The sequence below is a fragment of the Armigeres subalbatus genome, unplaced genomic scaffold, assembly GCF_024139115.2.
Source record: "Armigeres subalbatus isolate Guangzhou_Male unplaced genomic scaffold, GZ_Asu_2 Contig1141, whole genome shotgun sequence".
In the NCBI taxonomy this organism is placed as follows: domain Eukaryota; kingdom Metazoa; phylum Arthropoda; class Insecta; order Diptera; family Culicidae; genus Armigeres; species Armigeres subalbatus.
Genome location: NW_026941893.1, coordinates 204,417 through 276,505, shown reverse-complemented (window position 1 = coordinate 276,505; position 72,089 = coordinate 204,417). Strand labels below are relative to the sequence as shown.

Below are 72,089 nucleotides of genomic sequence, written 5' to 3'. Positions count from 1 at the left end.
TGGTTGGACGGCCTCACGGTTGCCCTCTTTTTATTAGTGGGCACAGATTGGAGTGTTCCACCCACTCGAGGATTAACCTCCTTAATTCGGGAAGGCGCGTACAAAATTATGTCCCGTACCTTATGCGTCTCCAGATTGAGACCGCTTGAAGAGTCCTTCGTCGGCGAATACCAAAGCTAAGGTTTTCGTGGAGGAGCGATCAACGACGGATCAAATAAGTTTTACCCTGGAGACAAACTTTGATAAAATTCCGGGAGTACAACCTTGCAGGCACATCATCTGTTTATTGATTTTATGGAGTACGATTAAGGCAAAGCGGACTCAAATTATGGCACATTATGCTTTAAATATGGTTTTCCGGGCGAAACTGATACGGCTTGATTCGTATAACGTTGGACGGGATCTAAATCTGTTCCTGGGATTTGCGGACGATATCGGATATTATCAGGATTGATCGTTGTGCCGTGGAAAAGGGGCTTTTTGTGCCTTTTAAGAGGGAGATAGCGAGGATTGGACTCACGATCAATACCAGCAAACAAACAGTGCACATGGTCGCTGGCATTCAACGTGGGTTCATTAGGTGGTGGTGGCAGCAAAATGATGCTGGATGTGGTGAAAAATTTGAAGTGGTAGAAGAATTCGTGTATCTTTGGAACATTAGTGACGTGCGTGATACAAATGATGATAACCAAGCGAGGTGAAAAGGCGCATTGCAGCTGCAAATAGGCTTTATATTACGGACTTCGTAAATCAGCTTATGTCCCGTAGAAGTCTGCCAACGAAAAACAAAAACTCGCGCTGTATATTTACTTACCTTATTGTTCCGGTGGCTTTATACGGCCATGAAACATGGACGTTAAAGGAGGCTGATCGGAGAGCTTTCAAACTTTTTTGCACAAAGTGAGGGCAACGATCACAGATCATAATAAGCAATGTTAGTGAAAGGACGTAATTTTTCAACCTCCGTCAAAAAAAAAAATAGTTTCACTAAAAGTATTTACAAAAAAAACTTGGAAGTGGCAGTCAGCGCAGTTTCTAAGGTTAGTAGGAAATTTTACAAACTGAATTCATCTGCTGAAGTCTCTCTTTTCGAAGATAGGGAATCTGATGTTCAATATTCAGTTACCGCTTTGTAGAAACCGACATCCGATTGCATTCAAAGATCGTGCAGCCTCAAACTTGCAGGAAGTCGAGTGTACCTCCGGGAGATAAGTAGAGAGATTAAAAGGTCCTATATGTAGACAGTAAGTCGGTTCATGTCAGTAACAGGTAAGCAGCTTTAGGGCACATGGAAAGGTGAGTACACCTTCTATTTTACTATTACATAGCAAGTCAATTATATACTTATGCCAATTCAAACGCAGAAATCCGGTAAGGATATTTTTGCGTTCATATACAAAGATACATCTTATACACAATAATATCCCAGTTACGGTTGACAAGAAGCATGCAGTAGATGATTCTGTTCATGCAAATGGTGTGTTGCGGAACCTCTGGGCACGAAACTGAGTGAGTTCAGTACCGCCCGTACCTATCAAAGTAGCATAGACATCAACGCGAGAAATGACAGGCAACATGACATTGAAACTTCAACTGTGAAATGCAGAATACCTTCAACGTGGCAAGAAGACACAGTGCAATTATTAGTTGGATCTACCTAGAGAAAAATAGTTTCTAAACCTAAATTACTATTATAATTAGTTAAAATTCCTACCTAAATTAGTTTCTATCAATTGAAATATTCTAATGAAATCAATTTTAGCCGATAATTGGGAAACTAAGATACTTACGCTAATAGTTGTAGTGTTCTGAATTAAACGGATATTCTTCGTTCAGTGTATAGTTACCATAAAACGAATATGATTATTGACTACGACTTACATGTAAACCCGTAACGCCTGTTGAAAGCTATATAAGACTAGTAAAAACGGCCATAGAGGTGCTCTCTTTGGCAAACTGATAGCTAAGCAACTACAAGTGTTTTCTATTTCTAAATAAACATAAAGAAAGTTTCTCCCCCAATGTTTGGTTCCTATTAGTCGGAACTTCTACTGGTTTGTCCCCTGCTGGATCGTATAATTTGGCGACGAGACAATATAACATCGGCGCACCATTACATCCGTGTAAGTGAATGCTGTCAGTACTTCCGGCAGTAGTGCGCAGCCATCCTCAGTTGGCGTAAGCACGATGAGGTAGAACAGACGAGAAATACCAAACGTGCAATCGGCGTTTCATTACGGTAAAAGTATCGCAGTGTTTTAAAGTTGTTAAAGGTTCTGGAGCAGTATTTTCGTTCGAACGAGCAGGAATTCAACGGTATTTCTAAATTTATGTTAATCAAACGCACTCACCGGTATTATTGTGGATTTTGATTGTGCTCAACCGCCGTGGAAGAAGTTCCCTGGAAAGCCATTTTGTTGGCATCAGGTTTTGTTTCATTGTTATACAATAGTTTCAATAATCTTCTATTGTTTGCAAGTCATGAAACCAGTTTTACAAAAACTATTAATAAAGTCTCGGTTTTCGAAGATTTTTCAAAGTGATTATTAAGAGTGTTTTTTTTCTAATTTAGGGTATAAGTTGCAGTGCTCAACCTATTTCTAGCGCAGTTATAAGTAGTGGGGAAGAATCTTGCGGCGACAAAAAGCGATTGAGAATTGTACTCTTGGAAAGTGCTTGCTGTGTAGTCTGGCATAACCAGTTTAAGAATCGCGCTGAAAGAAAGAAAGGATACGTGACATTGAAAACAACGGTCCGGAAAGCTCCGGAGATACGTGAAGAGCAACTTGGCATGTAGACAAACCCGCCAGCCTGATACAATAATAAACGAGGACGGCCTACATCATACAGCACGTAAGCTCAGTCAGATTGTCTTTCAGCCGGTGAGTCGACCGATTGTTTTGATCATAAAAGAAACGGTGAGTCTTTTTGCTTCATTTGGCATTATCGTTTTCCTATATCATCGGTAGCGCGTTTATTGTTCTTTTCTCTTATTTGGAAATACCTGGCCATTACTGAAAAAACGCCTTCACGGTGGCAGAAACACACTCTTTACAATTATTCGGGTTTTGCTTAATTCTTTATCTTTAAAATATTGCGCATAATAGAAACAATGGCTTTCCCTGCAATGGCAAATCCTATGATTGAACCGTTTCTGTAAAGGTACATCCTTTTGTGAAATTGCAGTAGAACGTTTTGGCATACCGTTTTCAAGCTTTCAACGAAAATAACAGAACAAATGAAAAAGGCAATAACTTAATCACTCTTTAGGGGGTCCTGTTATGTACTCTGAACTGAAACTCCTTTATCCTAATGGTACCTTAGAAGCTGCTTCTTATGCGTGGATATTGTATCCAAAATTAAAAGCCAGGTTAGATATGCTGTTGAACCAGATGTTAATTCAGCGCGCTCAATTCTACCCTCGTATTAGACAACCCGGCGAAACTCTTGAAGATTTTGCTTAGCTTTGAAACTCCAAGTTGAATTTTGCAGTTTTGGAGATTTCAAAAACATGGCGATAAGAGATCGTATAGTGGCAGGTATTAACGATAAAGCACTTCAACAGAGATTATTAAACGAAGATAAATTGACGTTAGATGTAGCTGAGAGAATAATTACAACATGGCAAAACAGCTGGAAACAAAATGCTAAAGCTTTAGGGAATCGGGGCATCAAATTGGGAACAAATTGCGTCTTTAAAAAACGGATGATCTAAAACCGATGGGAACTGCTATGAAACTATTATCTACCTATGAATTGACCAATGAAGGGGAATGACTCAAGAGGGCTGGTGAAGAGCCGGCTAGGGTACAAGTGCTAAGCGATCAGGGCGCCATGGGTACTATCAACGGCAATACAGCATGATTGGAACAAGCTAAGGTCATCTCACGCAGTCGATTGGCGTAAATTAGAACAAATCTCAGACGATCACTGTTTCGCAAATTTTGCCTAGATTACTACGGTGTGAAAGGTCACATCAAGAAGTTGATGCTTCCAAGCTTAATGAACTTAAAGAAAGATGCAGTCAATTTAGTAGAAAACGCTTAAAACCAAGTACTACTCAGGCGTCGAGCTGCATGACCTCACCAACAGGATGACCACAGGAAGGATTCCGACACAGAGGACGAGGATATTGATGAAGGTGAGAGTTTTAGTAATGTATATGAATGCATGAATATTACTTCAGTCAACAAAATTAATGACTCCTTGCTTATTAGATATGGATACATTGGAAGGCAAATTGCTTACGGTATGGAGATTGGACTGTGGGTCGGCAGTATCAGTAATCAATAAAAGTCAATATTTTTCAATATTCAATAAATTCTTTTACAAAAAGTGCACAAGAATTTAGCTGTTGTTAATGGATCAAATTAAATGTGCTATGAGGTGAGAGTAATGGTGAGATTTAAGGAAAAAGGCAAAATTTGCAGTCTGACAGGTATTTAAATTGCGAAAAATAATAATTTATTCCACTTTTGGGTCAGATCATGGCTTGATGTTCTTTCCTGACTGGAGACTATTTTTTTCAAATTCCACTGTGATAAACCAGATGAATGACAGAAGAAGAGATATGATAATTAATGACGTGGAAACTAGAAAGTTTTCAACAATTTTCATGAAAGATTTCTCTAAACTCACATTGTTGGCTTTTAAAGAGAATTAGTTTTAAAAACAGACAGCCCTTATTTTTAAAAAAGCCTCACGATGTTCCCTTTATAGGCTTAGGGACAAGGTTGATGCGTATCTAGAAAAATTGCCCAAAAAGGAAAAAGTGATAAACGCCTGTTAAAACCAGTGGAGTGGGCGTCTCCTCATAATAATAAAAGTGATGAAAAGCATTAATCAGATTAGACTTGTGGATTGATTGCAAAGCATCGATAAACAAAATGATAATACCAAATACATATCCGTTGCCAGTTGCACATGATTTGTTCGCATGTTTAGCTGGGTAAAAATATTTTGTACACTTGATTTAGAAGGAGCGTACACTCAGTTGGAACTGACAGATCGTTCAAAAAAGTTCATGGTCATAAATACTTCTAAAGGACTATATACCTACAATGATTACCTTCGCAAGGTGCTTCATCCAGTTCCTCAATATTCCAACAGGTAATGGATCAAAGTTTTGCAAGGAATTAAGGGAGTTTACTGTTATTTAGACGACGTGCTTATTGCCGGAAAAGATTTTAATGATTGTGTTTTCTAAATTATTTGAGGTTTTAGATAGGTTGTCAAAAGCGAACATTAAAGTTACAACTCTAGAGAAGTGTAGTTTTTTTGAAGAGCAATTAAATTCACCTTTGGTCATATTTTAAGTGAAGCTGGTTTAAGTCCATGTCCTGACAAGATTTCAATTAGAAATGCAATGAATACCAGCCATGAATGTAACTGAATTGGAAAACTTTTGGGCCTGATTAATTATTATCAAAAGTTTATTCCAAGGCATGTCAACGAAAACTATTCCACTTATACAATTTATTAAAAAGGATGTTAAGTTCTTATGGGACAATAAATGTAATAGGGCTTTTTAAAGATTAAAAAAAGCGCTTTTGAAACCCAGTAATTATTAGAATTTTACGATCCAAATAAACCTTTTAGTTGTTGTTTCTGGATGCGTCAGGATATGGACTAGGTGGGGGTTATTGCTCACATAGTGGAGGGAGAAGAAACCTATATGCTTTACTTCTTTTTCCCTTGATGCAACGCTGAAATCATATCCCATTTTACATTTAGAGGCGCTCGCAATAGTGTGTACTGTCAAAAAAGTTTCATAGCAAATAGTCTGTACGGGAAAAAGTTTTTAGTTTTTACTGATCACAAACCTTTAGGGGGGTATTTTTATGGCAAGGAAGGGAAAAATTCAATTTTTGTTACATTAGATTGCAAAGGTTTGTGTTGGATTTGTCTATTTATGATTTTGAGATCCATTATAGACCCTTCTTCAAAAATGGGGAATGCGGATTTCTGCTCCTGCTTCTCCATTGCCACAGCAGATGCATTCCCTTGATGAAGTTTTATATACAGACTTTGTTCAAAAGCATCAATTTTAGTGGAAATTTTCCCTATAGACTCATAACGAAAGTTATTGATGAAACAAAAAGCGATGCCTTTTTACAGAAAAGTTATTTTTTCATGAGAAATGGTTGGCTCTCGAGAGTGGATAAATGCTTTTGGTTGATGTATTTTCTAATCAATATGATTTGGAAATAGTTGACGAGTGTTTATTGTATCAAGGTCGCGTGGATCATACCGTTTGTTTTACAGTGAATGCAAAGGCATGAAATTGTTACGCACGGTAATCTAATACAGGAATGGTGAAAATGAAAAGATCAAGGCAAGGCAGTCCGTATACTGGTTTGGTATAAATTCTCAACAGAAGACTTTTGTAAAACAATGCGTGAATCATGTAATGGTATGGCAGTAGTTCCTAAAAGAAAAGTGGAGTCTTAAATGGATCCTGGGCATGTCAAGAGACCATTCAGTAGAATATACATATGTAGATTTTTTTTTCATTTTAATACCCATTCATTTCGTGTTGATTGTAGATAAGTTTTTCGGTGGGTAGAGGTGGAAATGTGGATGAAAAATTTGGTACTGAATGTGGAAAGACTCTGAAGAAATTAGTGGCGTTTTTCGCTGATTTGGTCTTCCTGACGTTTTATAGTTTCAGACGGAGGTCTGCCATTTAATTCAAGGTTTGCATTTGTAAAAATTCCTGGAACTGGCAAGGTATTAAGGTTTTTAAAAGTCCACCATATCACCCGGAAAGCAAATGGTCAAGCCGAAAGGTTTGTAAGAACAGTTAAAGATGTCTTGAAAAAATTTCTCACTAGACCCAGAGAAATAAGCGAACTAGATTTGGAGGTGATCAGATTAATCTTGTTTCTAATTAATTATAGAAATAATTCATTGACGGCTGATGGACATTTTCTCCATCCGAAAAGTGCGTTTTCTGTTTTCCTCCAAAAACTTTGATTGATCTTTCAAATCCAAGAAAGCATTATAAAAAAGCAGCTCTAAATCATAGAAAACCCTTCCAATGAAGATAATAAACTAGAAATCGTTTCAACTATGAAGCGAAGAGATGTTTTAGATGATCTGATGGAGGGTGATATAATATGGTATAAAAACCATAAAACCCAAATCCATCCTGCTAAATGGGTGAAAGCCACATATTTAAAAAAGAATTTCTCCTGAACTTCTATTGCTATAGCACTGGTGCTAATTGGAAGCGTTATGTAGCAACAGTACACAGAACTCAGGTAAGTTAGAACCTCCTGAAGAGACGTATAGAGAGATGCGACCTAACGTAATGCTACCAAACAAAGAGCGACTGCAAGATTATTAGAACTGGGCAAGACCAAGTGGTCGATATCACATAATGCAGTGTATCTGGAAGGTCCTCAGTAGTGAAGAAGTTCTGCGAAAGAAACAATCTCGAGTAAAAGAAAAAGCCAGCTGATTCGGGTGGATCAACCACCACGGCGATCGAAAAGAACCAGGAAAAGAAAAAGAAAGATAATGTGAATTCGTATATATTTAGGTGATATAAGTCAAGCTTCCGAAATTTGAGTGAATTTTGTCGAAACCAATGGAAACTTCTAGATGTTTATATTTCTAATCATTAAAATTAACTGGAAAGTTGAAAAGGTGAAATGATTGTATCTATGATATTAAAGTAATATCTAAAGGGCGGAGGAGTTAGTAGTGTTCTGAATTAAACGGATATTCTTCTGTTCAGTGTATATGTTACCATAAAAACGAATATGATTACAATTGACTACGACTCTCACATGTAAACCCGTAACGCCTGTTGAAAGCTATATAAGACTGGGGAAAACGGCCATAGAGGTGCTCTCTTTGGCAAACTGATAGCTAAGCAACTACAAGTGTTCTCTTTTCTGGGAATAACATAAAGAAAGTTTCTCCCCAATGTTTGGTTCCTAATAGTCGGAACTTCTACTGGTTTGTCCCCCGCTGGATCGTATAATAGTAAGGGATCGAAAGGTGTTAAACTACGTGAAATTTGGCTGTTTAACCAAGTAGTGAGTATGAACTAAGACATCTCATGGTACGAACAATTTGTTAACTATATACAACTTAACCTAGGGCACGCAAAGAAAAATTATGAAACAAAGCGGGTTGGGGTTTGGAAGAAAACGAAAATGTTAGATTTCTAAATTAAACTATGAACTATAAAATTGAACATCTAAAATATAATTTCAGCTAACAAGCTGCTGTTAGTTGCTATTCATAGACGTGTTTCACCCTCTTTTTGTCCCAACATGGTGTGACCGGATTATGTGCTTCTAGGAGTATTTCCATACATTTTCATACATTATCTGTATTGTATTAATATATTTGCAAAGAACACCATTTCTTCTTTTGAAATAGCTTTCTTTCATATGTTGACTTTCAACAACCACTATTAATCCGGGGAGAGTTAGATCCAGGAATTGAACCGATTTATTTTCAGTGATAACTCGCATTTTCTCCCATTTCCAGATGTCGCAACTGCATCTCATGTAGTGCGCATTCATGCGCCACAGCCGTGCGCCATCCCTGCGCAAATTCACTTCCGCGATGCAGTTGCGACATTCGTAAATGGGAGAAAATGCGATCGTCGCGAGAGCTCAGTTCGGTTTTCAACTGGATCTACAATATCAAGGAAAAATATAATCAAAGTAGAAATCAGTAGAAATTGATTTTGAATAAAAAACATTTTTTATATTAAACGCATTTGATCATGGCTCAAGTTCGATTGAATCTTTTATTCTATCTTTCATCTCTTCAGAGACTCAAATGCAGACGGGAATACTAGTGTAATTATTACATTTTGTTTTTCTCACTTATTTTATTTATTAGTTTATTTTAGAGGTATTCATTCATTTTTGTGATTTTTTTCAGCAGTGAGCACGCCGGAAAACAACAAATCACGACACAAATTGAGCCAAAATTGCCTGTTTTGCGAATGTTATTGATATAGGAGCATGTTATTAATAATGGAACAGATATCCTACAAACATTGCGAAAATTCCGTTTACCCCCGTCAAATTTGCTCTTCCATTGAAAATCATCAAAAATCAAAACCATCACAACAACCAACATCACATGATGATTGGCAAAGTATCCAAAGCGATAAATCAAGTCCAGAACAGGTGAAAGGAAGCTCCTGCCCTAGGATAGGATGTGCCAAGCAGCCCCCTGAAACGGCTGTCATCTGCATACAACATGATTGAAGCCGAAAACTTGGTGCTAAACTTGGTGCTAGCTGTCAAGCAGTGGCTTTAAGCACGGAACACAGTGACGCATGCGACAATATCGCTCGAGAAGAAATTTAATTCGAATAAAAATAAAGAAACAGTTTTTTTAGAAAGCGCTAAAATATGTTTCATTAATGGCCAGTAAATTATCTTTCATTCGTTAATTTCAGATACATGTTTCGTTATAGCGCAAAAGTTATCAGCACTGTATTTGGTCACAATAACAAATACCAAATTATTAAATAATAACAAATTTGTCAAGTCTGCCTGATACTCATGTCGATATCTTTAACGGTTTGATAGATGTCTGAAGGAATTTGACAAATATTAGGCATTGTGATAAAGAGTGTTTTAATTTCTAATGCATCGTTCTGTTAAAAACAATTTTGCAAGTAGAAAAAAATAGACTGCAAACCAATTAATTGATTGATCAGCAATGATTTATTTTTCTCCAAATTTAAGAACACTATTCTCGTTGAATCTGAAACAAAAATAAAAAAACGCTGGTAATCTTCAGCAGTTTTCTGTTCATGTTTAAATTTTATTACAATAAAATGTAATAATTATATATAAATAATTATTATTAATTTTGCTTCAGAAATGTGGCGTAATTGGTAAAGTGCATTGATCCAAATTCCGTAGTTAAATAACGTTCAATCGCCTAAACATACAAAAAATTTGAATCTCGTGATTCAATCTGCAGAAAATAGAATGAAAAGTTGTGTAATAAAGATGAGAAGAGCCAGGATAAAGATTGCGTCGCCGTCGTCGCTGTCCGGAACATCTTTTGCTGGCGAGGATATAGGGGAGCCAAATGTCAAAGAAGGAAAACCACATACGATTTGACAGGAAATGTACCGCCACATGTTTCGGACAGCAGACAAAGGGAACCGAAGCGACAATCTTTATCTAGTAACAAAAATATCTTTTGTGCAACAGTTTTGAGCTTTTGAATCTAAACTTAAATTAATATGAGGCAGCTGCTGGGAGAATGCATGTTTCAGATTCATAATAAAATTAAATGCAGCAGTACAATTTGAATCTCTACTAATCTGATTTTATTCTTGGGTTACTTAGGATTCTTAAGATTAACTCATAATCGATAAAAAATTCAAATGTTATACATTTGCGACATGAGCAGTATGGTTAGGTTTCTCGTCAGCTAAAAGAACTTTTTTCCGGTGCATGAAAACATATTTTAGTTACCAGATAAACATTGTCGCTGTCGTCGCTGTCCGGAACATCTTTTGCTGGCGAGGATAGGGGATCTAAATGTCAAAATGGAAAATACATGTCGATTTGACAGGTAGGTACCCAACATGTTTCCTGACAGCAGAACAAACGGAACCGAAGTGACAATCTTTATCTGGTAACTAAAATATCTTTTGGTGCATGATCAGCTCGATAGTTATTATTTTTAGTCTCTTGATTTTAACGCTAAGTCAATTATGCTTCAAAAATTATTCTGTCAATACACAAATGGTTCAGTTTAAAGAAATTTTTTATTAAAAATGCGACATCCACTTCCAGTTGGATCAGATCAAATGTAAAGAAAAAAGGTTCCAATAGTGTTTCATAAAACACCTGTCGATGACACGTACAATGACTAGATTAATTTATCTTAGTTTCGACGCCCACATTATAGTGAGCTCAATTTGTAACCAAAGAGTTAATGCGTCAAGATCAAATAGTAGATGAAATAAGTTCGTCAACTGAAAAGTAGTTGCTGTCTCATATCTCATAGAGGCAGTTCAATAATTATCGTACAATACAGATTTACGTTTTAATGGTTTTGGGAGGTGCATCAGCCTTTTTAAGACTCTTTCAAGTTTAGGGTAAATGTTGCATTTTGGATCCCTAGAGGAAGTGCTATATCCGCTTATATCTTTCAAATGAGTCGTGTGATACAGTACTCAGGAATCACAAAATTTCATAGATGAAAGTCTTATTTATGAAAAAGGAAGTTTGAAATGAACATCGGATGTTTATAAATCGCTTAGATTAGACTATCTGAAATGAAAATATTCTTCGTTTTGGAAAGTGCAACATATTTTGGGCCCCAAATGTACCTTCCATTTTGGACACCCCTCTGTTCAAAAAATGAATTTTCAATTTGCACAGGTCATTTGAGCTAAAGCAAAGTCTTATCTTTCGATTGACATGCATCAATGTGAAGATTGCATCGATTTCAATTTGCCAAATTCAACATGAAGTGATTGTGTTCGTTCTGAGATATTCAATGATGTATGCTTTGAAGCGTAACGCTTGCCTTCTTGAAAAAATTGATTTCATCAACATTTCATCCAAATATCGTTATTTTAGCACATGAAACTAGTTAAACACATTCGCAGCAATTTTATTTACATAAAGACCATGCAGGTTGCAGCAGCGGCATTAAATTTAGTTCAGATATCAATAAAATGTCAACAGGGGGGTCCAAAATATGTAGGGGTCCAAATCAAGTTGGTTACCATAATTTATCGGTAAATTTTCGGTCCAGGCATCCCTAAATTGTCAAAATCGAATGATAATTGTGGTCATCTATAGCATCTTACGAGCGCTAACGGCCGCTTATTTTGGAATGTCTAGAAGTAGTTTGATTTAAAACGGAAAACAGTACGGGATTTGACTTTTCTCATACTGTGTATCAAATGTGATATCACAAAATAAAAATTTGAAATCGAAAATTGCGAAAAAACTGCTAACCGTTTTAAATCAAATTGTTTCTAAAATTTTTGAGAAGAATTTTAAAACACTTCCCCGTATGTTTCCTCGGTGCTTTTTTTTTTTTCAACATATTATCCTTAGACTTAGTCTTCTTCATGCAACCTTTAATCGCCAATAATGATAAATTCATGAGGATGATGATGATCGCTGCGATTACAAACGACACAAAGACAAAAAGTCAAATAGATTGCACCTTACCAGAACATGTTAATTGTGGCGGCTATTGGAAATTAATTTATTGTTTTTTTCGGTGATAATTTTGGCTGATTTTTGATGATAATTATATTGTGGCAGCTATTACCGCACGTAAAATGCTGGATAAATGAAGAAAACAAAACAATATAACTTAAAGTTATTGAAATTTAAATTTTCACGATCGAAAATCATTTTGCGATACATAATTAAATACCCGCGCGAAATATACGGTACAATATGAATGGAGCTTTAAATTTCAAGAACAACACTAGCGCCACAATCAACAAACGGTGGCTTCAAGAACTAGTGCTTGTTTCACGGGGTTGGTGCCAAGTAGTCATTAAAAAATCGTACTGATTTTCTGTCACAATCGTACCGGTTGTTGATTGGTTGAAAATGACAATCGAATTACTTGATTGGTGGCGGCGCGTTTTTCGTAGACAGCATGTTGTTAGTTTGGCCGTGTTGCTGGTTTGTAAAGTTGATATTAAGCAAAACACGTAAATTGTTAAGTTCCAGTTTTTTGGGACAAAATTATTTTATATTGAACTGGAAACGTCATATAAATTTATCTAAAGGGTTGTAAAGTTATAAAACTGTTGATTTTAGGCATTATCATCCCCCTTTCTGTCATTTTTGATCACAAAGTCATATTTTCATTAGCGAAAACTTCTCTCTGTTCTCTTCTCTTACATAAATAATGGATGGAACGAAAAAAAAAACATCAAGTTTTGATACATGATGTTTTGGAAGATTTTGTATCAAATTAATTTGGATGCACTGGCGACCACCTCGTCAGAGCAACCAACTAAAAAATAACAAGGCAGTCTCAATTGAGTTGTCACATCCTATCCTAGCTCCTGCCGATGCCGACCAGCACGTTTATATGAGCATCTGAAAAATGATAAATCGCCAACCTGTTGGTCCGTTTTCCCTCGTGGTCGCTTATCACATCCCGTTTAAACAGTTTTACATCAAGCTATTTGGATGTATCGTCGAGATGCAACACACTAAGGAGGACTGAGGAGGACCGGAGGCTGATCTTCAATTCATTAACCCCTGCACTCATAAGATAAGTAACAAATTCACTGGCTGAAGTTCTTAGGAATTTATTTATTGTATCATGGGGAAATTGGTCTACAATTGAACAACTACCCCCTTTTTGCCATTTTTTGTAGTTTAGGTATGGGGTATCTATTAATTTGATATCGTGTGTCGTAATTCATAAACTTTTTTTTACGTGATACTTTCGCATTCCAACTCTCATACAATTCTCGAGCAACACATGAATAGACCGAAAAGCCAAAAAAGCTAAACCGAGAAAAATGAGGTTAAAGTTTGCTATGACTAATTTAATTAATTGAATGGAGCAAAAACTCATTTCATTACCAAAGCATGTCAGTTCTATACGTAGGGGAACTGTTCCATTTTCCATCTCACTGAACATATATTCATCTCATCGTAAAACAGAGAAATACAGCACCAATCTTGTCGCTTATTTTTGCTTATATTCGTGCTCACTGCTGAAAAAAATCACAAAAATAAATAACAAATCAAATACCTTTTCATTGCTTTGTTTTTGATGGGATGGAAATGGGAGCTATGAGATGAAGTGCCGAACCGTTTCCCTAAATGGTTATATCATAACAGCAAATTTAGATTAATTCACAAACCATTCGAAATTCACCAAATTTCGGCTAAAACAAAAATCGCACCGTTTACTCTCGCATTACTGGTAACACGTCTGGTTTTTTAAGTCGTTTGCTCAAAGCTAGTAATATCATCTGATTTGTTTAGATACGTTAGCCAGAGCAGTTATGCTGTGCTGTTATTGAAAACCTATTAAGAATATGTATACATTTTAAAATAACTTGAAGCTAGATTGTCTAGATAAACAATATAAAGTGAACGGCTTAAAAACCAAAGCTCCAATCCGCATGGTAGTTAAAGGCGCCAAACAAAGGACTTAAAAACCACTATGGTGCAAATGGTTCATGAGACGTTTACTCAAAATAGCAATAAATGTGTTTCTTAAGAGATATCAAAAACGGAGTTTTATCTAGCATGAAAAATCATTTACAAAGCAATCGTTTATGCTAGAAAATCAAAAATCATGGTTTATAAGCCGTAATCATATGTTACGCGAGAATTTATGAATGATTTCATATTTTTTCAAAAGTAGATATAAAGAATATAATTTATGATTATTTTATTATTATGCCCCAAATTTTCATATAGGTAAACGACAGGTATTTCCAGCAGGCTAATACTAGACCGTTAAAAAAATGATGAAACAGGCGCTTAATCCAAAATTCAAAGGACAATGGCTCACTTTGAGCGATTGATTGTTTATTTTCGCGAAGGATGAACAATTGAATCAGATAAAGAAATGCTTTCCTTGATGAATCCCGATTTATGTTACTGATTACCTCACCCAACTAACACAACTCCCTTCCCGTGGTTATTGTGGAGATGCAGAGGTATTCTCGGTCTTTAGTAGCAACAGTAACCACACACTAGCATTCCCTCCCTTTCCCAACTGACTGTAAGGACTTGGCCGGCGCCGTTATTGATCAATATTTGTGAGCTGCTGAAACGTGCAATTCGAGAATAGATGGTAAATCCCAACCACTATTCACTTGGATCGAAGTGCAATTTGCACCAGTTCTGACCCATCACGGAGTAGCAACCATTGATATGTACAGTCAGTCTAAGCTAAGCTAAATGAGCTAAGCTTTTTTCAATATACAAACATTGCGGACCCCAAAAACGAATCTGATTAGGGAAAAAATTTGCCAAATCGGTCCTGTTTGCGAGTTAATTCGCCAGGAAGGAAATATCAACTCATTCATATTTAAATAGATAGATTATTGCTGCATCGTGAACTTTTTCCGGTTATGTCACCATAAAATGAATCTTTGAATCCAACTTTTGCGTTACGTAACTAGCGATCAGATCCAAAGTGGATCTACCATGCTTTAAAGTTTATTATTGCGAAACTAAATAGCCCAAATTTTAACCCAATCAACTTCGAGTGCTGCCTGATCTCCCCAAGTTCCATACCAATCGGATTTGGCTTTGTAGAAATCGGTCATCGCACTTGGATTCCCTTTGTTTTCCAAGGGTTTTGCACGTGGGTTCCATGCACTATCCGGAAAGTAGTCTCCACCGACTGCAACATTCCATAAGTAATGAAGAACTCACGATCGAACGGTGCCATCTTGGTTCCATTAGGCCACGGATTGAAACCAAATCCATAAGCTTCCAGAAACCCTCGTAAAGGGGTCACGGTACGGAAGATCTTATCGTTGACTTTCCAAACTGAATCACATTCTTTGTCCACGTCAGCTGATATCTGTTGAACGACGACCCGAAGCGCTCGCCTGTGATGGAGCCGCACCTGCGAACTTCGTAGATTCCGACTGTCACCAAAATTCAAGCACGAAGACACTTGCTTGATTCCAAATGTTTTGATCACCCAGCATGAGATTGCGATTGCCCTCGTGACTCCATCAGATCTATTTCTCCGGACTTGGGCCAATCGCCGTAGGTATCGCCTTTCGGGAGACAACCACAGCGCAGGCCACAGCCAATCTCCTGAGGTAGTTTGGCGTTGATTTCAAGCTTTCCATACTTAAAGGCGAACGAGTTGACTGTGCGGAGTCGTGCACTGCGGACTGGGTTCAATATGCGATCTGGACTATTTCGTCGATAGCATCCGTAGATCTGTTCTGCCCAACCAGGCGGATCCGTGCATCTATGGGAGGTGTTGATTTTAATCGACATTCAATGTTGCAAAATTGATGCTTACCGTTGACTTTGAGGGCCTTTCGTTTAGGTTAATTATACCGTTTTCAAGAAAAGCTTCACCATATTCAGCCGATGTCAACGTTGGACGAATGTACAGATGATTATTTTTACGTATGAATTACGTTCTGAACCGGAGTACCATTGGAATTCGTTGTTCTGAGAGAGAGTTAAAATAACTGTTAATTACGTTTTACCACTTTATAGATACTTTTGTAATAACTTACACCTCCACCACCAAGAGAGTTTTCGTGCTGCCAAACGGTCCTATCCAATTTATGGAAATAATCTTCGAAAATTAGCTGTCCAGAGCATATTTGACCTGCGAATAGGAATTAATAGAGTCGCATAAATAATAAATAACAATAAGGCGTCTCAAACTATGAATGGGTTTTAGACGTTTTCTATAATAACCTCAAAATTAGGTTATTATCATGCAAATAATTAACTATATGAAGCGTTAGTGGAGTTACATATTTATTACCTTTGGGAGCCTTAAATCCAGACGCGGTAGTCGGGGATTGCGTACATCCTGAGACGAAATCAGCTATACACATTAGCAATGGAACAATACTCACTAGCTTTTTCATAGCTGATGTCTACACTGGGTGAGTTTCATTCTTTGCCATTATTCTTATAAATACTGCATCTCGAAAGCTGAATGAAATGTATTTAGCGCATGACATAATGTTTGGATAAGCGCAGTTCGTTGGGTTTTATCGTACATTAGCCTAGTGCTGATGATTTAATTCCATTTCATCACAACTCATAGGGAACGAGCATAAAGTACGTCTCACTAGTACGTCAGAGATGAGGTTCCATAGAGCGTGACGAGTCATATACGAGAGTTGGTGGAAGGACTATGATACCATATCTTACGTGGCGTTATTTATAGGTTTTCCCCATTTCAATTGTCCGGAAGCAAGATGTTTTTCGTGTTGGAATAATATAGAAAACGTATGTGATCATCAAAGATAAAAATGAAACTTACAACGGTACTCACAAACGTGAATCACCTTATTCAAGGGACCCAAAGTTTTCGAAGCCATAGTGAATGGCACGCTATTCGCCTGCTGCAAGCAGTACATCTCTACGGACCAGCATGGATTTTTCCCTTAGAGATTGTCGCGACCAACTTCACAGTATTCACAACAAATTGTATTGAGGATCTTGACAACGGGCGGCAAGTGGATGCTGTATATGTACTTTGATCTCAAAGCTGCTGGAGAAGGTGGGTGTTTCCTCTGCGTGAGCTGATTGGTTTAGATCCTACCTGACTGATATAAATTTGCGTGTGAAAGTCGAATCATCTCTTTCGGATAATTCCGTCACTTCATCTGGCGTACAATGAAGCAATCTAGGACCATTATTCACGGTGTCTCTATGGGGAAACATTATTTTTAAAATATCAGTATCTCTACTCTGATACACCCACCACGTGGAAGTATATGCTCTCCTCTTTCATATAGTGGGTAAACTAAAATGTTCTATCGGGAGATCTAGAATAATTTTTATTTTTTTTCACTATTATTGGTGCAAATTCCATAGAAATCTCAAATGATAGCCGTTTAACCCCCTCCAAAAATGTATGGAAAAATGACCCCCGATAGAACATTTAAAAAATATACCTACGTGAAAGAGGAAAACCTATACTTTCGTGTGTTTTAGAGATATTGTTTTTTTGAAAATAAGCCTCTTCGGACGAACACACCGGGTGATTTTTTTCAATATTCGTAAACGATGTGACACTGGTGCAAGCACCTGGAGTGAGAGGCTACTGTATACTGATGATGCAAAGATCAACATTATTGTCAATAGTCTTGATGACTGCATAAACAATATTGGAGTGAAAAGGTGTGTGCGACAATTCTTAGGACTAATTCTAAGGATTCAAGCATGAGAATGAGCCTGATCGACTGCCCACGGTTGCTACCTTGTTATTGCTAGGCCAGCTGTAATTACACAGAGAACCAACAGATGAAGTTTGGGACTAACATCATCTTCAATGTGTAAGAACTGGTGACCAAAAGCTCTAAGCAATACCAGCGCCGGCCGTGTCCGAATGCAGGTCAATTGAGGAATGGGTAGGAGAATGTTGACATGATTCTCGCTTTGATAGAAGCCGACGAGTCATATGCACTTCCACGATAAATCACTGAGATGTTGGATATATTGAGTAGGAGTGTGGCAGGGTTCGTTTTGGTCAACGGTATGCCATGTATAGCGTGTAGTTTGATCGATGGAAACAGTACTATTTTTTAAAAGGCCGCACAAAGCAGAACAAAATTTCGGTGATCGGCTAATCGTTCTTGCTTACCGCACCAAGCCAGAATAACACTATGATGATCGGCCGATCGTTCTGCTTCCTGAAAAAACTTGTCTGGCCGCGATCTAAAACTTTAACTTTCTAATTAACTTACTCACCCGCACTACGCAGAACAAAATTTCGGTGACCGGCCGATCGTTCTGCTTACCGCACAAAGCAGAACACAATTTTGATGACCGGCTGATCGTTCTGCTTAATGAAGAAAACATGGACGCGATCTACGATCGTTCTACGTCCTACAAAACACGAACAAACCTGCACTGATTGTTTCACTTTCTTATTAATTTACCCACCCGCACAACAGAACCGGACATTTAGATAATCGCGCGATCATTTTATGTCCAATACAAAGCTTAGCTTAGACTGACTGTACATATCAATGTACATCAATGTTGCTACTCCGTCTTGTTCTATTGTTCATTCTTCGCGAGGATAAACATTCAATCGCTCAAAGTGAACGATTGTTCATTTGTATATTCGTTTAAGCGTTCGCGTCATCATTTCTTGAACGTAAGGAAAGCAGCAAAAAAAAAATCGCGATTAAAATTGAAAATAAGGAGATATTCACGGTTGTTCAACTACAATGTTATCGGAAAGCTAATGTCAATCGGCATACCTTATTTTATCTCAATTTGAGGTTAAATAAGAATGCACAGCCAGACATATTTCGTTAATTTACGATTATTTTACAAGTCGTTTATTCTTCATTACTTTCTTTTGCGTGGGTTATGAGCATGTTTTTATTTAGTTTTCAACTATTTTTTAGGTATTCCATTATTGCAATTGTAATGCATTGCTTAAAAAGCATGAGCATGATTTATTGCCTTCTACATAAAAATGGAAGTGTTGAAGCAAAAAAATAACTACAGTAACAGAAAAATTTTCAATCAGGAAATTTGTAACAAGGACTAATATAAAAGTGGCAAGAACTAAGATAAACTGTTACATTTGCTGTAATTTAACTTGTTTGATAGAAGAAGTACTAAAAATTAATATAACGTAATACATAGATAGAAAGATTGATACATCAATTCAATTCATGATCGAGTGATCGGTTCACTGTCGGTTTGCCATGGTATCTGTGCCGGTTTTGGCTTTGTGTCATACTAGAAAGCAAGGATGTTATCGATCATTTAGCAATCCGCGCTCGACCATTCAGCAGCCTGTCAATAACTCACTCCAGAAGCCGAACCCCAAAATGCGCTGTATGGTGGACTTCTAGCGCGAAGGATTCTCTACAACAACTCTGCCCAATGGCTCGTTGTTAGAATTCAACCATAAGCGGAGTTATAGCGCTAGCTGCAGTAACTCAAACTAAATGATTGGATTTTTTTATCCTTTAGTCTAAGTCACCCCAACTAGAGCCACAACCTCGTTACTAGTGGAATTCAAACAACGAACCACAAGGCAGAGCTGCAGAAAAACCCTCGCACCAAAAGTCCACCCCACAACACACTTCAAAATTCAGCTCCTGGAATGAGCCATCCACAAACCACTAAATGATCGAACGCGACCAACTAAATGATCGATAACATGCTTGCTAGAAAGAAACAAAAACTATAAAAATAAGCAAAAACCCATAAGACGATAAAATAAGACCATATTTATTCACACCTTTAAATGTGTCGTGCTTAGAATCGTTATCTCGGTTATCCCCGTTAAAACACAACTTATTGACAACTTTCTATCGTGTTCATAAAGTATTCCCTGTATCAGCTTGTACAATTAATATGAATAATAAAAAAGTGCTTAATGTATCAGAATAACGGTTTGCAAAATGCTGAAAATGAGATCGATTTTTGTCCTGAGTTCAACCATGTTAAAAATAGACTAAATATGCGGATTCAACTGATACGGTCGATCAAGAAAAATGTTCATGACAACATTCGTACCCATGGAGTGTTATTTATATAACGTGCTTTTAATTGAAATATGGATTAAAACCATTGTTATTTAACATCATGAATTACATGTATATGTGTGTAGGTAAGCAAATATACCGATTCAGTTGAGGGCAGTTTTATGACAACAGCAATACGGACTTCCATTATCTATTAGCTAAACCTACACACTGAACAGAGCTCAATCATGAATAATTAGAAGAGAATGAAAAATAAAAGAGTAAAATCAAAATTTTAAAATAATATCTCGCGAATACTACAGATTGTTTTAGATAGTGAAGAAAATAAATTCTAATGGATGAATTGGATAGATCTTACTTGTATAGATGAGTTGCTCTATGAGGAGTATCCGTTTTGTACAAGATGTTCAGTAATCGGAGGTCGTTTAATCTGCGATATTTTCGATACGAGGCCTGATGGTCGTACGTTCAATACTATTTCAGACGCAGAACTCTCAATCTTTTCATTTTAGTAGAAGACGTCTCTAGTCTCTTCAATCTGGTTTGCACAAAGATTCGGAAAATGTAATACTTGGTTAAGGAACCCTTCCTTTATAACACTACGAAAATATTATAGTTTCTGGCTTGGAACTTCTTTTTAATAGCTTCTGTCCATTTTACACTTATTTCACTTTTCGACGACAGAAAACACACACCACCGCTCCAAGTAACAAAAAGTTGAGCGTTCATTTTTAGGATTAATGCTGTTATCTTGCCTTTATATCTGTATCACATGTTCGCTATAATTAGATACTATGTATTACAAAAAACCACAAAATTTTGGTTTTTTTTCTCTTAGGACTAATTCTAAGGATTCAAGCACATAAAGTAATATTTCGGTGAAAGCATTATTGTTCTGATGGAAAAGTATTGAAGTCATTCCCGTTTTTTAGTGTCCACTCGTTAATCAAGATAACGATTCCCGGTACGAAAAATATGGAACTTTTGTTAAACTTGATTTCGGCTCCGTAACGCTTCATGGCATACGGGCAGCAGGGACTATGTCCAAGGGCTTGACGATCCCTCCCCAGGCCATCTGCGAGTTGTGGGGCTTGCCTAGGATGTGGTGGGGTTTGACAGTGGGCCCTGTTAAATTCCTATAAAATGCTGCATGTATCCGCAAGTAGGCCCCACCAAAGCGACCGTGTGCCGCTCAATGCGCACAAGCCCAAGTCCTGGTGTTAGGTGGGACGCTAAACAACCCTGACACGACGGCCCTCCGACGAGACAGGAGGTTTGGGCAGGCCCAATAAGCCGCCTTGAAAACCAATGATTACGAACAATATAAGTGATAATGCGACTCGATATAAACGGCAAAGACCTAGGCGACGAATAAAGGATCACGATTGGAAACTTGGAACATGGAACTGCAAGTCGCTAGGTTTCGCAGGTTGCGACAGGATGTTCTACGATGAATTACCACAGAGAACAGACGTTCATCTTCATTCGTGTGCTTGTGTAAAGTTTTTACTGGTCATTTCGAAGTATGTCGTTATGCCCCGTTGCGCGGTGCTAGTGTGCTGATAAATATGGTTAAAATTTGCCGTGTTTTACTTTTAGCGCTAGTGTTCATTCCGAATTACACGAATTAATTCATTGGAATTACATCCCCGTAACTTCGACGTCGTGGTGCTGCAGGAGATTTGCTGGACAGGACAGAAAGTGTGGAAAAGCGGGCATCAAGCGGCTACCTTCTACCAAAGTTGTGGCACCACCATCCAACGAGCTGGGAACCGGCTTCATAGTGTTGGGTAAGATGCGCCATCGTGTGATTGGGTGGCAGCCAATCAACGCAAGCATGTGCAAGCTGAGGATAAAAGGCCGTTTCTTCAACTATAGCATCATCAACGTGCACTGCCCACACGAAGGGAGACCCGACGACGAGAAAAAAGCGTTCTACGCACAGCTAAAAGCAGACATACGATGGATGCCCACTAGAGTGATTCAAATTTTGACTTTTTCGCTCCCCTATGCTTAAACGATGACATTTGATGTTTTATTAATCCTCCTAAATTTTTAGCGAATTTGGATGTAACTAGACTGAGCACGCGCAGTTTAAAGTTTGTATGAAAATTACTATGACAACAGTTACTTTTGTGGAAAACCGTTCCGCAACGTTGCTCATTAGGCTCTAAAAATATATGACTGTGTGCTAACATAAACAATTTTGCAATGAAACTGATCTTTGTTGCGAAACGATTCTATGCTTACAAGATTAGTTATTAAGAGGAAAATACTGAATCGTGGTAAATTCAATTCAACACGTAAAAGAATAACATCAATATCAATAATGAGCATTTTGTTTCATTAATAACTTTGCTTACAAAGTCAAATCGCTTCGCAACAACAACTGGCCTCTCGCTTAGGAAGTATTCTAAGAAAGCATCGTGTCGATTACATTTGAATAGTTAATGGTCGCAACACGGAACAGTTTTTCACTTATGTGGCAATTCCTATAGTAATTTCCATACAAACTTCAAACTGCGCGTGCTCAGTCTAGTTACATCCAAATTAGCTAAAAATTTAGGAGGGTTAATAAATCATCAAAATGTCATCGTTTAAGCATAGAGGAGCGAAAAAGTCAAAATTTGAATCAGTCTAATGCCCACTGCGGGATGTCGAAATCGTCATCGGTGACATGAACGCACAGGTAGGAAGGGATGAAATGTATAGACCGGTCATCGGACCGGATAGTCTGCACACCGTATCGAATGATAACGGCCAACGATGCATAAACTTCGCAGTAGGGCAGTTCACATTTCAAAAATGTTCGAAAATTACAACTCCCATATGTCTATTAGCATCATTTTGATAATTTGGGAGTCCCAGCAAAATTTCAGGCAATTCGGTGGCCATTTAGGGGTGGCGCGAAGTAAATTAATTTTTATATGGAAGTTTGTATGAAAAAAACTTAAAATTTATTCAAATCCCCCTACAACTATTAAATCGTGATGAATTCAAATAAACATCCCCAACCTCCATTTTTGGAGTCTATTTGAGCTCAACCAGTGGATAACTCATTAATTTTGATTTATATTTCCACTGCTACGTTGAGGGTAATTACACCATTTTAGCCATTTATCTCATATTTACACTGTCAATAGAACCGTTCAATCCACTCATAACTAATGTGTTATCCGGAAGTCTCATTTATATAGATTCCAAAAAGGGAGGTTGGGGGTGTTTATTTGAATTCATCACAATTTGACAATTGTAGGGAGACTTGAATAAATTTTAAGTTTTTCCCATACAAATTTCCATATAAACATAAATTGACTTCGCGCCACGCCTAAATGACCACCAAATTGCCTGAAATTTTGCCAGGACTCCTATATTATCAAAATGATGCTAATAGACATATGGGAGTTGGAATTTTCGAACATTTTTGAATTTTGAACTGCCCTACTTCGCAGCCTCTCGCGGAATGGTAGTCCGAAGCACCTTCTTTCCCCGCAAAAATATCCACAAGGCCACATGGAGATCACCTAACCAAGAAACGGAAAACCAAATCGACCACGACTAATCGAAGGTAAATTTTTCTCACACATCACGAACGTCCGCACTTCAGCCCTGCCGTCCTTCTTAGTCACACTTGGTCGACAACTAAGAAGCTTTGCCCAAATCCAAAAATTTCGATTGGTCTCTTTAGGCTATATGTATGCATGTGAGAGTGTATGTGTGTACAAAAAATACTGTGCCGTACGGCCGAACACCTTTACAGTCTCTTTACAGGTGCGGATTCGCACTGCTACCGCCCACATGGGTCTCAATTATGCACTGTTGGTTACTATCAACTCCCCCCAAAGCCAACAATTTGCGCTCTCGCAGGTGCGGATTCGCTATACCAGCACCCAGACTGGTCCCAGTTTCGTATTGGAAGTATTGATTTGTTCCCCTAAAATCCCATTTTCACACCGCATGAAAAAATATTTTATTTTGGGATACTTGGGTCATGCGCACTTACCGCAGTGCGAATATTGAATCCGACCACTGTATGCAGTATGCCTGCGCTCAAAACTCTCGACGGTGTCGGACGCCGTCGAAGTCGGACGCCGCGGCTTAACATTGGGGCGGCTACAAGACGGTAGACTAGCCCAAGAATACGCGCAGCAGCTGGAATTGGCACTCCCAACTGAAAAGCAGCTAGGCGCAGCGTCTCTTGAAGATGGCTGGAGAGATATTCGATCCGCCATTGGTAGCACTGCAACCGCTGCACTTGGCACTGTGCCCCTGGTTCAGAGAAACGACTGGTATGACGGAGAATGTGAGCAGTTAGTGGAAGAGAAGAATGCAGCATGGGTGAGATTGCTGTAACACTGTACGAGGGCGAACGAGGCACGATATAAACGGGCGCGGAACAGACAAATCTCGATTTTTCGGAGGAAAAAGCGCCAGCAAGAAGATCGAGACCGTGAAGAGACGGAGCAACTGTACCGCGCCAATAACACACGAAAGTTCTATGAGAAGTTAAACCGTTCACGTAAGGGCCACGTGCCATAACCTGATATGTGTAAGGACATAAACGGAAACCTTCTTACGAACGAGCGTGAGGTAATCCAAAGTTGGCGGCAGCACTACGAAGCGCACCTGAATGGCGATGTGGCAGACGAAGATGGCGGTATGGTGATGGACCTGGGGGAACGCGCGCAGGACATAATTCTACCGGCTCCGGATTCCAGGAACCAGGAGGAGATTGGCCGGCTGAAGAACAACAAAGCCCCTGGGGCTGACCAACTACCAGGAGAGCTATTTAAACACGGTGGTGAGGCACTGGCAGGCGCTGTACTGGGTCATTAGCAAGATTTGGGAGGAGGAAGTTTTGCCGCAGGAGTGGATGGAAGGTGTCGTGTGTCCCATCTACAAAAAAGGCGATAAGCTGGATTGTAGGAACTACCGCGCAATCACATTGCTGAACGCCGCCTACAAGATACTCTCCCAAATTTTATGCCGTCGACTAGCACCAACTGCACGAGAGTTCGTGGGGCAGTTCCAGGCGGGTTTTATGGGCGAACGCTCCACCACGGACCAGGTGTTCGCCATTCGCCAAGTACTGCAGAAATGCCGCGAATACAACGTGCCCACACATCATCTGTTCATCGACTTCAAAGCCGCATATGATACAATCGATCGGGACCAGCTATGGCAGCTAATGCACGAACACGGATTTCCGGATAAACTGACACGGTTGATCAAAGCGACGATGGATCGGGTGAAGTGCGTAGTTCGAGTTTCAGGGGCATTCTCGAGTCCCTTCGAAACCCGCAGAGGGTTACGGCAAGGTTATGGTCTTTCGTGTCTGCTATTCAACATCGCTTTGGAAGGGGTAATACGAAGATCAGGGATTAACACGAGTGGTACAATTTTCAATAAGTCCGTCCAGCTATTTGGCTTCGCCGACGACATAGATATTATGGCACGTAACTTTGAGAAGATGGAGGAAGCCTACATCAGACTGAAGAGGGAAGCCAAGCGGATCGGACTAGTCATCAATACGTCGAAGACGAAGTACATGATAGGAAGGGCTCAAGAGAAGACAATGTGAGCCACCCACCGCGAGTTTGCATCGGTGGTGACGAAATCGACGTCGTTGAAGAATTCGTGTAGTTGGGCTCACTGGTGACTGCCAAAAACTGTGCGAACAAAGGAATTCGGAGACGCATCGTGACTGGAAATCGAACATACTTTAGACTCCGCAAGACGCCCCGATCGAATATAATTCGACGCCGTTCTGAATTGGCTATCCACAAAACGCTCAATAGACCGGTAGTCCTATATGTACACGAGACCTGGACGATGCTTGTGGAGGCCCTTCGCACACTTGGAGTTTTCGAAAGAAAAGTGCTGCGTACCATCTATGGTGGGGTGCAGATGGCGGACGGTACGTGGAGGAGGCGAATGAACCACGAGTTGCATCAGCTGTTGGGAGAACCATCCATCGTTCACACCGCGAAAATCGGACGACTGCGGTGGGCCGGGCACGTAGTCAGAATGTCGGACAGTAACCCGGTGAAAATGGTTCTCGACAACGATCCGACGGGCACAAGAAGGCGAGGTGCGCAGCGGGCAAGGTGGATCGATCAGGTGGAAGATGACTTGCGGACCCTTCGTAGACTGCGTGGTTGGCGACGTGTAGCCATGGACCGAGCCGAATGGAGAAGACTCTTATATACCGCACAGGCCACTTCGGCCTTAGTCTGAATAAATGAAATGAATAGCAAGTCAATAATATACGTATGCCAATTCAAACGCAGAAATCCGGTAAGGATATTTTTGCGTTCATATACAAATATACATCTCATAGGTACACAATAATATCCCAGTTCCGGTTGACAAGAAGCAGTAGATGATTTTGTTCATGCAAATGGTGTGACCGGATTATGTGCTTCTAGGAGTATTTCCATACATTTTCATACATTCTGTTATAATAATATATTTTCAAAGAACACCATTTCTTTTTGAATATTTTCATATATGTTGACTTTCAACAACTTTTTTTTTTTAACTGATTTTATTTGCTAATTATCTAATACGTGCATTCATCTCTTAGACTAGGTGTTCCGTGTTTTCTTAACACTATCATCCTTATTTGCTATGTCATATTTTTAGTTATTATTAATACATTTCAATTGCCTCTGGCAGTTAGAATTTTTTTCTTCTGGTTGAATTGAACCATGTAGGAATTACAATGTTTTCAACTTAAACTAAACTTAACCTATTTTATACGAAGGGTACAAGGGAATGCAATCTGCCCTAAATCACACTTTTTCCTGGTGTCAAAAGTATCAACTAGGCATAAATCCTACAAAAACTTCCATTATCCCTTTCACCAAACGGAGAAAGGTACAACTGAAACCCCTTTTCTTGAATCAAACACAATTAGTTTATTCAAGTGAAGTAAAATATCTAGGTGTCATACTCGACGCAAAGCTTAATTGGAACTCTCATCTCCAATCAGTTGTGCAGAAAGGTCTCAATACACTTTGGGTTTGTTCAAAACCCTTGGTAAAAGATGGGCCTAAAACCAAGTATGATCATGTGGATATATAAAACCATTGTCCGTCCCAGGACAACTTACGCTTCCCTTTGTCTGGTGGCCTAAAACTAATGAGGCTGCTGCAAGGGCTAAGCTCAACAAAATCCAACGCACCGCTTGCATAGCCATCACTGGTGCAGTTCGTAGTACACCCACTTTGGCCCTAGACGCAATGCTTCACCTGCCCCGGTTAAATCAATTCATAAAGCTGGAAGCGGAAAAAGTGCTCTAAGTTTAAAGAGAACAAAAACACTGCTGTCGGGAGACCTTACGGGTCACCTCAGCATATTAAATGAATTTGCCATAAATCCTGCAATAGGAATTTGTAGTGACTGGATGGAAACGGTAGTCAATTATGACTTACCTTACGATGTGTTCATTCCTTCCCGCCAGGAGTGGGAAGGAGGTGGACCCAGCGTTCCAACAGGCTCTATAAATTTCTTCACAGATGGTTCGAAAATGAATAATCTGACAGGATCCGGAATCTATGGCCCTACAACAAAATTTCTGTCCACTTAGGACAGTGGCCCACAGTATTTCAGGCGGAAATATATGCAATATTAGAATGCGTGTTATTATGCCTGAGGAGAAAGTATAGATTTGCAAAAATATGTATTTTCTCTGACAGCCAAGCGGCACTTAAGTCGCTTAATAACTACACTTGTAACTCAAAGCTAGTGTGGGAATGCATTCTGGCTTTGAAAAACTTATCCATACGCAATCGAGTCTACCTATATTGGATCCCAGGACATACGGGTCTAGAGGGAAACGAGATTGCTGATGAGCTAGCCAGGAATGGATCTAATGAAAGGTTCATTGGCCCTGAGCCCTTCTGCTTCTCAGACTGCTCTGTAAAAATGGAACTGAACAAATATATGGTCAGTCAAATCACATCAAACTGAATGCATCTTCCCCATACGAGCCAATCCAAAAGGCTCGTAACGATTAACCCCAAGAAAACCCAACAACTATTAGGTCTCAACAAAAGGGATCTCAACATCTACACCGGTCTAATAACTGGACACTGCCCCTGCAGATACCATCTACAAAAGATCGGAGCAATCCAAACCTCAAATTGCCGCTTCTGTGACGAGGAGAGAGAAACATCAGAACACATCCTCTGCTATTGCAGTGCACTCACCCAACGTAGGTTCAAAGTTCTCAGCAAGCCTTTTTTAGGGCCTGCTGACATATGGATCTTATCCCCCAAGGACGTGGTTGGCTTCATAAAGCTAGTCTCGCCAGAATGGGGGAGTCACATACTGTAACTCAGGATCTCTATTCATCAATAATAGATGGTCTTGAGTTCAGTCGATACCAAGGTATCTCAGTGACAAACATGTTACTGAGATAACTTGCGTATTTCACAGTAAAAGGGTATATCACAATAGTCCTAAAATCTGGACGCAGTGATTTTCACCCGACAAACGAGGAGAAGGGTACAAGGAGTTAATCGTTGCAATAGAAGATTGCAACGATTTTTGTCTAAAATTGGAAATTATTTTGTTGGACATTTGTTGCAATGTCTCAACATTAGAAATTCTATGAAGTTCATTGGTACTATACCACGGAGGCAACTTCAGAATCATTTTCAAAATTTTATTTTGAATCCTCTGGAGTGCCTTCTTTCTGGTATTGCAGCAACTAGTCCATATTGGCACAGCATACAACATGGCAGGTCTAAAAATTTGTTTGTAAATCAAAAGTTTGTTCTTAAGACAAAGTTTTGATTTTCTGTTTATAAGTGGATATAGACACTTATTATATTTGTTACATTTGGCTTGAAGGCCTTCAATGTGATTTTTAAAAGTTAATTTTTGATCTAGCAGAAGTCCTAAATATATAGCTTCGCTAGATCAATTAATTGGAACCCCTTTCATAGTGACAATATGTCTGCTAGAAGGTTTCAAATAAGAAGCTCTCGGCTTATGTGGGAAAATTATAAGCTGAGTTTTGGAAGCATTCGGGGAATTTTTTTATTTTTGCAAGTAAGTGTAGAAAATATCCAAACTTTTTTGCAATCTACTACAAATGACACGAAGGCTTCGCCCTTTGGCTGAGAGACCTGTGTCATCTGCGAACAAAGATTTTTGACACCCTGGTGGTAAATCAGGTAAGTCAGAAGTAAAAATGTTATACAATATGGGCCCCAGTATGCTGCCTTGAGGGACACCAGCCCTTACAGGTAATCTATCAGATTTAGAATTCTGATAGTTTACCTGAAGTGAGCGATTTGATAAATAATTTTGGATCAGTTTAATGATGTACAGAGGAAAATTAAAATTCATCAATTTTACAATCAAACCTTCATGCCAAACACTGTCAAATGCTTTCTCTATATCAAGAAGAGCAACTCCAGTCGAATATCCTTCAGATTTGTTGAGCCGAATTAAATTCGTTACTCTTAATAACTGGTGGGTGGTTGAATGCCCATGGCGAAAACCAAATTGCTCATCAGCAAAAATAGAATTGTCATTAATATGAACCATCATTCTATTTAAAATAATCTTTTCAAACAGTTTTCTTATTGAAGAAAGCAAACTGATTGGGCGATAACTAGAAGCCTCAGCTGGATTTTTGTCCGGCTTCAAAATAGGAACAACTTTGGCGTTTTTCCATTTATCTGGGAAGTATGCCAATTGAAAACATTTGTTAAATATATTAACCAAAAAGGATAAAGAGCTGTCAGGGAAGTTTTTTGATTAGTATGTAGAAAATACCATCATCACCTGGGCTTTCATATTTTTAAATTTTCTTCTAGTAATAGATCTCACTTCATCCAAATCAGTTCCCAACGAAGGGTCAAAAACATTCTTTTGATTGAGAATGTCTTCGAAGCTCCGTGTAACCTGATCCTCAATTGGACTAGTGAGACCTAGACTAAAATTATGGGCACTCTCGATCTGCTGAGCAAGTTTTTGAGCCTTTTCGCCATTTATTGCCAGTACAAAGTCACTGTACGGCACGGTATCGGTTAACAACCCAAACACCCAAAGGATCTCTACTCGCTAATTCCAATAATCTAACAACTATCAATTTCAATTATTTTCTATATTTTCATGCGCTTAATTCGAGGCCTACCTTTCATTCATCATCATGCTCATTCCATTCCTAAACGAGGCTGCCGTTGTGGTACCATCAAAACGATCCGCAAAATTGCATTCGTCGGTTTGTTTTGATGATCGTTCTTCTCCGGTTGCACTTTAATCGTTCTCCTCACACGCACACTCGTTGTCGATGATTGTAAACACCGACGCGAATCACTGACGACGATGATGTTCTCTTGATCGTTCTTCTCTGCATGCACTTCAATACTTTTCCTCGCTGCCGGTGCAGCACACACGCACACTCGTTACCGATGATGGTAACCACCGATGCGAATCACTGATGATGATGATATTTTGTTGGTCGTTCTTCTATGCATTCACCTCAATTCTTCCCCTCGTTGCCGATGCAGTTCACACGCACACTATTTGTTGATGATGGTGTACACCGATGCGACTCACTGACGATGATGATTCTCACTGGTCTCTTCTCATTCGGCGATGCACGCACACACAATCCTTGATGAAGGGTTGCGGCTCGTCTTCACTGACTAGCCCTGCTTAACGTAACCTTTGTGGGTGTGAGATGCACAATACGCCGACCTACTGCCTACTGCCTCAGCCAGACGTACTGTTGCTTTAACACTGCCGATGATGTGACAAGGTTTTGACTACCGTGGGGAAAGCGCTAGATTGAGCGATCTCAATAAAAGGCCCTCCTCGAAGAGCCTTTCGTGATCTTCGCGGATCGCTTAGTCGCTTGTGCGAGGACTCGGATGTTACCGTCGTTGCTGCTGCCTCCGTTGTAACCGCCTTTTCCCACGAACAATGGTGAACTCTGGGAGAGCAAATGGCGTTGCTGTTCCTGGCCTTACAGGTTGCCGGATCTTCTGGGTGTTCCACCGATAGTGTGCCGGCGTTGGGGCGTCTATTCGCCTGGCCACAGATTGTCCCGCTTGTCACCTTCGCTGGTTTTAACATTCGCTTTTCACACGTGTTAAGTTAACCGAGATTTCGTGATGGCGACTACACAGGCGGACAGCAGCAAACGTCTGGTAAGGAATATTTGTCTCCTGGTTCTGATTGTGCGCTCGTGAGAGTTTGCTCGTTGAGAGGATTGGGGTTGCCTTGCGTGCGATTGATTTGCAGGGCTGTACATATTCTAAAGCAAATGTAGAGTGCGGCACAAAAATATCGTAATAAATTTGTTAATAAAATTTTGTTTCCCTCTTTAAGCGCTGGAATTGGCTTTTGAGGTTTTTTTTAAGAATTTTCGTTAATTTCCAAAAGGGTTTCGAACTGGGATCCAACTTTGAGACACAATCGCTCAGTTTTGTCGTCGTATGTGAAGAATTTATGGCGCTTCTCAGTTAAATACTGAAGAAGACGTTTGCGATCGTCAAAGGATCCCGGCAAAACGCGACAGTCACCCTTCCTAGCAATCTGAAATGAAACCTTGATCCCCTGAAGGTTACTCAAGATTTCATTCCGAAAGCCAGAAAACTCGGCAACAGATACTACAATTGGCGGAATCCTTTGTTTCTTCGCATGAATCGAATCACCTGGGCTAAAGGTAGATTCGATTTGCTCAATTTCATCATTAATCAAATCGAACTGATTGCTCAGTTCGATAGGAGAAGAAACAATGTCAACATTAGATTTAGAAGGAATATCTGAAGTCTCCAGCTTCCTTCTATTTTTTCCGCGCTTGGGCAGGACGGTCTTGAAACCTTGTTTCTTTGAAGGAAGTGGAGAATTCAGAGACTCCCTCTTCCTCTTGTTTTTATTAATGCTCATTGCTGAGCGTGGAGACGTGACCTTCTAAGAGGTTTTTTCCCAGAACGGTGTCCCTGCAGGATTACCACCGCTTGTCGGAATTTCACTTCCGCAAACGGGTCCAACGTAAAACGAAGGCACGGGTCCTTGCAAAGATCGTAACGGGATCAGTGGGTACAAATAGCGCTGAGAAGCACTGTTGAAATTAAAATAGCTTCGGGTAGTATTAAAAACTTCCTTCCGCAAAGAAAGAAAGAACCGCACAGCACGAAAGCACGATGCAGTCTGACTTTCAACAACTACTATTAACTATACTGCCGCCAACCTCAAGTCGAACACATCTGGTCCATATACAGATGTGATCGACTTGCGGTTAGCGGCAGTATATATCTTTTTTTTTTTTACGAAGGTAATGGAAATCTGCAAACAGACACCTGGGGAGGTGAACCCAGGTAGTGTGGGGATGGGATCACCACTCCCGACCCACTAAAACCAACTCCTTCCTCTCCAGTCATGCCCCCGGCCCGCAATTGAGCAATACTTCGGGGGATGACTATTGGGCATTGCGCCCCCTCCATGACGTACACAAGTGCACGTATGCGCCTCAACTCTTCGACACTCCCCATGCAACACATTTACACAAGACATACTGGCACCACATGTGCCCCAACACTCACCTGCCTATGCCACTTGAATGACTGCAGGAGAAGACCAGGTACCCTGCAGGGTACCCCATGCCGCCATCTCACAACATAGACAGTCTCATTCAGTATGGTGCTCACCCCGTCCTGCAACAGAATGGCACCACTTGTCTACCAAGCCGGAGGCGACCCTAGGTTGGTGGCTCCTATGCCGCTCTTACCTCAGCTACGAGGCAGACCCTTTCATGTCTCCTATTTCTGAGGTGCCGCAGAGGCATTCACCCCCCGACACTCCTGCCAGTCATAGCGAGACTTTCGTGTCCCCTGCTTCTGAGGTGCCGCAGAGGTATCTGCCCCCCGACACTCCTGCCAGGCCTAGCGAGACTTCACTCATTCCGTCGCTGACAGCCGGATCACCCTACTGCCTAAGCAGCCACTCTGACCATACGTACCACGCGAGTCTGACTTGTGTGCTCGCTCATACATTCAGTCCCAATCGCTTGCACCACTTGGGCACCACTCTCTTTGACATTCAGTCACTCACTCAGTGGGGGTTGTAATATCCCCATCTCCCATTTTCATCCACTCTGTGCACCTCCTGTGCTTCGTTTGGGCGTGGAACACCCGGCACGTCACGCGTGCCTAACATTCCCCTACCCGGGCTTTGATACGGCCAATAGGTCTGAAGGACGGGTACTTTGCAGGTAGCACCCACCTATTGACATTTCGAAGCCCAGATAGTCCTCAGCCAGTGTGGTGGTCTCCCCATCCTGCAACGGGGTGACACCACTTACCTTACATGTCTCCGATTTCTGAGGTGCCGCAGAAGCATCAACCCACCGACACTCCTGCCAGACGCAGCGAGACTTTCGTGTCCCCTACTTCTGAGGTGCCGCAGAGGTATCCTCCCCCCGACACTCCTATTACGAGTAATATCCCTAACTCCCATTCGCTTGCACCACATGTGCACCACTTGGGAGTGTGTGGGTACCACCCACTGCCACCCGCTTGCCGCCGAAGCAGTTCTCACTCTGTGGAACCTCCACAGGCTCCGTTAACAACCTGGCTAATTGTTTCACCCCCAGGCCATTCATCCCTTCGGCACGGGTCGCCGACACCTTGGGATTCGGGGTTAGGGGCTTGTATGCTTTAAGCGGCACACGGTCGCTTGATAAGGTTTGCTTGCGGATATGTGGTTTTTGGGAGGGAATTAACAGCGCCCCCTGTTAACCCCACCACCTCCTAGGCAGAACCCCCTGACTCACAGACAGCTGGGGAGGGGTCGTCAAGCCCTTGGACATGGTCCAAGTCCCCGGCAGTTAGATATATACAAAAAATAATCAAAGTTGAAATCAGTAAATATTTTGAACATAAAAAAAACTTTTTTACATTAAACGCATTTGATCATGGCTCAAGTTCGATTGAATCTTTTATTCTATCTTTAATCTCTTCAGAGACTCAAATACAGACGGGTAAACTAGTGTAATTATTGCATTTTGTTTTTCACACTTATTTTATTTATTAGTTTATTTTAGAGCTATTCATTCATTTTTGTGATTTTTTTCAGCAGTGAACACGCCGGAAAACAACAAATCACGACACAAATTGAGCCGAAATTGCCTGTTTTGCGAATGTTATTGATATAGGTGCAGGTTATTAATAATGGAACAGATACCCTACAAACATTGCGAAAATTCTGTTTACCCCGGCAAATTTGCTCTTCCATTGAAAATCATCAAAAATCAAAACCATCACAACATTCGGATGATGATTGGCAAAGTATCCAAAGCGATAAACGAAGTCCAGAACAGGTGAAAGGAAGCTCCTGCCGATGCCGACCAGAACGTTTTTATGAGCATCTGAAAAAGGATAAATCGTCAACCTGTTGGTCCGCTTTCCATCGTGGTCGCTAATCACATCCCGTTTTAACAGTTTTACTTCAAGCCTTTTGGAAGTATCGTCGAGATGCAACACACTAAGGAGGACCGAGGAGGCTGATCTTCACTTCATAAACAAATTCACTGGCTGAAGTTCTTAGGAATTTATTTATTGTATCATGGGGAAATTGGTCTACAATTGAACAATTACCCCCTTTTGGCCATTTTTTGTTGTTTAGGTATGGGGTATCTATTAATTTGATATCGTGTGTCGTAAATTCAAACTTTTTTTTTACGTGATACTTTCGCATTCCAACTCTCATACAATTCTCGAGCAACATATGAATAGACCGAAAAGCCAAAAAAGCTTAACCGAGAAAAATTAGGTTAAAGTTTGCTATGACTAATTTAATTAATTGAATGGAGCAAAAACTCATTTCATTACCAAAGCATGTCAGTTCTATATTTTCCATCTCACTGAACATATATTCATCTCATCGTAAAACAGAGAAATACAGCACCAATCTTGTCGCTTCTTTTTGCTTACATGCGTGCTCTGTGCTGAAAAAAAAAATCACAAAAATAAATAACAAATCAAATACCTTTTCATTGCTTTGTTTTTGATGGGATGGAAATGGGAGCTATGAGATGGAGTGCCGAACCGTTCCCCTAAATCCCCTTATATCATAACAGCAAATTTAGATTAATTCACAAACCATTCGAAATTCACCAAATAAACAAAACAAAAATAGCGCCGTTTACTCGCATTACTGGAAACACGTCTGGTTTTTAAGCCGTTTGCTCAAAGCTAGTAATATCATCTGATTTGTTTAAATACGTTAGCCAGAGCAGTTATGCTATGCTGTAATTGAAAACCTATTAAGAATAGGTATACATTTTAAAATAACTTGAAGCCAGATTGTCTAGATTAACAATATAAAGTGAACGGCTTAAAAACTAAAGCAACACTCCGCATGATAGTTAAAGGCGCCAAATAAAGGACTTAAAAACCACTATGGTGCAAATGGTTCATGAGACGTTTACTCAAAATAGCAATAAATGTGTTTCTTAAGAGATATCAAAAACGGAGTTTTATCTGGCATGAAAAATCATTTACGAAGCAATCGTTTATGCTAGAAAATCAAAAATAATGGTTTATAAGCCGTAATCATATGTTACGCGAGAATTTATGAATGATTTCATATTTTTTCAAAAGTAGATATAAAGAATATAATTTATGATTATTTTATTATTATTTCCCAAATTTCCATATAGGTAAACGACAGGTATTTCCAGCAGGCTAATACTAGACCGGCCTCCTTAGCCATGCGGTAAGACGCGCGGCTACAAAGCAAGACCATGCTGAGGGTGGCTGGGTTCGATTCCCGGTGCCGGTCTAGGCAATTTTCGGATTGGAAATTGTTTCGGCTTCCCTGGGCATACAAGTATCATCGTGTTAGCCTCATGATATACGAATGCAAAAATGGTAACCTGGCTTAGAAACCTCGCAGTTAATAACTGTGGAAGTGCTTAATGAACACTAAGCTGCGGGGCGGCTCTGTCCCAGTGTGGGGATTTAATGCCAATAAGAAGAAGAAGAATACTAGACCGTTAAAAAATGATGAAACAGGCGCTTAATCCAAAATTCAAAGGCAATGGCTCACTTTGAGCGATTGATTGTTTATTTTCGCGAAGGATGAACAATTGAACCAGATAAAGAAATGCTTTCCATGATGAATCCCGATTTATGTTACTGATTACCTCAATAACCACACACTAGCATTCCCTCCCTTTCCCAACTGACTGTAAGGACTTGGCCGGCGCCGTTATTGATCAATATTTGTGAGCTGCTGAAACGTGCAATTCGAGAATAGATGGTAAATCCCAACCACTGTTCACTTGGATCGTAGTGCAATTTGCACCAGTTCTGATCAATCACGGAGTAGCAACCATTGATATGTACGTACAGTCAGTCTAAGCTAAGCTAAGCTGAGCTAAGCGTTTTCAATATACAAACATTGCGGACCCCAAAACGAATCGATTAGGGAAAAAATTGCAAATCGGTCCTGTTCGCGAGTTAAATCGCCAGGAAGGAAATATCAACTCATTTTTATTTAAATAGATAGATTATTGCAAGTGTGCTGCTCGTGAACTTTTTCGGTTAGGTCACCATGCATAGAATAAATATTTGAATCCAACTTTTGCGTTACGTAACTAGCGATCAGATCCAAAGTGGATCATCACATGCTTTAAAGTTTATTATTGCGAAACTAAATAGCCCAAATTTTAACCCAATCAACTTCGAGGGCCGCTTCATCTCCCCAAGTTCCATACCAATCAGATTTGGCTTTGTAGAAATCGGTCATCGCACTTGGATTCCCTTGCTTCCAAGGTTTTGCACGTGGGTTCCATGCATTATCCGGAAAGTAGTCTCCACCGACTGCAACATTCATAAGCACGAAGAACTCACGATCGAACGGTGCCATCTTGGTTCCATTAGGCCACGGATTGAAACTAAATCCGCCAAGCTTCCAGAAGCCCTCGTAAGGGGTCACGGTACGGAAAATCTTATCGTTGACTCCAAACTGAATCACATTCTTTGTCCACGTCAGCTGATATCTGTTGAACGACGACCCGAAGCGCTCGCCTGTGATGGAGCCGCACTGCGAACTTCGTAGATTCCGACTGTCACCAAAATTCAAGCACGAAGACACTTGCTTGATTCCAATGTTTTGATCACCCAGCATGAGATTGCGATTGCCTCGTGACTCCATCAGATCTATTTCTCCGGACTTGGGCCAATCGCCGTAGGTATCGCCTTTCGGGAGCAACCACAGCGCAGGCCACAGCCAATCTCCCTGAGGTAGTTTGGCGTTGATTTCAAGCTTTCCATACTTAAAGGCGAACGAGTTGACCGTGCGGAGTCGTGCACTGCGGACTGGGTTCAATATGCGATCTGGACTACCTCGTCGATAGCATCCGTAGATCTGTTCTGCCCAACCAGGCGGATCCGTGCATCTATGGGAGGTGTTGGTTTTAATCGACATTCAATGTTGCAAATTCGATGCTTACCGTTGACTTTGAGGGCCTTCATTTAGGTTAATTACGCCGTTTTCAAGAAAAGCTTCACCATATTCAGCCGATGTCAACGTTGGACGAATGTACATATGATTATTTTTTACGTATGAATTACGTTCTGAACCGGAGTACCATTGGAATTCGTTGTTCTGAGAGAGTTAAAATAACTATTAATTGCATTTTACCACTTTATAGATACTTTTGTAATAACTTACACCTCCACCACCAAGAGAGTTTTCATGCTGCCAAACGGTCCTATCCAATTTATGGAAATAGTCTTCGAAAATTAGCTGTCCAGAGCATATTCGACCTGCGAATAGGAATCAATAGAGTCGTAAAATAATAATAACAATAAGGCGCCTCAAACTACGAATGGGTTTTTAGACGTTTTATATAATAACCTCAAAAATTAGGATATTATCATGCAAATAATTGACTATATGAAGCGTTAGTGGAGTTACATATTTATTACCTTTGGGAGCCTTAAATCCAGACGCGGTAGTCGGAGATTGCGTACATCCTGAGACGAAATCAGCTATACACATTAGCAATGGAACAATACTCACTAGCTTTTTCATAGCTGATGTCTACACTGGGTGAGTTTCATTCTTTGCCATTATTCTTATAAATACTGCATCTCGAAAGCTGAATGAAATGTATTTAGCTCATGACATAATGTTTGGACAATTGCAGCTCGTTGGGTTTTATCGTACATTAGCCTAGTGCTGATGATTTAATTCCATTTCATCACAACTCATAGGGAACGAGCATAAAGTACGCCTCACTAGTACGTCAGAGATGGGGTTCCATAGAGCGTGACGAGTCATACACGAGAGTTGGTGAAGGGGCTATGATACCTTACGTGGCGTTATTCATAGGTTCTCCCCATATTAATTGTCCGGAAGCAAGATGTTTTTCGTGTTGTGATCATCAAAGATAGAAATGAAGCTTAGAACGAGTAAACACACGCGATGCGACAATCGCGTTACGATTCTATCGCTTGGCGACTGCGATTCTGTCGCCGTTGGTATGGACGCGTAAATAAAACATTGCCGGCAGCAACCCGATGATAGAATCACGGCCACTAGTTGTCGCAGTCGCGGTGATGAAATCGCTTAGGTCTGGGGGAGCCTTTATGCAAAGGAGAAACTTTGATGATGCATACGGTACTCACAAATGTGAATCACCTTCATCAAGTAACATTGTACAATACAAGAGTCAAAGTTTTCGAAATCATAGTGAATGACACGCTCTTCGCCTGCTGCAGGCAGTACATCTTTTCGGACCAGCATGGATTTTTCCCTTAGAGATCGTTTCGACCAACTTCACAGTATTAACAACAACTTGTATTGAGGATCTTGACAACGGGCGGTATATGTACTTTGATCTCAAAGCTGATGGAGAAGTTCGGCGTTTCCACTGCGTACGTTGATTGGAAAGTCGAATCATCTCTTTCGGATCATTCCATCACTTCATCTATTGTACAAGGGAGGAATCTAGTACCATTATTGTTTTCGATATTAGTCAACGATGTGACACTGGTACTACCACCTGGAGTAATGCTGATGATGTGAAGATCTACATTGTTGTCAATAGTCTTGGTGACTGCATTCAACTACAAATGAATAATTTGTTGAACAACTGCGTATATCCGTTTTTTAAAATTTCTAGATTACAACAAAAAACTCACAAAAAATATTTAAGGTCTTTTAGTGGAATGTCTTTAACTGTCTAAGGCGAGTTTAGTACTTTCCATCACACCTATTTACCGGATGCTGCTTCTGTTGCTGCTTATGAGTTGCTTCGTGTCTTTGGTCTTATAATTTCCTTTGTATACAATGGAGTTCAGTAGACAAAAAAATCCTATGACAGTTTTCGAAACATTTCCACGCTTATAATGGTCAACCGTGTATTTTTCCCTGGATCTTGGTTCGCTTGAGAAAAAAAGTTTTAAGCGCGCCGCAGTACTTCCTGTTTCGACGGCATGTTATTAACAATGTTGTAATGTGTGTGCTACAATTCTAAGGACTAATTCTAAGGATTAATGCACATAAAGTAATATTTCTGTGAAAGCATTATTGTTCTGATAGAAAAGTATTGAAGTCATTCCCGTTTTAAGTGTCCACTCGTTAATCAAGAAAACGATTCCAGGTACGAGAACTATGGAGCTAGGGTTTCTTTCCCCATTCCCGGCCAATGGACCGCCATCAAGAATGCCTTCATCGCCACCAGCGAGAACAATCTGGGCGAATTGCGCACCCAGAGAAAACAATGGATTACCGATGAGACCTGGAGGAAAATAGAGGAGCGAAGAGAAGCCAAAGCCGCGATAGAGCGTTCAAAAACCAGAGGAGCCAAAGTCTTAGCCCGTCAACGATACGCGGCTCTTGAGAAGGAAGTAAAACGCTCATGTCGACGGGACAAGCGAGCGTGGGCAGACTCTCTGGGAGCAACCGGGGACATTCGCCTCCTCTACGATATCTCACGACGCTTAATCGGGGCGAAGATGAATGCAACGATGCCTGCGAAAAACGCAAATGATCAGTTATTGACCGACCCAACTGACCATCTGAAACGCTGGTTCGAGCACTTCGAATAACTTTTTCAAGTGCCAGTCAGGCCATCACCACCTCGGCATGATCTGCCTAGGATCCGACGTATAACACGCGTTAATACCGAAGCTCCATCACTGCTAGAGATTCAAACAGCCATCCAAAGCATGAAGTCGAATAAAGCCCCGGGGTTCGATCGCATATCAGCCGAGATGCTCAAAGCTGACCCCATGACATCCGCTCAACTACTGCATCGTTTATTTCATAATATCTGGGACTCCACAACTTTCCCGGTCGACTGGATGCAAGGTATCTTAGTGAAGGTGCCCAAAAAGGATGACATGACTGTATGCGATAACTGGCGAGGCATTATGTTGCTGTGTACCGTTCTCAAAGTTCTATGCAAATATATCCAAAATTATTAATTATCCGGATACAGGAGAAGATCAATGTGACTCTCAGGCGGCAGCAGGGCGGATTCCGTGCCGGAAGATCCTGTGTGGACCATATTATCACGCTCCGCATAATTCTGGAGCAGGTCAACGAATTCCAAGAGTCCATTTACTTGGTATTCATTGACTATGAAAAAGCTTTCGACCGTCTCAATCACGAGAATATGTGGGGCGCCCTGAGACGCAAGGGAGTTCCTGAGAAAATCATCGGCCTCATCGAAGCACAGTACGAGGCCTTTTCGTGTAGAGTGCTGCACAATGGGATCCTGTCCGACCCTATCCGGGTCGTAGCTGGTGTGAGGCAAGGATGTATTCTGTCGCCGTTACTGTTCCTCATCGTAATCGATGAGATTCTGGTAGATGCGATTGACCGTGAACCAAACCGCGGGCTGTTATGGCAGCCTATAACCATGGAGCACCTAAACGACTTCGAATTTGCTGATGACGTTGCACTCCTCGCGCAACGGCGCTCTGATATGCAGAGTAAGCTCAACGACCTTGCCGAGCGTTCCTCCTCGGCAGGTTTAGTCATCAACGTCAACAAAACCAAATCGTTGGATGTAAACACGGTGACTCCTTCCAGTTTCACAGTAGCCGGGCAACCAGTGGAGAATGTTGAAAGCTTCCAATATCTTGGTAGCCAAATGGCGTCAGACGGCGGTACCAAGACCGACATAGGCGCACGGATCAAGAAAACTCACCACGGGATCAATTGTATAATCACCTTAAAGGCCATCTGCATGATTTACTATTTGGAGATGTCCATACCGGTTGTTTTGAGTTCAGCAAATCAGGTCTCCTTTACAAAACTCAGTTTTTGAGTAACATTTTATTGTAAGAGAAAAGTAAAAATTATCCCGAAACAGATTGCTAGTCGTCGTCTAACTACCATTGATAATAAAAAAATAGTTCCTTTTAGTGGAAAGATTTCACCTGTTATAGGACTTGAGTACTAAAAGTGGTAGAATTAAAAGGGATAGTACTAACCCGTTGTGTGGCCTAATTCCGGCGAACGAGCTATCCGTAGATTTGATCGCTTGTGTGCTGTCTTCTCGAGCGTGCAACTCCGGGCGTGCCCGACGAGGAAAGAGGCAAAATCATGGCCTGCTATTCACTAGTCAATGTTGGAAACGTTGGAAACCGAACCGTTATACGCCCCATAAAAAATTTGACAGCTCCGAAATTTCACGATCACCCGATGAAATCGGGTGCCTTACAAATCGACCTATTTTTTCACCGACGACGTCGATTGTCGTAGGCTACAAATTTTCGTCGCCAGATTTATTGTATGATTAAGTCGCGAGTAATCGGTGCCTATTTCATCTGTTAAATAATCGATTGATTGTGTATTTGTTGCTTATTTTGATCGTCTGATTATTGAATAGACGAAATCGGGTCCCTGTGTTTATGAACATAGAGTAAAGCAAAGTGAGTATTTGATATTTAATTAAGTGAATAAGACCTTATTCGAAATATTTTTAGGTTGTGACATATTCTGGAACATCCCGGTGATCGAGTAGTATGCGGTTAGTAAAGGTAAGTGATTATTTTGATAGATTTTACGGTAGGTTAGAATGACTGATTCCCAGAGGTAGTGAATATATTTTAATGCAATCTCTTAATTCTCATTTTTCACTTAACGAATAGCTTGGCAACAATTTGAAACCAAGAAGAGAGACCCGTACAAACATTTCGTGATCTTGCTTTAAAAATCATGAAGTTTTAATGTTCGTAAATTCGTCCTCATACACCTCAGAACAAAATTCTGCCGGAATTTGGCCCCCCTTGTATTTTAAACGACGATCTTTTTTATTTTCCGAAAAACTTGTGTATACATATAGAAATAAGATCCGCGTACCAAACTTCCGAAGCAAGACCTTATCCAGGATTCAGAGTCTAACTGTAGTTACTTCCAAATTATGTGTTAAGATTTTCCGTGATTTGATTGAATGGAAAGAATACCGCCACATATCTTCACAATTACTCTTATTTCTTACAGAATCATGAAGCTCGAAACATCCCCGTTCCATTACAAAGTGTCTGGTTTTCTTAGAACGATCGGACGTGCCACCCGATTCGATGAACAGATTAAACCCCAAATTTCGTCGGATTCCATGATTTTCAACACCGATTAATTTTTAGATTTAGTCTGATTTGCCAAATGATGAAAATAAATAAACCGATTAAACACCCAACTCCGTCTGATTTTATTATTTTCCACATAAATCAATCTACAGATTTAGTCTGACCTGCTCCATGATTATATGTATTAAACCGATTAAACACCCTATATCATCTGATTTCATTATTTTGCAACCCGATCAATCTATAGACTTAATTTGATTCACTCCATGATGAAATTTAATAATTCGATTGATCACGCTATTTCGTCTGTATTCATTATTTTCCACACCGATCAATCTACAGATTTGGTCTGGTTCGCTCAATAATAAAATTCAATAAATCGATTAATCACTCTATTTCGTCTGGTTTCATCACACATTATTTTAAAGGAAATTGACCTATTATTCATTCGACTTAGTAGATATTAGTCTACCGATTTCGTTTAACGTCGCGTCGGATGGCTCCCCTGTAAAAATCCCATAAGGCTTGGTGAAACAATCTATAAATTCGTCGGGACTATCATCGGTCGATCGTACCGACGAAAACCGATTTAGTCTGGGGGAAAGTCGGGAGGATTTTTTATGGGGGCGGATGATATTTACATGTCTGTCATCAAAGCACGCTCAGAGTGGATTGCCCAATTATTAAATCTCACCCTCACACCCGTCTTATGGAAAATCATTCTTGGCCAATTGGAACTGCTATATTAGAGTGGCGTTATTTTGCATTGGCGCATGATTATGTTTTACCGACCTTTATGGCTCTTATCTATAGTTCATTTGAGGAGTACGTATGTACGTATATAAACAATAAGATAGTTCAATAACATGTTACGATCGTCAGACCACTCTTAGTTTGCAACTAATGCAAAAAATATTTTATGACTTTTAATCGTATCGCAAATGGACTTACCCAGTGGATTTAGAACAACTGATAGCACGATAGCAATTAAGCTATAAAATCTCATTACGAACCATCGACTTATTTCAGTTACTCTCTGGAATCCGAAAAATGTTCGCCCGTCATCTAGCTCTACTTGCATTCTTATCAGTTGGTATTAATTTATTTTATTGCACGATAAATTTGCTTAATTACTGAAAAAATCGTTTCTCAGCTTACGCCTTCCCACTGGATCAGAGCAACTGGCAGCTGATTCCTAATGCAGAAGGTTTTCTACATTTGGTGAACATCAATCCATATAATCTACCAGAAGCCAATCCTTCCGATCCGGAGCTGCATTTCAATCCGGAAGCCGACATTGAGTTCCGTTTGTTCACGCGAAACAATCCGAGTCAAGCTCAGATTTTAGAGATCAACAACCCCGCGTCTGTTACCGGTTCAAACTTCAATCCAGCTCACCCAACACGGTTCACGATTCATGGTTGGAATGGCAACGGTAACGATGGACTGAACACCCGAACACGCGATGAACTACTGGCTTTGGGTGATTTCAACGTGATTGCAGTGGACTGGAGCGTTGCTGCAGTAAATCCAAACTACATTACGGCGCGTAACGCCGTTGGACCAGCCGGATTTGGAGTCGGTCGACTGATCGATCGTCTTATTGAACTGACGGGAGCCAATGTGAACAACATCTATGTTATTGGTTTCAGTTTGGGGGCTCATGTAGCGGGAAATGCTGGAAAACACTTCAATGGTCGTATAAACTCCATCATTGCGTTGGATCCAGCCGGGCCGTTGTTCTCTGCCGGACAGAGTGACGCCGTATCGCCTCAGGATGGTCTATACGTGGAAACCATCATGACCAACGCAGGATTGCTGGGTTCGAACGAGCCCCTGGGTCAAGCAAATTTCTACCCGAACGGAGGGCGAACGCAGCCGGGTTGTGGAACTGACATCGGAGGCGGCTGTGCGCATGGACGGGCCCCAGCGTATTACATAGAATCCCTGCGTTCGACAGTACCGTTCCGTGCAACACGTTGCGCTAGCCACATTGAAATTCTTGCAGGAGTGTGCACTCCAAGTGGACCCGATGCCAATATGGGTGGACAGCCGTCAAACTTTGGACGTGGCGTCGAAGGTGTTTTCTTCCTCACGACTAACGCTGAATCGCCATTTGCACAAGGTTGAATAAACGGAACAAGTAAAATGAGCGTGATATTGTTGATCTGAGTTTTGTTTTGACGAACACAATTTGAGAATTGAATCTGAATTTTATTGAAAGATAAATTATTAGAATCATTTATCATATCATATCATATTTGAAAAACTTTATTAGCGTTATTGTAGTTCAAGTTGAAAGCCGATGTGAGGTCTCACCTAAATCGGTTTTTCCGTCAATTTCTGGATATCGCAGCTTCATCGCGAATACATAGTGTGTATGAAGGCACACGGCTATGCCATATAGTCGCACTACTCGCGACCCAAATGCGACCTAGAAATCCTTCGGGAATTCTTTTATGAATTTGAAACTTTTTTTTTGATATTCTGGACTTCCTTTTGCTTACACGGGAATTTCTCCGAAAATTAAGGAACTAGGGAATTTCCGCCAAAAATCTGGAGAAAATTTCGAAGATATTACGAAAATCTCGAAGCCATTCTCGAAGGAATGCTCCATTTCCTGGAAGGTTGTATACTATTTCGCCAAAACATTTCGCGGTGCGACATTCTGCGGAATGTAGGGTAAAGGATGTATTTTGGACCACCCTTACGGGGGCTCTTATTTTGGACCACCAAGAGGAATTTGCACTCAGTGGTCCAAAATATGAGCCGTCGAACTGGTGGTCCAAAATACCTCCCTTACCCTACCAATTTTCCGAAAGACATTTCGCGGAATACACCTTTTCACCGAACAAAATTTTTAATTTTTCACGGAAAGTTATTCCGTGGAATGCCGTTTGGCGGAATTCAGTTAAAATAATTAACATTGGAGTATTTATTGAATTCTACATATTTACATGGTGCTAGTTCTTTATAATCCAATCACAATTCTATTATTTTGTGGTTCGAAACAATGAAGGAAAGCAATGCTTTATTTGAATAAACCGAATAAACGCATTTGCTGGCCGGTATTTGGGTATTTGGTATCTGGCGAAAATTCCTTAGTTCCTTAAGGCCACTCCTGACGGAATCCAAGTTTCAAAGTGCTCGCGTTTTCGGGGGTACACCACCCGATACGGAAGCAACGCACAACTGTCATTGTATTATTTCACGCATGATGCGACGCAGCAAAACTAAATCAACCGAAAATGACAGTAGTGCGCCGCTTCCGTATCGACTGGTGTGTCCCCGAAAACGCGAGCACTTTGAAACTTGGATTCCGTCAGGAGTGACCCCGTATAAGCAAAGAAATTCCCGTATAAGCAAAAGGATGTCCAGAATATCTGAAAAACGTTTCAAATTCTTCAAAGAATTTCCGAATTACCGAAGGATTTCTAGGTCGTACTTCGTACTTCGAGTAGAGTCAAGTACGAGACATTGAAGACGACCCTACTGTTGAGGTCGAAATACGCATTCGTCAAGGTACAATCAAGTGGTGGAATTAAATGGGATGGTACAAACTCGTCTTATGACAAGAACCCCGGTGATGTATATTATTTTTAGACCAACATTTGAAAAGGATGATGAAAATCAAATAATCAAACAATCGAGGATGAACAAGACTCTTATGCGATCTCATATCCAAAATATCATTAGATAAAAACTCGCTAGAGAGTAAGAATCGTTCGATAATTGTATTTCGATTCCAAGCATTAGTAAATACTATTATAACCGGCAAGAGCGACTGAGGTAGACGGAACCGAATGGAGAATACTCGCGGAGGAACGAAAAGGTTATTAAATTATAATAATACTTTAAGGATTTCGGAGCTAGTTGGAAATAGGTGTTACTCGCTTGGTGGGTCGTGTTGAAAGAGGCCGACAGTCGCCGGACCATTTATTAGATCGGTATTGGTCTTGATCGTTTGCTATAAACGAGTTTTATAGCAGTACACTGAAAATACCTTTTAGTTATTTTAAGGTACATATCAATCCTTCCCTTTTTCAAGATTTCAGATAGTCTATAAGACTTAGAAGGGAAAATTATTCGCAAATATTTACAGAAAAACATTCGATCATTTAAAACTAAAATGATTCAAATTCGCTTAAAATATTCTTTCTGATTGTTCTTTTCGAATGCCTCGGCAGGCCATCGAGCGCCAAATTCGATTCACTTATTCTTTTTCCGATGCGGTTTGACCGGCGACTGGAACCTCCACAATGCTCACTCCGAGAATCCCCGGAAGGGCTTTTTGCTGACTCCTCATCGACACGCGTTCCTCGTTGTGGTAATGGATCGGGATCATCGACATAGGGATCGACATGTACCATCATCGATTGACATCTCCGGACGCGCGCATCGCCAACGGCCTTCATTTGACTTCGGAGTACCGTGGCCGTCATTCCGCCTCCAACTGTAGTCTGTAAAATATTTTTACAAATACGTTTACGAAAATTAGCATACAACCATTTATCCTGAGGGTTACTGTTCCTGTACCATAAGGCATCATCAGCCATCAGGCTGTCCAAAAGATCTTTTCTATGCTTTTTGCCAATATCATCATTAGATTTAGTAATTAATTCATCATTGAGATAGTCGCAGCTAATTAATGGTACTTTACTGTTATTGTTGTATTGCTTTACATTAATCATATAGATTTACAATTTAAAAGTATAGCCTAAAACCTTCTGAGAAGAAATAAATCCTTCCATCGTCATATAATTTTTCATAAAAATAGTCCAATTATATCCTCCAGTTTTGCGTATAAGCATTTTGGGTCAAGTAAAAACATTCTAATTACATCTTTAACCATTCGAACTATTCTCTCCACCTTGCCATTAATAGCAAGATTATACGGATGACTGTTTAAACCCCATATTCCTTGCCTCTCAAAAAAGTGAGGACTTAATAGAGGACCACTACTTGGCATTCTGTCTGGAAACCCATATTTAGCAAAATATGCTAACAGCAGTTTTACCAATTCATCATATTCTGTTCTATTTTTCATCCATTCAACTTCCATCCTATTTGAAAAGCCATCAACGTTTAATAATTTAACGTGATGCTTAAAGTAGACCTGATCCTGTTGTATTCTACCAAAATATATTGTGGAAGTAATCCATTTCGTATTATTCAACTGTTTTGGTTGCTCTGCCATAACAGCAGGAGCATCACAAGCATTAACAATCCTTTCCAAATCAGCAACTGACTGCTCAATGGGAATCGCAAACAAATATCAGCACTATTATCCCTTATTGCATCGGGAACGTCAAAAGCTTTCCTATAAATAGGTGTGTCAATTTTTAAAACAAATTCGGTTTCATTACCTTTAATAGGAGTCAAAAAATCTTTAATGAAAACATCAGACAATTTAGTCTTGACATAAATCATTAAGTCGTTGCTCTTGTGTTCAATTATTCTGTTTCCAGTTACTTGTTTATCAAAACTATTACGCCAGTTGGGAAAGAAAACATCCAACCAGGTTCTCCCAAATAAAGGAACAAAATCATGATCACTATCCAATACCAGAAGTTTTAATTTTGCCTTTATATTCCGAAAAATAACAGAAACTATAACTTCTCCAGCAATTTTCAATCGAGAACCGTTTACCACTATCAAACTTTTAGAACTTTTCTGCAGGGGAACATTGTATTTAGCCAAAAATAGCTTCTTTCCAATTACAGAAACGTACTATCAATCTCCATCTGCATATTAATGCCTTGAATAGCTAGTTCTAGTAAACATGGATGACTTTTGTTAATGGAAGAAACATGCATGCACTGTAATTCACTTTGGTCTGAGTCATCAGTCTTGTCTTCCCAACAATTTTTCTCACTCGACAAATTATCGTCCGTATTTGTACTGCTTTCTTTCAAGTTGATGTTGTTGATTGGACTCCTCTTTAATTGGTTCAGCTTCAGGCACCTCCTTCTGATATGTCCTGGCACTCCGCAATAGTCGCACACTCGTCGGTCGATAACGATTCGGCTCTCATTCTTCAGTTCCCCTGGGCGAACCAGAGCATCCTGATGTCTGCGATGCTGATCCTGATGAGACCTCACTTGTTTGAACTGTGAACATTTGTCGTCCCGATTGTTGTGTCTATAGTATGGCTTTGCATTGCGCTCCCCAACCGCTGAGGAATATCTGTAGCCTAAACGGCGCTTCATTGGGCCACAACCATGAACTGAATCTGCCATGCGTTGCAAAAAAATATCTCGGCTTCCAACAATAGAAGCGATTTGTTCAAAAGAATGATCATGTGTTAATGTTTTTGCATTAGAAGCAGCTAACTCCCATGTCGATATAATCTTCTCAACTTGAGCTAGATTCAATTTGTCCCCATCTTCCGCTAACAACTTTTATCTCATAGCGTCATCCAACAAGCCAATAAGTACGCGATCAAGTATACGATCCTGTTTATCACCCTTGAAATTACAATACTCAGCTTGGAGTTTAAGCGAAAAAAGAAATTCACTGGCTGTTTCACCAGACTGTTGTACTCGGGACCCAAATTTGAAACGTTGGATTAAAACTGAATCCATTTTGTCCAATTTTCGCTTAAGTTTTTCGGTTAGCTCGTCAAGTGGTGCTTCATCAAGCAACCTCTCACTAAGGTACAAATTTTGAGCCACTTCAAAAAGATAATAACCTCCAAGAAGGAACATGTGGTCTTTCTTGTCGGCATCTGCTACTTTGTTGATACGAAAATGGTACCCAAGCCGCTTGAACCATGATGCGAAAGATTGTTCCTTACGGTACGGATCGATATTTGATGCTACGTACGACATAATTTCTATAGCTATTAAAACCAACCAATAATTAAAACTTTATAAAATAATAAACCCAAAATAATTCGGATAAATGTTTCAAAATAATTTGTTAAAATGGTACCATATAAGCACCCTAAATTAAATATTTCAATTGGTTTTAAATAATTTCCGCGCAATTTATCAAACGCAACATACTTCCATTGATCATCAGAAAAATAAAATCGAAAAAAATTCAACAAATAAATTTATCAAAACCGTCTCAATTTAAGGCGTATCCGCCATTCATGCGAAAAACGGCCTTTTGTCTAATTTGTTTCAACACAATACACTCTTTCACCAATAAAATGTATTCCGGAATCAAATGATTCACTTTGCACGTTCAACTGTTTAATAATTTAAAATACAAGAAACAACCACACTGTCGAAACAAAACGACTTACCACAATCCAATAATACAAAACCCGAAAGTTTTTTTTGTGCTCCGGCACCTTCCACGGACCTTAATTCCAAAGGGGAAAAATGTATCCGTCGACAATCCCCGCTATCTGTATGGAATATAAAGAAAAACACTTATTAATCACTACCTAAATAGTTTCAAAAAACTTTTCACTTTTCTTTTGTTGTTCCAACCTTCTGTTAAAATAATAAAACAATAGGCGTATTTTCAATTTAGCATAATTATTACCGACTAAACACAATAAAGGAAAAATAAATCCTTTATCCAAACAAAAAATCTTTTTCAAGAGTTTTTCTTCTCCGTGTTCCCGTGTTTGTTTTGTTTCGATGAAATGAAATCACTATCAATCATACACCTCTTACACCACAAAATGGTGTTTCACTAGCACAAAAACGTGCTTTCACTAGCTTTTTCAATCCCTTTATACTTTACCAATACCGCTTCTCCGGGAAAACCGTCGGAAATTTTCCGATATCTACCACCTGCTCTGCAACCAGTCTAAACATTTGTGCCGCTGCTGTTTAAATCGCGCTCCGCCCCGGAGGCAAAACTGCACACTCCTAGCGAAGAAAGTCTATCCGGCAATCGCCCGGGGAACAGCACTTTTTTTCTCACACGCGCACTTTTCGTAAATTTTCCTCGTCGCCAATATTATAACCGGCAAGAGCGACTGAGGTAGACGGAATCGAACGGAGAATACTCGCGGAGGAAACGATTAATTAATAAAAGTGTAATAATACTTGAAGGATTTCGGAGCTGTTGTAGAAAGGTGTTACTCGCTTGGTGGTTCGTGTTGAAAGAGCCCGACAGTCGCCGGCTCGTTTATTCGAGAGCGCTTGACATTCGCCAAGCGCTACCATAATATTTATAGCGATTACACATGTAATAAAAAATACTCATTCGAAGGTATATATCACTTGCGAATGCTGAGGAAGGGGAAGGATAGTTAGTCAGACACCTACTTAAAATATGCAGAGAGCTCTACGACCTCTCATAGGTGCCACGGGAGGTTTTAGAATTGTTAGAGTGGAAAGTTATAACAGTAGGAATCGTTTCGATGGAACGTGGAAAACTGAAGAACTATGATAGAAATGCAATGTAGGAAAGGGACGAACCTGAAATTTAACCCACGGAAGCGGTAGCCACTAGACCACTGAGCTCGTCCATGAAATTGGTATAAGTTAGTTTTACATTTAAATGATAATCTGTTCCAAAATTTGAAAAGTTATCGCCAATGTCAATTCGCCTATTTTTCACACATGAAAAGTTATAATATGATAATTCCAATAATGATCATATGAGAATGATTCAGCACAACCCTGGCTGAATAATGTACCGCTGCAACCATCACCGAAGCATACTGAAACAGAGACTAAGCACCCGCCACTAAGTCAGTCTAAATCTCCGGTGGTTCAGAAAAGCCCATCGTTAAAGCTGGGCAGTCAACGGTGTTTGGTGGTCATCCTATGGAGGAAGTTAGAGTAGGTGCTATGCAACACGACGCGACAAAGAAGTTTGACCGTTTATTGATAATAATTATTATTCCTTCACGTGAGTTGCGTCGGATTTCGGCGGACACCTAGGATTCAGCAAAAACGAGCCGTAGAAGGTTTCCCAGAACGCCAGAATGCATCCAATCCAGCAGCGACAGGGTTTGCAGAAATCGCTCTCAATAGATAACGAACAACGATAAAAGAGATGCAAAAACTGTTCCTAATCATAACAAGCCATGATAACAAATTTATCAAACTTGTATACAAGTGCGAAAAAACAGAATCGGATAGGCTGCCTCCACATAGAAGTGATGATACCCGCTTTGTTTTCATTTCGCGTTGGTTATTGCATAGCTGTGTAGAACAAGTTGAAATGCATCATCAGAGCCAGCCGCATTTGGAGCTTTCTAAAAGAAATTTATCATGGGGTAATAGCATCCCGAATCAGTTCTCTATTATGACAGCTGGCAAAAAAAGTCTCTCGCGGTATGCTACATATCGTATAAGGCATTTTATGAGACAGATCGAAACAGCTGTTTTTCTCGTGTTTATCTACTTTGACAATTAGTGGGAGCCCATTTGTTTGGTAATTTCGCGTTGAACATTCCGATGGCTCCTATCATCAGTTCTGCCTGTTTAACTTTTCGTCTACCAGGGCTTTACAACAAAGTTTTTCATACGATTCTTAAAACATGTCGTTAGATTATTCACACCATTGCATTTTAAGCATGAAATGCTGAAGAAAACACGAATGAAAAGTAAAACTTTACAAAAATTATTATGTGTTCGGACCTAATGGAATGTTCACGCAGAATCATATCAAAACAAAACATTAGAAGTAAATAATCGGGCCACCGCGAACCGTCTCATAAAATGCCTTATATGTATACAGAGAAGATAAGTGAGAGACTTGTTCATTCCTTTTAGGATTCAATCCCTGAGCAGCGAGGAAGGTTTCGAGTCCCTCTACTGGCATCAATAGACGTAAGCTGCCATCAAATGCCCCCAAGTTTTTGAGAGAAAATGCGCGTGTAAGTTGGCAGAAATGAACCGCACCAGCCTAAAGCCCTGTAAGTTGCATCAATTTGACATCTATGCTGGCTTGAATATGTCTGGAGAACCGCGTAAATCCTGAAATTCGAGTGAAAAAAAAATCGAATGATAATCGATTCGTGTAAATGAAACCGCGAAAAACACGTCTTCAGTGTACATCGGGTATGAAGCGTTGACTCTTCCTTGATCGAATGATCCAAGAAAATGGAAAATCTATAGAGAAACGGCTGAGATATTAACGATCAAAGTCTATCATATTTTCGTGACGTTTTTCGATTTTTTGCAATTGTAAAGTGTACCCCAATATAGAAAAGACAGACTTAGTTTTACGTCAAAAAATCATTATGCTTAGATTGGAATTTCATTCTGCCGCATTTTAAATGTTTTGAAATAGAATACAATAATGATTTCCTAAAAATATTTAAGATAATTAAAATACTTTAATTAAAATAAGCAATTTCATAAGGCGTGGTTATGACCTCTAAATGCTATTTCTGCATTTCATAAGTAGGGTTATGTATTTATTAATGTCCAGCAAACAGCGTTTATAAAACTTCACCGTGATTCCATAAATGTGGCTATAAAATTGTTATGTTTTGTATTGAAAATGAAAATTTATTTCATATTCAGTCCTTTAGAATTTTAAGTTCAAAACTTGAGGCAATTTTTCGAAAGGCAGAATTATGTTATTTGATAGCTGATTTGCCTGAATGCAGACGATAGCCACTTGATAATTTTCCAAATTCTCCAACAAAAGTGACGCGCAAGCGCAAAACATTTTTTTTTTTTAAATCCAGCCAGAGATAATGAAACGGTGGGTCAAAAGGCCCGTAACTTACATCATTTTGATGTCCGTGTTGGGAATACATGTAGGGGATTGGTATGTTCCGATATTTTTACTGGGTAGGACAAGATTTGAAATTTTCAATAGTTTATCGTAAATAATGAAACGTTTCAATGAAATTGACAAATTGCTGCAGAGTATCTGATTCGATTGATATATAAATCTTCAAAATCCATTGAAAGATAAATGCTCTATTAACGTTTAAAATCTTACATGATTTCGTGACGGTCCTCAATTTCTGATTTGACATCCAGTACCTTCGGGTAAGACGTTGTCCAACGTTAAAAACCCGATCAAAAACACATTGATAAATTTTCATTTCGACCGCACAAATCAGAACAAAATTGAACTATACTGAGCAGAAACACGATGATACATGCACTAATTAACTTCTACTTCGTCTGTACAGAACAGAACAAAAATGGGACGTGCGAACTATCTGCTTACTGAGCAGAAACATAATGAAAAACCCACTCAAATTCCCAAATATTCATATTTTAGGAAAATTGTTCGAAGAATCTTTTTTTATCTTTGTATGAAAGGTTTTCAGCCCTAGGCTGGCTGCCGAAAGAATTCCTAAATTCGAAGGAATTCCCGAATTCACGAATTGCCGAATTTTCAAAGGGATTTCAGAATTGTTGAATTCCCATATTCCAAAAGAACTTCCCAAATTACCCTAATTTCTGATGGAGTCCCCTTTAACCCGAAGAATATCCTGGATTGCCAAAAAATTTACCGAAATTATATAAAAACCTTAAAAATTCGATAAATCCCGAATTTTCGAAGGAATTCTCGAATTCCCGAGGAAATTCCTAAATTCCGATATTTCCCAAAGGAATTACCGAATTCCCGAATTCTGGAAGAAATTCCAGAATTTACAAATTTCTGGAGGATTTCCGAATTGCTGAATTACAGAAGAAGGTCCCGAATTCTTGAATTCCTGAAGCAATTAAATAATTTCCGAATTCCCAAGCGATTTCTAGAATTCCCAAAAGAAAATCATGAATTCTTGTATACATTGTTGCTGTGTTGCAGATTTTCTTTGTAAGGAATTCCTAGAGCACTTAAGAAAGAATTTCTAGAATGTCTAGGAAGGAATTCTTAAAATTTGTCAGAAGAAATTCAAAGAATTCTTAGGAAGGATTCCTTATATTACTGTAATATTCCTTGAAATCCTGTTACGAAATTTCCATAATTCCTGGGAAGGAATTTGTCGAATTCTTAGAAAGAGTGCCTTATTTCATGAAAAGAAATTTAGGAATTTTTAAGAGGGAATGTCTAGATTTACTGAAAAATAATTCTTCAAACCCGTGAAATGAAATTGCTAGAATTTCTGGGGAGGAATTACCCGAATTTTTGGGACTCAACTTCCGGAGAAGTAATTACGTGAATTCCCGGGAAGAAGATTTCAGTATTCACTGGGAAGGAATTACTGAGAAGGAGTTCTCAGATTATTCCTGAAAAAAAAATGCCTCGAATTTCTGAAAAAGAATTTCCAAAATTCCTGAAAATGTTTCCAGATTCCGTTTGAAAGGGATATCTAGAATTCAAAGAAAGTAATTCTTGCCAATGCCAATAAGAAGAAGAATTCTTAGAATTCCTGGTGGGAATTTTTCAGATTTCTCTTGTAGAAATTTACAAAAATCTTGCAAGTATTCGTAAAAAAGTATTCCCGGAATCCCTGAGTAGGAATTCTTATAGTTCCTAACATGTCCTAATGAAGGTATTTCAAGAATTCCTAGGAAGGAAATCACCGAATTCCTGAATAGAATTCATCGAACTCCTGCAACTAAATTCTCAGAATTCCTGGTGAGGAATGACCTGGAAGGAATTCCTTAATTTCCTGGGATGGAATTCCCTGAATTCCTGTAAAGAGGTTTCTCGGAATTCTATGAGGGAAGTTCTAGAGTTACTTAGAGGAATTATCCACAGTCCTTGAAAGAAATTTCCGAAATTGCTGAAATAGAGTTCCTACAGCTTTCAAATGGAATTTATAGATTTAAATGGAATTTCCTAGAAAAATTATTATTTTTTCCCATGAATTCCCGGAAAAGAAATTTCCATGAAGGATTTTTTTAATTCCTGAATTTCTGGTACGGAGATCATGTAAAACAAGTTGAAATGCATAATCAGAACCGGTGCCCCCCGCAATTGGGGCTTATTAAAAGAAATTTATCATGGGTTGTAGCCCCCCCGAATCAATTCATTATCGTAATAGCTACCGAAAAACGACTCTCACGGTATGCTACCTATCGAGAGTGTATACCGACATGATAAGTGAGCGATTTTCTCATTTTCCTTTGGATTAAAACCCTGTACATAATAGATAATGGGCTGCCTCCTCTTGGTGAGCTAACGCATAATGGAGTATCGTTGCAAGTTGCATAAGCCAACGTTTACACATCCTATCACAAAGCCTATGGCATCTTCCTTATATACTCTCTCTATTTAAGCTACTTTTGATGCTCTTTTAGTACATGTATGAAATAGGTATCCATCGTAGTCTGCCGAATATTATAAAAATACCCAAATTTAGTGTCTCAAAATTATTTACTTTTTTACGAAAAAGTGATCGGAATCGCAGATTTGCAGCCATAAGCAGCTGGATTTGGTTTTATAGCATTCTGGGAAGTCCAAAGAAAGTCGTAGTGGTGGTTCCTATTTTCAAAACATGTACTGCAATTCGTTGCAATAATCAACAACTTTAGTTTTCTGAAATGTGTTCGCATTTATTAAAATAAATTAAATTATCACACATTTTTTGAGTAATCTGGTTTGGGGTGAAGTTAATCAAGACAGCTCTACTAAAATCATTATGACCTAGCCGTCAAAATACTCTAAGTTATTTGTATGAATGTTGAATTTACTACGTAAAGAAGTCTACGAAGTCAATATTTGAAACGAAAATAGCGTCATTTATGACTATCTCTCTCTTTCTTCCACAAAATACATTTTCATGTGTCATAAGACGAGTTTGAACAATCCCATTGAATTCCACCACTTAATTGTATCCTGACAGATACGTATTTCGACCTCAACAGTAAGGCCGTCTTCAGTGTCTTGTACTTGACTCGACTTGAAGAAAATGATCGCAGCTTACACTATTTATACTATGCGTAGGTATAATAATTTATCTAGGTACTTATCTTACTACGGTGCTTATTTCTACTCGCTTGATGCGCTTAATGCTTAGGTATAAACTTGAAGAGCCAGGAGCTACCATTTCCTTGATCTTTATTCAACAACCGCGTTTGTACCTGTCGGTAGATTTCCAAGCTCTCAGCAACATCAAGTTTCCACGGAGAAGAGACATTTCTTAAAATTTTAATGTTTGATGTCGTAATTGAATGATTTTCCTGATATACATGTTCAGCTACCTTAGACCTAAACTCATAATTTAATCCCTTATCAGTTTCCCTCTTAGCCTTACTTACTTCTGCAATATGTTCTTTGAACCTTACATCTAACGATTTTTTGTTTGACCTACATATACTTTATCACACTGTGAACAATTAATTTGATAAACCCCGGCCTTATTTAACATTTCTACTCTATCCTTTGTGGAGCCCAACAGTGTCTTCAGTTGATTGCTTCTGCTAGAGAATACTAAATCGATGCCGAATTTCCTCAGTCGATGGCGTAGCTGGTGGGTGATGTGTCGATCATAGGGGACCGATACCCTCTTCAGTGGTTCATCAATCGGTGTCAGTATTGTCAGTTCATTTTCCGTAGGTTCCTCTGCTTCTTGTTGATGATTGCTAGTATTGTTCTTTCCTTGTATCCATTGATCCTCGCTGTTTCCAAGATGTGTTGTAGCTCCTTCGTTTTTCCTTCGCTCAGGGGAATCGTCTGCATCCTGTGGATCATGTGATGAAAAGCTGCAATTTTGAGCTGATACGAATGATTTGATGTGTATGGGATGACTCTCATGGTGTTGGTGGGCTTCCTGTAGATTTCGAAGTCTAATGTTGCATTTGTTCCTTGATAACCAGTAGATCCAAGAAAGGTAATTTACCTTCCTTTTCCTCCTCGTGGGTGAATTTGATGTCTTTATGTACGTTGTTTATCGCTTCCAAAATCCTGGGTAGATCTTTCCGGTTGATGATGCTGAAAATGTCGTCCACGTATCTCCACCACTTCTCAGGTAGTACTCCTTGTTCCTCTAGGTTGTCCTCCAAATTCGCCATGAATAATTCGCACAAAAACGGTGATAGCGGATTTCCCATAGGTGCACCCTTCGTTTGTTTGTAGAAGCTTCCACGGAATGTAAAGTAGTTCTCATTCATGCATAATCTTGCAAGCTTGAGATACATCTTTACCTTTCCTCGCCATGTTGTATCCGTCCGTTGTCCTAGTAGCCAATCCTCCAAAAGGTTCAGAGCATCCTTCACTGGAACGCTTGGGAACAATGCCGCTACGTCGAATGATACCATGATGTCCTCTTCTCCGATGTTTCCTGATTCCAATATCCTCTTGGTGAACTCCTGGGTGTTTACAACTGATCTGCTGGGGAACGGCTTCGGCATACTCTGGAACTCCTTGACTAACCACTTGGCCAAGTTTTGTGTAGGGGATCCCACTGATGAAACTATTTCTCGCATCTCTGTACCTGGCTTATGTATCTTTGGTAGTCCTTTGATCCTTGGTAAAACAGGGTTCTAAATCATTTTAACGCGGGCTTCTCCGATGATCGTCTTGCATTCCTTTATCGTTTTATCCGTAAGTCGGATTAGTCCGGGTAGTGGGTCCACTCTCAAATGCCTGTATGGTCCTCCGTTGATTTTTGTCGTCATCTGTTCATCGTAGTCCTCTTTGTCCATTATCACCACTGCGTTTCCTTTGTCCGCCTTCATGTAGTAAACTGGTTTCTCCTTTAACTCCTTTAAAATCCTCCTCTCGTCTTTGTTCGATGTCCCATGATGTCCTGCTTTGATGGCGTCTGCTACGATGTTTCTCACGCTATTCTGGTCCCGTTGATCAACATTTCGTGAAATCGCTGTCTCAGTATCCACGATTATCTGCTCTAGATCCGCTTTCTGGGTTGTCGCATACCCTAACCCCTTGTTGAGGTGTGCTAATTGTTCCTCCGTAAACTGCTGTGTCGAACGGTTAACAACGAATCCCTCGATCATTTGTACTGTGGGGTTAGTCGTTCTACCTTCCGTCGCTGATTTCCCTCGTAGAATGGTCAATTTCTTCTTGTGCAGTCTCCTCTTCCTGTCCGCTTCACACTCTTCGGCCCGCTGTACCTTCTTTAGGAATATGTCGAAAGAGTCTTGGTTCTCCTTTGCCAGCTTGAGGTGCAGGTTGTAGCACTCTAAGTTCAACCTCTCTAGCTTGGCATAGTGTCGACAAGTGACGACAAAAATCAACGGAGGACCATACAGGCATTTGAGAGTGGACCCACTACCCGGACTAATCCGACTTACGGATAAAACGATAAAGGAATGCAAGACGATCATCGGAGAAGCCCGCGTTAAAATGACGAACCCTGTTTTACCAAGGATCAAAGGACTACCAAAGATACATAAGCCAGGTACAGAGATGCGAGAAATAGTTTCATCAGTGGGATCCCCTACACAAAACTTGGCCAAGTGGTTAGTCAAGGAGTTCCAGAGTATGCCGAAGCCGTTCCCCAGCAGATCAGTTGTAAACACCCAGGAGTTCACCAAGAGGATATTGGAATCAGGAAACATCGGAGAAGAGGACATCATGGTATCATTCGACGTAGCGGCATTGTTCCCAAGCGTTCCAGTGAAGGATGCTCTGAACCTTTTGGAGGATTGGCTACTAGGACAACGGACGGATACAACATGGCGAGGAAAGGTAAAGATGTATCTCAAGCTTGCAAGATTATGCATGAATGAGAACTACTTTACATTCCGTGGAAGCTTCTACAAACAAACGAAGGGTGCACCTATGGAAATCCGCTATCACCGTTTTTGTGCGAATTATTCATGGCGAATTTGGAGGACAACCTAGAGGAACAAGGAGTACTACCCGAGAAGTGGTGGAGATACGTGGACGACATTTTCAGCATCATCAACCGGAAAGATCTACCCAGGATTTTGGAAGCGATAAACAACGTGCATAAAGACATCAAATTCACCCACGAGGAGGAAAAGGAAGGTAAATTACCTTTCTTGGATCTACTGGTTATCAAGGGAACAAATGCAACATTAGACTTCGAAATCTACAGGAAGCCCACCAACACCATGAGAGTCATCCCATACACATCAAATCATTCGTATCAGCACAAAATGGCAGCTTTTCATCACATGATCCACAGGATGCAGACGATTCCCTGAGCGAAGAAGGAAAACGAAGGAGCTACAACACATCTTGGAAACAGCGAGGATCAATGGATACAAGGAAAGAACAATACAAGCACTCATCAACAAGAAGCAGAGGAACCTACGGAAATACCAACTGACAACACCAACACCGATCGATGAACCGCTGAAGAGGGTATCGGTCCCCTATGATCGACACATCACCCACCAGCTACGCCATCGACTGAGGAAATTCGGCATCGATTTAGTATTCTCCAGCAGAAGCAATCAACTGAAGACACTGTTGGGCTCCACAAAGGATAGAGTAGAAATGTTAAATAAGGCCGGGGTTTATCAAATTAATTGTTCACAGTGTGATAAAGTATATGTAGGTCAAACAAAAGATCGTTAGATGTAAGGTTCAAAGAACATATTGCAGAAGTAAGTAAGGCTAAGAGGGAAACTGATAAGGGATTAAATTATGAGTTTAGGTCTAAGGTAGCTGAACATGTATATCAGGAAAATCATTCAATTACGACATCAAACATTAAAATTTTAAGAAATGTCTCTTCTCCGTGGAAACTTGATGTTGCTGAGAGCTTGGAAATCTACCGACAGGTACAAACGCGGTTGTTGAATAAAGATCAAGGAAATGGTAGCTCCTGGCTCTTCAAGTTTATACCTAAGCATTAAGCGCATCAAGCGAGTAGAAATAAGCACCGTAGTAAGATAAGTACCTAGATAAATTATTATACCTACGCATAGTATAAATAGTGTAAGCTGCGATCATTTTCTTCAAGTCGAGTCAAGTACAAGACACTGAAGACGGCCTTACTGTTGAGGTCGAAATACGTATATGTCAGGATACAATTAAGTGGTGGAATTCAATGGGATTGTTCAAACTCGTCTTATGACAGGTGAAAACATTCCACTAAAAAGCTCAAAATAATTTTCTTAACATTTTCATGATTATAATCGAAAAACTTGGATTTTCTTCCTAGCGGTAACATTACTTGAATGGATAATATTGTTGACTACCGTTTCATAAAAAAAATTAGGCACTTTTGACTGACACATCAAATGATCATCTTCGCCTCAATGATCATCTTCCCCCCATTCGACGGTACCTATTTTTCCGCATGTTACCCACTAGTCCTTGAAATAAGCTTTCAGAAACTTTTTAAAGAGCTGGGAAAGAGTTACTGTAGTCGAAAATATTGGCAGTTGAACAATGCATTGGTTCCTCAAAATCTAAAAAGTGCTTGTTTCTGACTTAAAATATGAATAGGAAAAAGTCGATTTTTGATTTTCGGCCACCACCATAGTGCATCCGAGAGGCTCGGAAGGCTCAAAAGTGTTTATTCAAGATACTCCGAAGCCTCCTTTCAGAGGGCTCAAAGGCCGCCATTCAATAGACTCGGAGGACTCTTTTCAAGAAGCTTGGACTCCTCCTTTCAAGTGCTCGAAAACCTCTCATCAAGATGCTCGGAATTCTATTTTAAGAGACTTGGATGCGTATTTTCAAGAGGCTCAGGAGCTTCCTTTCAATATATTCGGAAGCCTCCTATCAAGTGGCTCGGAAGCTTTCCATAAAATGGCTATTAGGGTCTTTCAAGAGGCTTGGAAGCCTCCTTTCAGAAGGCTTGAAAGCCTTCTTCCAATAGGTTCGAAAGCCTACTATCCTTGAAGAGAACCTATTTTCAAAGGGGCTCGGAATTCTATTTAATAATAGAATAATGGTCTTGGAGAGCTCGGAGGCTCAGTGGCTCGAAAACCGTATTTCAAGAAACTCGGAAGCCTTTCTTCAAGAGGCCTGGAAGAGGCGCGGAATCCTAGTTTCGAGAGGCTCGGAAGCCTGCTTTCAATACGCTCGGAAGCCTTCAATAGTAAAAAAAATTTCTGTGAGATGCACGATGTATGAACTTAATTTGAATTGACTAGTTTCAAATAAAATGAAAATTTTATAAAAGTTCATGGAGAACCATATATTCCGTTAGTTTTCAGGTCCATTCTTTATACATCTTAAGCGTTACATTTTTTTTCATTTACAGCAAAAAGAACATGGGGGGTACCTCAAATAATGCAAAAGTTCGAAGGGGTACCTTTCAAGAAAAAGGTCGAGAACCGCTGTTCTAGTGAATTTATTAATTTTTCCCATGAACTCATGGAAAAGAATTTTCCATGAAGGATTTTTTTTTTTAATTCCTGAATTTATGGTACGCGAATTAATACCCATACCCAGAATTCCTTGAAAGGAATTTCTCGAATTCTTCTTCTTTTTTTTGTTTTCTTCTTCTTCTTCTAAGGCTTCACGTTTCAACTGGAACGTGGCCTGCTTTTCAATAACGTATTCTATTATCATTTCCTCAGTTATTAATTGAAAGCTTTCTATGCCCGCCATTGCATGAGTATGTTTCCAATCCGAAAACATCCTAGACCGGACCGAGAATCGAACTCGCCATCTCCGGATTGGTAATCCTACGCCTTTGTTCGCAAGGCTACTGGAGAATTTCTCGAATATCGGGAATGGTTTCCCCGTCATCCTGGAAAAGAATTCTACATTTTTCTGGAAAAGAATTCCCAAATTCTCGAGAAGAAACTCCTAGAACTTCCTGAAAGGAATTTCATGAACTAATGGAAAGGAGTTCTCAGCACTCTTGCTCTCAGACCTCCTTAGAATTCTCAGAATTTCTGGGAAGGCATCTACAAAACTCTCAAGAATTCCCAGAGTTGCTGAAAATTGTTCAAATTCCTAAAGCACCTAGAATTGAATTTTTTAGGGCGTCAACAGAAGAATTCTCATAATTTATGGTTTAGAATTCTTAGAATTTCCTCAAAAGAATTCCAAGGTTTTTTGGAAAAGTATTCTTAAAACTCCTATGAAGGAATTTTTAGAATTGTTGGGAAGTAATTTGCAGAATTCTAAGAAAGTGATTTGGAGAATTCTTAGGAACGAATACTTTGAATTATTGGGAAGGGATTTCTCAAGATTTAAAGATTTAAAAGAAGGAATTCTTAGAATTCCTGGGAAGGTATTCACAAAATTCTTGAAAATCAGTTTCCATAATTTCTGGAGTCACTGGGGAGGACCTCCATGAATCCTAACAAGGAATGCTATAGAATTAATTGAAAGGAAGTCTCTAGTATTGCGGAAACAAGATCATTCAGATTTTTGGGAGGATCATGCAAAAATTTCTCGCTTTCTGAAAAAGAATTCCTGGAACTGGAATTCTTAGAATTCCTGGAAAAGAATTTCCCAAATTTCTGGGAAAGAATTTTCCAATTTTCTAGGAGAGAATGCCCGAGTTGGATGATTTTTTCCGAATTCTTGAAAAGGAAATCCCACAATTTCTGGAAAGCAATTCCCAGAATTTCTGGAATAGAATTTCTAGAGCTAATGGAAAGGAATTCCCAGCTGGTGAAGATTTCTCAGAACTCTTTTGAATCCTTTCACAGAATTCTTGGTAAAAAATCTAAAATTTCTGGGAAGCAATTCCAAAAACTCTCCGAGGAAGGAACTCTTGAATTCCTTGGAAGGAATTCCCTGAATTCATGTGAAATTCTAGGAGTTTCAGATTCATAAATAAAACATGTACTATGATATTTTTTATATATCATTATTTTTATTTCTATAGATGGACTAACTAAATTAAATTTTACTCATAATCTGGATTCAACTTGAGAAACTATCGAGTGTCAATTAAATGCATTATTCTGTACAAAATAATCAAATAGGTTACTAACCCTGCGCAAAAGGAGCTGCAGAGTTAGTTGTCAAAAAGAAAATTCCATTAACGCCACGACCAAAGTTTGACGGTTCTCCGGCCATGTTGGCATTTGCTCCACTGGGCGTGCAGACTCCATTTAGAATTTCGTTATGATTGGCACACCTTGTCGATCGGAATGGTACCGAGGACCGAATCGACTCAATATAGAAGTGAGGAGCACGATCGTGTGCGCACGCTCCAGAAACATCGATTCCACATCCCGGTTGCGTTCGGCCTCCATTGGGATAGAAATTGGCTTGACCCAGTGGCACATTGATACCCAGCAGTCCAGCGTTGGTCATGATGGTTTCCACATAAAGACCGTCCTGTGGCGATACGGCGTCACTCTGTCCGGCAGAGAACAACGGTCCGGCAGGGTCCAACGCAATGATTGAATTCAAGCGGCCATTCAAATGCTTTCCGGCATTCCCGGCCACGTGAGCTCCCAAGCTGAATCCGATTGCATAAATGGTGTTCACATTGGCTCCCCTCAGCTCGATCAGACGATCGATCAACCTGCCGACCCCAAATCCAACTGGTCCCACGAAGTTGCGAGATGAAATGTAATTCGGGTTGATGGCAACAACACCCCAGTCCACGACAATCACGTTGAAGTCACCCCGAGCTAGCAGTTCATTACGGATTCCCGTGTTCTTAAAGTGGTTCCCATTGCTGTTCCAACCGTGGATACTGAACCGAGTGGGATGGGCGGGATTGAAATTCGAACCGGTTATGGATCCCGCGTTGTTGATTTGCAAAACCTGACCCTGAGTTGGGTTGCTTCTGGTGAACAATGTGAAAATGATGTCTGTTTCCGGATTGAAGTGCACTTCCGGCTCTGTGGGATCCACCTCTGCCAAATTGTACGGGTTGGTGTTCACCAAGTGTAGGTGCCCATTTGCATTGGGAACCAGCTGCCAATTGGCATGATCCAAAGGCAACGCAGAAGCTAAAATATTGCGATTACTTCAACGTTATTCAACTCTATAAGTGTATTAAATAATATACCTGCAGCTAGAAATCCAATGAAAATCAACGTCCGTGCAAACATCATGCTGAAAGCTGGTAGAAGTAGTATAAAAGTTCTTGTATTTATAGAATTACTTGAAAATTTTATGAGAAGTTTGTGGGAATTTTTGATAAGCTTTGATGAGATCGAATTGCGATTATTGGCTCTTTGTGAAAGAAATCGTCATTATTTTTATACTGTTATCGATTGATAATCGGCGGAGCAATCAACGATTAATCCTGATTGACATGTTAATCCTACTGCTGACATATAATTTATTGCAGTTTATTATTACATGACCCGTAATCACGAGTTTTGCGATATTCATGGTGTAGGGGATACTCGGGATAACGATGAAAAGTTCATTCAAATAAGAACGTTAATATTTACCTTATGACAAAACATGTTTGTAATAAGATAAATATTAATAACGTTCTGATTAAATTACTTACAAATTATTGGATTTTAAGAGTTATCCGATTTGATTACGTTCATAATTGTTCCTTCGTCTTGGCGGCCGTACACATATTACTCAAACACTTATGGGGGAGGGAGGACAGTCGTTTTCTGACGCACCATTGAATTAAAAATATATGAGCTGGCATAACAAGTAGGATGACATTCTCTGATCAGTTTGCATGCGAGATTTGATACAAAACAGAATGTCACACACAATTGTGTTTGGTTTGGGTGTATGAAATAATTTTTACATGCAGAAAACATTCCACTACTGCCCTATGATGGATTTTATTGTATCCAATGTCACCCGCAAAGCCTAGGTATGTGAACATTTGGAGATAGTGCCGTTTATCGGAACGTCATATCTCTAAATCGTACCTTGGAGCGGTCTCTAAATCGTACCTTGAACAACAAATTTGCGTACGCGTCTTGTTTTAATACAATCGCGGTCACAGACAAGGTCGATAAATGTTTTTACCATTGTTACTAAGATGACTTCTCAATCGATATATGAGTAAAGATACGTTGCCACAGTTGATTCAAAAGTATAGGATCGCTAATAGGGTAAACGTTCCGATAGTCGTGGGTGTTCCTATAGTTGCGGTAGTGTTGTTTTTACACAATCTACGTATTTAACGCAGCAACCCATATAGTCTATCAATTTGTTGTCCTGTCATTACACGAAATACAGGAAAACAGGTTGAAAATTGCATCAAAATTGGTAAAGTATCACTAAAATACCTTTTCCTTTTCTCTGCTTTGCACCAATAGTTGCGGTAGTATTCCTATAGTTGCGAGTCCCATAAGAAAACAATGGGATTCGCAACTATAGGAACACGAATTGAAAAATACCGCAACTATTGGAACACTGCACCAATAATTGGAGGTACAATTTTAGGTAACAATGATGCATGCTGCTGCCACGAGGACCGCTTTCGGATCAAATGTAATTAATAAACTTCCATGTGCACCCTTGAGGTAAGTGAAATGAAGTATAGGCTTGGTGTGAACCAATAAATAGTGGTGGAACGTGCTTAGTTCCTCCACTATTGGGTCTTTTACCCTATCGTTCCTGTTCGCATGATTAACATCTAGGTTGCTTCGACCTGGCAGCCGAAGTACTGGTACTATAAGTGTCAAACAGATGTTGGTGATAAAACCAAACATGCACTACAGCTTGTTGAAGCATAATTTGGCAAAATAATTAAAATGACTACAGCGCCACTAGCGTTCTAGTACTTATGTTTCTAGTTTTGATACTTTTCTGTGTGTGTGCGTCATCCTCTATTCCTCGCCCATCTGGGGGCGTTGGTCAAGTAGTACTACGAATAATTTGATCAGATCTCATGATCCGTAATGGTGCCCTTTTTGTTACGAAGACTAGTACCGCAAAAAGGATTCACATCTGAAGCAAGAAAGGTTTCTTCAGGGAGTGTATAGGGTATGGGATGTACTAGTTCTTCATAAAAGGTACAGCAAAACTTCATAAGGACACCCTTATTCGTATTAACTACTCAGGGAGTAGAAGGCCGAGAAGAGGCACCGTTGCTAACTAGAGCGTAAACCGGATATTTGGGACTCCCTCAATATCCGCAGCAATAGCATCAAACGATGCCCTGTACGTATTTAGCATTGCATTTTAAGCACTTAGAGATTGGTGAAGAAATGAAAGAAAGAAAACTAAAGAATTGGAACGTGCTTACCAATTTAGTTCGTTGGTCCAGAATTTTACATTACCTATCCTCCTTTGCTTTGATTCTTGGCCTGAATGGTGAGGAAATGTTCTTATGGGGTTAGCGGGTGTGGAAGTTCCGGTAGCTGTTAGTGCTTCAAATATTGAAAAATGAAATTCTTGAAACTGAAAAGATGAGACAATGGAGGAAGTATCAAATATTGAAAAATATGGGCCTCTGTATGAAAAATTGAATTTAACAATATGTCTAATATAACGTAACATTTCAAAATTCACAGAAATGGAGAATATCAAACAAACTAATTTGAAGATTTCTTTTAATTTGTCATGTGACATGTTTTGGATTTGTATATACTATAAATTTAAGAAGAACTTTCATCGAGGGTGGCAATGCGCTAAATGGGGGTGATAAAGTGCACTGTTTCAATACTTAAAATGCCTGTATAGTAGAAATAAGTTATAGTCCTCGATTTACAGAATAGCCGTTTCCGGACATTCACGGTACCATAATTCACAAGAATACGTTCATTTTCATGTCCTGGCAGTGGTTGTACTGATGAAAAGAATTGTTTGGCATAAACAAACTGTATAGAAAATAATCATTAAAATTAAAAATTAAATTTTGATATGGTTACTTGTACCCAAAACAATTACCATCATAAACTACACTAAATAATAATCGATAGATACTTATATAGAATATGTAGTAAACAATTGAATTTTAAATGATACTCAATGATTCCAGACTACGGCAAATCTCTGCTTCGTTCATCAAAGTTCTTTCATCGTTGTGGACATCGATCTTTCAACTGCAACTCGTTCAATTTTTAGATACTCATCATCGGGTGTTGACAACGGATACATTAATAGCAGCTCAACAATTCTTCTCCATCCATCAAGCCAGATTTCACAGATTTCATGAGCTCAGGAAAATACTGGATAAATTGAATGTCATCCGAATATACACACCAAATGGTATCTCCATCATCCGCATACAGCATTTTATTTGATTGTTTACTGAAATACAGTCAAGCAAAATACTGAAAATCAATCAGCAATTTGATTTCCGCTGTCAATCGGTTGAATTTACTGAAAACCAGCATTCTATTTGTATGTATACCGAAAATCAGTAAAATAATTTACTGAACCCATACCAGCATTTTGCTTATTACTGAAAACCAGTAATCCCGACTTATCTGTCAATTTGAATTAGAAACGGTTTTATTAGTTCACCAAAGAAGGTTATTTTTCATCGTGCTAATTTTTGTTGGATAAAAAAATAACATGGAACTGAAGTTTTTATTTTTATTTAAATACTTTATTAGAGTGAAGAAAATTTGTTTAGAAAGCTGCTTGAAACCTTGCGGAACGAAGAGCATCCTACACAATTAACACTTTTTACTTTAGCTATGCTTAAAACTATTGTGATTTTAAAGTGATAACCAAAAAGCTTGAGTAGTTGACGGTTTCAATGTGTTGTGGTGTTGCAAGACCTTTTTCGCTAGATTTTGGCCAAAAAATAAATTTCTGTATCAACTATTGTTATGGCAGGAACTAATATTATTATTAGTTCCTGGTTATGGCTGTATGTGGCCGTATTTTGACATTGAATGTAATAGTACAAAACCTATCAAGGCGTCGCACAGAAGAGTAACTAGAACAAATTCGTGGACAAAACCCAAAATTTTTTTTTCAACATTTAGACTTCTTATATTTTTTTTAGATACTTAAAAACATTCTGCATACTATGGATATTTCAGAAATGACCCAAAATTTTGTAAAAAAAATATAAGGTACCCCGGGGCAAGTGAAAATACGGGGTAAGTGGGTACTATGGCTGCCGATTAATCCGTGAACGTTTTTAATTGTAACTATGTTCTAGAAAGATGAAGCAGAACTATTAACGAATTCACCTGACACAAAAATATTTGGAATAAAGACCATTAGCAACACCATACTAATGGTATTGTTTTATCATGAGTTTAAACTACACGCAAAAGCTATTACTTTTATTTTAATTCAATGGATTTCCAACAAAATAGTCGTTTCTAAATTCATCATTGATGTGGAAAGTGAATATTTTGAGCAATTGCCCTAGTAGCACAGTCTAGATCGATTTAGTTGCAGCAACTCCAATGTGACTGAATTTGGTCGCATATGAGTCACAGTAACTGGTATTTGACAAGTGTGCTACTCGGGTGAATAATTGTGTGATATCGAAAACGATTTAAAAGTTTTGATCAAAGCCAGAATCTGCAAGTTTCACTTGCCCTTGAGTTTTAACATAGATGGGGCAAGTGGGACATATTTGAACAACATTCTCGATAGAGCCATTTTACCTGTTTTTAGATTGTTGTCTAGTTAAAAATAACTTCGACACTTCCTTATATCATGTGGATCTGAATCAAATGCAGTGGATATATTTATTTTCGTTGGTAAGAAGTAGTGTACAGTTGATTTACCAAATGTGTATTTTACTTTCTGAAAATTATCTCCCTCATGGAAAAGAGCAATGCTTATAACTATGTGAAATTTTTCGTTTACAGTGCAAATAATCTATTTATTTTACAATAGATCAACAGGTTTTGTCTTGTGTTTTGTTATTTTTAAACTTCGCATCAGATTTTCGGATAAATAAAGTGATTAGGACATAAATTGGCCATTTTGTTCTATTACAAATTTACAACACTGCGCATCGCCTGAATAACAACGTTTCTTTTGAGGTTCTAATTTATGTAATAATTTGTGTTCTAAACAGATAAACATTCATTCGAAAGGTGAACAAAGATTTGCTTATCTTTTCCATCTAACACATTTGATAAGAAAGTAAGCTAATAGCTAATGGAAAGCCAGTCAATAGCCAATTAAACAGTGAACCGACTTTTTTTTATATCTGCTAACATTGTAAACCCTTTCTTTTTGCAAAAACAAAAGTCTGACAAGCAATAAACCTCCATCCATGATCTGAAATACTACGACTCAGAAACTACATGAACATTTTATCTACATTCTTCATATTAGTTTCATTCAACAGTATAAAGCAGAATAGGTCCCACTTGCCCCGTTTGAAGGGGTAAGTGGGTCCCACAGGTAAATTTATTTCTGTCACTACCAATATTTTATGTAACCGAATAAATGTCTTACAACACGTCCACACTTCAACAACGGAAGCATATAATGATGTATCCGTGGTCAATGTCCTGAAATACCCTATTTTCTTAGTATGCGTAAACAATTTTGTTGAACTAGCGTTTTTTTAGGTCCCACTTGCCCCGGGGTACCTTAATTAGGGCTCAAAAATGAGGTATTGGATTGGATTTTATCTTCTTTATTTGTGGAGTATTTGGAAAATCTGATTCTTACACACCATCAATGTTATCAACAAGCTATTATTAGTACACAATGAGTAGATTATAGTTGTATGTCTCCCTATTGTTCATGTTTATGGTCAAATTATATATTTTATGTTTCAGGTGATAATCACTTGAAAATCACTATTTTTTCTATTTTTTATGTTTTTCTTCAGAGGAAAAGTTAATCTATACGGCAAGATCCGGAAAAAATAAATCACTTGGGTGTAACTTCAAGATATGGACTAAGCATTCCATGTGAAAACTCGTCCGCAAACGTCCGCAAATTAGATTCTGAGCTATTTGAATAAAATGCGATTTTTCATAATTTTAAAACAAAATTTTAACATTTGTTCATAAATTGCCACATATAACGAATCCAGGAAAAAAAAGTAAAAAGCATGCTATTTAGCATGCATTTTGTCAAGACACAAATGGAATAATGGGTCTCTCATGAGTTGCGTTGATATCTTTTTGAAAACCTTATATTGAAATTGCTTATCTATAAATTCTTCATTGTAGAGAAATCTGTTACTACCTAGATTTACGATGAACCCGTTTCCATTGAAGTGATCATAATTTATGAACGGTGCCTTATTATGATAGTTTCGTCATGGCTAGCTATGATATCTTGTGGGCTTCGACTCGGACATGGTAATCGTTGTTGTTTCAAGCCATGGTATATAGAATACAGGTGATTTATATTTTTACTACAGGCTTCACCTTTTCAGACCCTAATTTTTAAGGTTAAGGTTTAAGTTAAGGAGAAAAAAGTGTTCAAGCAAAAAACAGTGTTTAGTTTTGTGCATGCGAATTTATACAACCATTTTTCTTTTGGGATCTTGGGCATGAGTTAAAATAAGTTAGATGTTTTTTTTTCCTTTGTAAATGTTAGAAAATCCATTTAAGGATAGAGCTTTAACTACGGGCTTCTTGCTACTTTGTGGAAAATAGCCATTTTAGAATCGTTCGCGTAGCGAAAGCAAGAGATTTTACATGAAACGCGAGGTTTTATTTGAAAACATATGTATTTTGACATTTTTATCTGGTTTTACACTGTTAGGTGGATAGATTTATCCAAAAAATTGCATTTTCCTGCATAATTGGCAATTATTACTTTGTCCTAGGAATATCATGCCCAAATAACCGCAAAAAATAGTTTTGGCCAAGAATTGGCTTATTTACTCCTATGTGCGTCGATAGATGAAAATAATATAATGTTTCGAAATAAAATATGAATGGCAATATCATTTTTGTAAGCTCGTTTGTAAATGTTTTGATGTTTTGTGTTTTGAGAGAAAATATTTCAAGACAAAATTTTCAAAACGACTTATCTGCTTTTCCGCTACCTGTTGATGGTGTTGATTTGCGTGGGAGAGCTATCAGATTCGTCAAATCGTCGTTTGAATCTTTGTTTACAAAAGCAGATAAGTCGTTTTGAAAATTTTGTCTTGATTTATTTTAATACTAAACTGCTGAAAATCCAGCAAAAGTTTTCTTCCTTAAAAATTGCTGAATTGTCAGTAATCAAAATTAAAATGCTGATGCAAAAGAGCTGTAATATTTTGGACTACTGGTTGACAGTAATCTAAATTGCGATTTGCTGAAATTTCAGCAGAAAAGCTGTCATATTCGGAAAAGCTATTTTTGCTGGATTACAGCAATAATAAATTCTTATGTTGCTGATTCTTCAGCATACGAACTGTCATATCTCGAAAGTCAAACCACTTTTTTTAATTTAAAATTTCACATTATATACAGTTCTGCACTGATTACTATACATACACAACCGCACTTTCGATAGTACACACGCGCACTTTTTTTTTTTTTTTTGTTGGGGCGTAGAACCACTGCGTCCATTGCACAATGGTCCCAGAGTCGGATCTAGCAAGACAAAAATGTTTGCGCCAAAACTATTAGTTTTAGATATATAGTGTCTTTGGGAAAAAAATTCATATTTTTTGACGATTTTTTTCCATGTAGTGAAATTAGGGTGGTACCTATATTTCAGAAGTTCATAATATCAACTTTTTAATTTTTTGGTAAAGACTTGTGCAATGTTCCACAAACCTTGTAGAGCAATTAATTTTGAGCAACTTTGCCGAAGAAACCATTTTTCTATCA

The 72,089-nt window shown here is 39.3% G+C and overlaps 3 protein-coding genes, 1 long non-coding RNA gene and 1 pseudogene across 5 annotated transcripts; 1 reads left to right on the top strand and 4 right to left on the bottom strand.

Moving 5' to 3' along the window:
* Window positions 1–15,123: 15,123 nt before the first annotated feature.
* Window positions 15,124–16,611, bottom strand: LOC134202311 (beta-1,3-glucan-binding protein-like; annotated as a pseudogene).
* A 20,164-nt stretch (window positions 16,612–36,775) lies between these two features.
* Window positions 36,776–38,297, bottom strand: LOC134202294 (beta-1,3-glucan-binding protein-like). Its single transcript, XM_062677324.1, has 4 exons — window positions 38,140–38,297; window positions 37,883–37,977; window positions 37,662–37,816; window positions 36,776–37,607 (listed from the first exon to the last, which is right to left on the bottom strand). The coding sequence occupies exons 1-4, from the start codon at window positions 38,243–38,245 to the stop codon at window positions 36,860–36,862; spliced, it is 1,104 nt and encodes a 367-aa protein (XP_062533308.1). The 5' UTR covers window positions 38,246–38,297; the 3' UTR covers window positions 36,776–36,859.
* Window positions 38,298–43,806: 5,509 nt separating this feature from the next.
* LOC134202309 (phospholipase A1 member A-like) lies at window positions 43,807–44,886 on the top strand. The gene is made up of 2 exons (XM_062677337.1): window positions 43,807–43,849; window positions 43,910–44,886. The coding sequence occupies exons 1-2, from the start codon at window positions 43,807–43,809 to the stop codon at window positions 44,884–44,886; spliced, it is 1,020 nt and encodes a 339-aa protein (XP_062533321.1).
* Window positions 44,887–46,658: 1,772 nt separating this feature from the next.
* Window positions 46,659–50,799, bottom strand: LOC134202297 (uncharacterized). The gene is made up of 3 exons (XR_009977200.1): window positions 50,458–50,799; window positions 50,009–50,113; window positions 46,659–47,216 (listed from the first exon to the last, which is right to left on the bottom strand). It is a non-coding gene; the product is annotated as an uncharacterized LOC134202297 (long non-coding RNA).
* Window positions 50,800–63,426: 12,627 nt separating this feature from the next.
* LOC134202307 (phospholipase A1 member A-like) lies at window positions 63,427–65,389 on the bottom strand. Of its 2 annotated transcripts, none has more exons than XM_062677336.1 (3): window positions 65,301–65,389; window positions 64,463–64,516; window positions 63,427–64,403 (listed from the first exon to the last, which is right to left on the bottom strand). In XM_062677336.1, the coding sequence occupies exons 2-3, from the start codon at window positions 64,506–64,508 to the stop codon at window positions 63,427–63,429; spliced, it is 1,023 nt and encodes a 340-aa protein (XP_062533320.1). In that variant the 5' UTR covers window positions 64,509–64,516; window positions 65,301–65,389. The 2 variants fall into 2 exon arrangements, with proteins under 2 accessions (XP_062533320.1, XP_062533319.1); XM_062677335.1 differs by lacking the exon at window positions 65,301–65,389 and adding an exon at window positions 64,916–65,030.
* Between the last annotated feature and the right edge of the window lie 6,700 nt (window positions 65,390–72,089).

Excerpts from the sequence above, each read along its gene's own strand:
- LOC134202309 (XM_062677337.1), top strand. The coding sequence starts at position 43,807 with ATGTTCGCCCGTCATCTAGCTCTACTTGCATTCTTATCAGTTG. Across the intron at positions 43,850-43,909 it reads ACTTGCATTCTTATCAGTTG|CTTACGCCTTCCCACTGGAT; the intron begins GTATTAATTTAT and ends ATCGTTTCTCAG.
- LOC134202307 (XM_062677336.1), bottom strand. The coding sequence starts at position 64,508 with ATGATGTTTGCACGGACGTTGATTTTCATTGGATTTCTAGCTGCAG. Across the intron at positions 64,404-64,462 it reads CATTGGATTTCTAGCTGCAG|CTTCTGCGTTGCCTTTGGAT; the intron begins GTATATTATTTA and ends GCAATATTTTAG.
- LOC134202294 (XM_062677324.1), bottom strand. The coding sequence starts at position 38,245 with ATGAAAAAGCTAGTGAGTATTGTTCCATTGCTAATGTGTATAGCTGAT. Across the intron at positions 37,978-38,139 it reads TGGATTTAAGGCTCCCAAAG|GTCGAATATGCTCTGGACAG; the intron begins GTAATAAATATG and ends TCCTATTCGCAG. Across the intron at positions 37,817-37,882 it reads ACTCTCTTGGTGGTGGAGGT|AACAACGAATTCCAATGGTA; the intron begins GTAAGTTATTAC and ends TAACTCTCTCAG.